The following is a 72,089-nucleotide window of genomic DNA, read 5'->3' as shown; positions in this document are numbered from 1 at the left end:
TATTGCAGGGCTTAACTGTCAGTGCAATATAGCTGCTGTATGTTTTTCTCTTTTTTTCGATCTGTACAAAATAGTTTTACCATTGAAAGACGCGTCTGCAGAAAATGGTGGACAGTGCTCCCACACCAACAGAAGCAGCAGTTTGGCCAATTCCACACCGAACAATTCAACCTTTCCTCCACAGTAGCAGGGCACTCTAATTGAGGAACGTTGGCAATAGTTTACGTAATTCTTGAGTTGTATACCACTTCTGCAGGGTTTAACTGCGAGTGCAATGTGACTGCTGTATGTTTTTTTTGGATCTGTACAAATTAGTTTTGCCACTGAAAGTCTTGTCTGCAGAAAATGGTAGACAGTACTCCGATACCAGCAGCAGCAGCAGTTTGGCTGGTAAATTCAGTAAGAGCCAGTCAGAATGCTCCATTCACAAGACATCCTTTGCGCAGGGCATAGGAGCCTCTAAAGACTGGTTCGAACAAGTTGGGCATAATGGTATCTACGGAAAGTTCTGACAGAAACATAATGTCTTCTTTGTTTGAGTGTTCAGAGACACATCCAGGCAGACCATCCACGTATGATGGGATGTTGACCCTAATCCGGGGATTAGAGCATCTCCAGACCAGCAGCTGTAGGACGTCCAAAATTCACCAAAATTTCCACTCATTTTTCTTGTCTGTAGGACAGTGCTCCGAATTCTTTTTGTGTCATTGTTCCGATTTTCCCATTTGTAGTTAGACATCAGTGTGTGCTTCGAGAAGTGAGAAAAATAACGTCCCTGACTCCAGCAGCAGCAAATGCAAAATTAAGGCCGCTCACCATTTCAGAAAAGTTATGAACACCACAGCAACTGTAGGGCTTAGAAATTCTTATCTCTCTCTTTGGCAGTGCCTTCAAACAAGCAGCTAAAACTCGGAAAGTGGTGAGTGTCCTGTGTAGAGTAACTGAGATATTTATTTCGACTTCCAAATATCGTCGTTTTGGAGTTCAATGTCAGATATTACAGCCGATATCAGTTTTGGGATCTATTTTTCACAAAAGCTTCTGAAAGGTCTCAGAGAGGTTTCACAAATGTCCAGTATTCTTTTTGTGAAAGTGTATTTAGGGACGTAAGCAGTTGAATTTAATACCTCTTGAAGAAGTCTGTGCGCAAAGACACGTGTACTTCCCTCAATCAAGAACAAAGGGTATCCGTGCAGTGGGGATGGAATGGAGGAGGAAGGCTTCCAGCGCAACAGGAAGTACGCAGACACAATTGCAACTATAAGCTGGTGCACAGACTCTTGTGGTAGGGAGCCAATCATGTGAGCTCTCTTTCAGTAGAGTGCACACACCACAGTCAATGTCTTGTGTCTTGCGCTTCGGAAGACTGACTGATGCAGTTACATTTACAACACATGCATTTATCAGTATGTGTTGTGAAGCGTAACTTAGCCCCATTCTGCTGCATATTCATGATTTCCTGGCATTGACACAGTCATCAGATGCATCGTTAGAGCTAATATTCTCCTCCTTCTCCAGCACAGACGCCTCATCGATTGAACACAGTAAACAATTATGTCCGTCCTCCCAGTCCAGCAGCTAGACAAAGACTGATTCCAGTTCCTACCCTTATTTGGCCAGACCGCCATCTTGATTACGTCATGGGAGGGATGAAGGGGAGGGACATTGGCACCACCTGATGGTGGTGTTGTGAAGTAGATCAGTTGGACTTACGACCTCATGGTGTGCACACTGGATTGAGCTACTGCCCATGACAACTCAAAAAATGGTTCAAATGGCTCTGAGCACTATGGGACTTAACATCTGAGGTCATCAGTCCCCCAGATCTTAGAACAACTTAAACCTAACTAACCTAAGGACATCACACACATCCATGCCCAAGGCAGGATTCGAACCTGCGTCCGTAGGGGTCGCACAGTTCCAGACTGAAGCGCCTAGAACCGCTCGGCCACACCGGCCGGCTATTACAACTCAACTTATTTGAATAAACAATATATATTTACATCTGTACTATCCGGCAGCCAGGCACAGACTGAGTCTTTTTTCCAGACAGGATGGTGAGGGGGAGGGGGGGGCGTGAGGAGGGGTGACAGAAAGCGTTAGGTTCGTGGAGGTAGCACAATTGACCTATTATCCCACCAAAGTTTCAACTTCCCCCCTTGACATCCAACTATATTGCCGCATCTATGGCCACCATTTTGGATACGCCACCTTGAATAAATTTGGCAACAATGCAGTGCGGGGCCTCACAGCTGTTGTCCTACTGTTTACAATGTGTCTCATGCTTGTGTGGTATTTTGTATTTGCTTCATCAGGCCACAGAGCGATATCACCAAGAAAGTAAGAACTGTTCCATTACGTGTGCCATGCTATATATAGGCTTTTGAAATATAAAGATACAAAAAAAATTACATGATAGGTACTTTCGAAATTAGAAATTACTCGTTGAAATGAGTAGGTCAGCTTCTAACAAGTGCGTAACGTATGAGGGTTGCAGATATTCTGTATTCTTACCTGCAGAATCGGCTACATATGTGAAAATTATAGACTTATATACCTTTATCCCACTTAACTCCACGTGGCGTATTTTGGCTTACTGAATATCTTGTAAGTCCCATACCGTTTTCTTTAGTGAGAAATGTGTCAGTACCCTTCAAATTAAGGTTGCAGTAGTTACTGGGAGATGAAGAAGCTTGCACCGGATAGAATAGCATGGAGAGCTGCATCAAACCAGTCTCAGGACTGAAGACCACAACAACAACAACAACCCTTCAACAATATTGTTTCAGCGGAATCTTACCAGTGCTACGAGTTTTGTCAGTTTCCTTATAAAAATACAGTGAATGTACAAGATATATGGGATTAAATGTGAAATAGGATTAACTGCCGACGTATTGTATTTAGCAATATTCTCAAAAACTATACAGTAATTTAAGATGGAATACTGTATCTCCTATTACCTCATTCATAAAATATCCCAGCGACAGTCAAATATCATGTATAACACACGTGAACAAGCACTGTGAACCATTTCAGCGTATCAGTAAAGTTAGACAAATATTTAGTGCTTGAACTGACTGCGTTAGCTGACAGAACTTCCGGAAACAACTGCGACCACTGTAACAGAACTCGTGGGAAGAGCAGCTTATGGGCGTGTATTGTTTACGAGAGTCCTTATACTACCCAGAGGTGTGACTGTATTTGTGTTGACTCTGTGATCATAATAGTGTTTGGTTACCTGTTTGCTGTATATCTACACCACTTCACACACCTGGGAAGATACATTATAATCCTGTGCAGTGTGGTGCATAATGCTTCTGACAACGGACTGGAACAGTTGCAGACTGAATAAATGCAGCAGTGTTAACAAATGAAGCGTTTCTATTTGAAAACAGACCAATGGTAAATATTACTGCCCGTACGTCGAACACGGGGTTTAGTGATCTATATTTCATTTAATGCAGATTACTTCAGGAAACGATGATTCAGTGTTCTCGTACGTCACAGCTAATAGATACAAAAACTGTCAGTTCCGTCGTTACTTCGGTGCCTCTTATGAAGTCTTAACCGTTAAAATTGGCCAACTTACTATGAAAGGTCGTGAAATAAAATGACATAATATTTATTTTAGAAGGTCTTAACAGTTAAGACTGCTCAATACTGGTGCACATTTAATTAGAGGCGCAGCGCGGGGTAGCCGTGAGGTCTAGGGCGTCTTGTTACGGTTCGCGCGGCTACCCCCGTCGGAGGTTCTAGTCCTCCCTCGGGGATGGGAGTGTGTGTGTTGTCCTTAGCCTAAGTTAGTTTAAGTTATATTAACTAGTGTGTAATCTTAGGGACCGATAACCTCAGTACTTTGGTCCCATAGAACTTACCACAAATTCCAATTTAACTAGAAGAGATTGTGAAACAATGTGGCATATGATTTACATTGCATTAAGATTGTTTCATTCAGATACCTATGCTTCTCTAAGAAATAACTGTACACATGCATTACGTTTCAATGAAACATGTAACTACTGCATATGATAATTGTTACATCATTTCGTAATGATGGAACGTTAGCGTCTAGACTTTCAAGAGTGGTGAGTTTTGCTTCTCGTGACTATATCTTGAGTTGTACTGACACGGTAGAGTGTAGACGTGTCAGTCGTGTTATGGAGTTGCAATCCGGAGACCTCATAAACTGTATGTGTGGATTATTGTCTTCTCGTTTTACACATTCGTCAAAAATCCGTGTGTCATGAGGATACTTTTACAGTTGTCAAGAAACAACGATGAATCTTACGAATGTGAAATTCTTTGACAAGCATAAATATGAAATAAATATGAAGACTCCTCTTTGTTTAATGGGATATATGTGGCTATAAGCTGTATTTACTATCTCCGTTAGCCCCAAACCACCTTAAAACGCCCGCTAAACCCGCTGGGTAGAACAGGTTATTAGGTTTGTGTAAAGGGCCAAATAAGGTTGGGGTCAATTTCACCTTAAAATTGTAATTTATTGTGATTTAATAACACATTTACAACCAAAGCGCCACATTGCCGAACTTTTACAGCTACGAGTTTCTAACCCCAAAACTTTCGCGGCTGAAGGCCTGCAAACAACAAATCTTAAAAATTAAAAAAGTAAATTTCAAGTGATTGAAAACACGCAGTTACAATTACAAATAAAATAATTAAAAATATATATATATCACAGGTAGACTGAAAGCCTCAAGACAAGGGAGGATAGACAAACATAAACAAGATGTAATACAAACGGCTGTAGGCTCACAATAAAACTAGCAAGATTTTAAAATAAATTACAATAACCTTTCAAAGGCAAAAGGCCGCAATGTTTAAGCTTGAAAGGTAAATTTAAGAAAAAGGTTCCAAGCAGCAATGTTTAAGCTTGAAAGGTAATTTTAAGAATAAGGTTTCAAGCCGCAATGTTTAAGCTTGAAAAGTAATTTTAAGAATAAGGTTCCAAGCCGCAATGTTGAAGATTGAAAGGTAAATTTAAGAATAAGATTACAAGGCTGAACGCCCATAGTTCTTTCACTTTCATTATGCCTTTTTCAGGCATCCTTGCCTGCATGCAGCTGTATACCGCTAAAAAGTATTTCAAGTGGTATAGTTCAGTGGGTATGTTTAGGACATTTATAGGGGCACGGATGTCGGCAAGAGCTATTTCGTTTAACAAGACCGAGCGAGGTGGCGCAGTGGTTAGCACACTGGACGCGCATTCGGGAGGACGACGGTTCAATCCCGACTCCGGCCATCCTGATTTAGGTTTTCCGTGATTTCCCTTAATCGTTTGAGGCAAATGCCGGGATGGTTCCTTTGAAAGGGCACGGCCGATTTCCTTGCCAATCCTTCCCTAACCCGAGCTTTCGCTCCGTCTCTAATGACCTCGTTGTCGACGGGACGTTAAACACTAACCACCACCACCGTTTAACAAATGTGCAGCAAGCGTACCATTTGGTTCTTTCCATTGTTTGTATGTGATAGAAAGGTAGAAGGCTTGCGCCTTTTGCTGACAAAAAAATTGGTTCAAACGGCTCTGAGCACTGTGGGACTTAACTTGTGAGGTCATCAGTCCCCTAGAACTTAGAACTACTTAAACCTAACTAACCTAAGGACATCACACACATAGATGCCCGAGGCAGGATTCGAACCTGCGACCGTTGCGGTCGCGCGGTTCCAGACTGTAGCGACTAGAACCGCTCGGCCACCTCGGCGGGTTTTTGCTGACATCTGTGAGGTTTAATCCACCACATTTCATAGGGAGCAACAGAGTGTCATATTTGACTTTGAAAATACGTCCGCGGCTCAAAAAGTGCCCTAATGCAGGGAATGTGATGGTTTTAGACAAAGTCGCAGGTAGTGGCAGAACTTGTGCTATATAATTAACTTTCGAAGTGATGAATACATTTGCCACTGATACTCCCTGAAGTTCATCGAGTTTCCTAATACTATGTTCTTGTACACAGGCACGTACGCTGTTAACTAATTTTAGGTAATTCGCACCAATAGTGTGCTTAATATGTCTTTAAAATCTATGTCGAGACATTTCATAGCTACAAGTTCATGTAACAGACCCTGCGTGTGCGTACCAATTCCACGGCTGATGTTGAAAATCCTGACTTTGTTGTATTAAATTTTGCACCAGATGCCTGTTCGTATATTTTTACTATTTGTAGTGCGCTCTCTACTTCAGTGCCATTCACGACTAGGAAACGAACATCATCAGCGTCGCCTTACACAGACCTTTTCTCGATTTATTTGTAGTCCTTGTAGATGTTTCATAAGGGAGGCAAGCAGGGGTTCGATGACGATGGCGAGGAGTGTCCTTGCCTAATGGAACTGGTGACTTCAATCGAGCGGCTAATGTGTCCATTGATGACTAGTCTGGCTGAGTTGTTTGTTACTGTATTGCTTACTACTGCAATTAATCTAGGTGGGAAGCCCATTCCGCCCATGGTCCGGAGGGGAAAACGATGACTAATCCTGTCGAAGGCTTTATAAAGATCGAGTGAGAAGAGTGCACATTTTATTTAGCAGACGTTGGCCGTTGAGATTGGGTCCCTGTAATCACAGAGGGTCCGGAGAATTTTTCTGTCTTTGCCCACAATTTTGTGATAAGGGCCGGTGACGCTAGTCATTGTCGTTTTCAGTCTGTGAGAGAGGATGCGCGAAGGATTTTGTAATCGCTGTTTAGCAGCGTAATTGGCCTCAGAGCGCTTACAGTTTTCGTGTTGGTATTTTTTGGCATTAACACTACGAGTCCCTCTCGAAATTCCTTCGGGATGACATTTTTAGGGTTTACTGGTACGTTGCAGATAAGAGTAAACTTCGCTTTTACGAAGCCAATGAGTTTGCGATAAAATTCTACCGGAATTCCGTCTGCTCTTTGAGCCTTATTTTTCATGCTTACATATATAGCTATTCCAACATCGTCTTCGGGCACTTCCGAGATGCGAGTTTGTGCTTCCGTGTGGCATACTTGGCCTTGGAGGTTGACCGTTAACTCGTCTTGAAGCTGTTCGTCAACTGGTTGACTGGCTATTAAGGATTCAAAATGCTGTAGGACTGCCTCATTAAAATCTCTTTGTTTAGTCAGCATCATTCCATCATCAGTTGTTATTTCGGATAATACCTTGCGAGACACCCTTTTACTTTCAAGAATGACATAATAAATGGAAGTGACCTCGTGCTGTGCTATATTATGAGCACTTGACCGTATTTGGTAGCCTTCCAGTTGTTTACACCGAAGCACCAAATTTTTTGCTTTAATTTTGTAAATTCTTTCTTATTTGCCTACAACTGTTGCATCGGACTTGTACAAATCACTTAGACACTGAAAGTAGAATTCTATAGTTGATTTGTACCAAAAGTTTTTGTCTGTTGAGTAATTTATGAAAAACATCCGTATTTTAGGTTTGGCATGTTTCAGCCACCAGTCAGTGCCAAAGTTGTACGAGCTAAATTTGCTTTCACACTCTCTCCATATTTTGTAAAATGCCTCCTGACAAGTATGGTTTTCCAGATGTGACACGTTGAGCTTTCATGTGCCTCTACCTCGGTAGCTCGATTGTTTTATCAGATTGATTGTGTTTGTACGCAGCATGATCCGAGAAAACTGTAGGCCATGCTTCGGACTACAAAATGAGATGTTCAAAATTGTGCGCTAGACGGCTCGCCGGGTGACTTCCGGGATGCGGGTGAAGCCAGGGGCTGCACCGTGCATTTTCTCCCATGAGTCTATTAGTGTTAACTCATTAACTATACGTTCCAGTTCAGTACACTTATCCTCCCACGATAAGGTGTTCATATCTAGTTCCAAACAGAAGGACAACTTCTTCCTTAAAGAAGTCCGTTCTGCGGTGCCTGTTGCTGGGCCCTGAAGGGGCATATACGTTAATGAGTCGTATTTTGTTTCTTGTGGGCGCTTTGTCTTTACTATTTGGTAGTTTCACCACATCTTGGACTACTATGTTCTCCTTTGTGAGCTGAGCTGTGCCCATTTCCGTTCCATGCCCTGGGTTTATTATGGCGTTGAAGCCAGGTACATTATCAAGCTCAATGTCTGTCACTTCTTGTAAAAGGATAATGTCATTGTCGCACATATAAAATCTTTTAAGTTCTGTAATTTAAAGGAACTATGAATCTAATGCAATGCAGAAGTAGGTTTAATAATGAATAAAAAAAATAGGAGTGCGGGTAAACTACTACAAACAGCACAGTGAACGTATTATTGTGGCCAAGATAGACACGAAACCCACGCCTACCACAGTAGTACATGTTTATATGCCAACTAGCTCTGCAGATGACGAAGAAATTGAAGAAATGTATGATGAAATAAAAGAAATTATTCAGATAGTGAAGGGAGACGAAAATTTAATAGTCATGGGTGACTGGAATTCGGCAGTAGGAAAAGGGAGAGAAGGAAACGTAGTAGGTGAATATGGATTGGTGGGAAGAAATGAAAGAGGAAGCCACCTGGTAGAATCTTGCACAGCGCACAACTTAATCATAGCTAACACTTGGTTCAAGAATCATAAAAGAAGGTTGTACACATGGAAGAAGCCTGAAGATACTGACAGGTTTCAGATAGATTATATAATGGTAAGACAGAGATTTAGGAACCAGGTTTTAAATTGTAAGACATTTCCAGGGGCAGATGTGGACTCTGACCACAATCTATTGGTTATGAACTGTAGATTAAAACTGAAGAAACTGCCAAAAGGTGGGAATTTGAGGAGATGGGACCTGGATAAACTGAAAGAACAAGAGGTTGTACAGAGTTTCAAGGAGAGCATAACGGAAGAATTGACAGGAATGGGGGAAAGAAATACTGTAAAAGAAGAATGGGTAGTTTTGAGGGACGAAGTAGTTAATGCAGCAGAGAATAAAGTAGGTAAAAAGACGAGGACTGCTAGAAATTCTTGGGTAACAGAAAAAATATTGAACTTAATTAATGAAAGGAGAAAATATAAAAATGCAGTAAATGAAGCAGGCAAAAGGGAATACAAACGTCTCAAAAGTGAGATCGACAGGAAGTACAAAATGGCTAAGCAAGGATGGCTAGAGGATAAATGTAAGGATATAGAGGCTTGTCTCACCAGGGGTAAGATAGATACTGCCTACAGGAAAATTAAAGAGACCTTTGGAGAAAAGAGAACCACTTGTATGAATATCAAGAGCTCAGATGGAAACCCAGTTCTAAGCAAAGAAGGGAAAGCAGAAAGGTGGAAGGAGTATATAGAGGGTCTACACAAGGGCGATGTACGAGATGAAGATGAAATGCGAGATATGATACTGCGTGAAGAGTTTCACAGAGCACTGAAAGACCTGAGTCGAAACAAGGCCCCGGGAGTAGACAACATTCCAATAGAACTACTGACGGCCTTGGGAGAGCCAGTCCTGACAAAACTCTACCATCTGGTGAGAAAGATATATGAGACATGCGAAATACCCTCAGACTTCAAGGAGATTATAATAATTCCAATCTCAAAGAAAGCAGGTGTTGACAGATGTGAGAATTACCGAACTATCAGTTGAATAAGTCACGGCTACAAAATACTAACGCGAATTCTTTACAGACGAATGGAACAACTGGTAGAAGCGGACCTCGGGGAAGATCAGTTTGGATTCCCTAGAAATATTGGAACACGTGAGGCAATACTGACCCTCCGACTTATCTTAGAAGCTAGATTAAGGAAAGGCAAACCTACGTTTCTAGCATTTGTAGACTTAGAGATAGTTTTTGACAATGTTGACTGGAATACTCTCTTTCAAATTCTGAAGGTGGCAGGGGTAAAATACAGGGAGCGAATGGCTATTTACAATTTGTACATAAACCAGATGGCAGTTATAAGAGTCGAGGGACACGATAGGGAAGCAATGGTTGGGAATGGAGTGAGACAGGGTTGTAGCCTGTCCCCGATGTTATTCAATAGTTGAGCAAGCAGTGAAGGAAACAAAAGAAAAATTCGGAGTAAGTATTAAAATTCATGGAGAAGAAATAAAAACTTTGAGGTTCGCCGATGACATTGTAATTCTGTCAGAGACAGCAAAGGACTTGGAAGAGCAGTTGAACGGAATTGATAGTGTCCTGAAAGGATAATGGAATGTTGTCGAATTAAGTCGGGTGATGCTGAGGGAATTAGTAAAGGAGTTTTGCTATTTGGGCAAAATAACTGATGATGGTCCAAGTAGTGAGGATATAAAATGTAGACTGACAATGGCAAGGAAAGCGTTTCTGAAGAAGAGAAATTTGTTAACATCGAGCATAGATTTAAATGTCAGGAAGTCGTTTCTGAAAGTATTTGTATGGAGTGTAGCCATGTATGGAAGTGAAACATGGACGATAAATAGTTTGTACAAGAAGATAAAAGAAGCTTTTGAAATGTGGTGCTACAGAAGAATGCTGAAGATTAGATGGGTAGATCACATAACTAATGAGGAGGTATTGAATAGGATTGGGGAGAAGAGAAATTTGTGGCACAACTTGACTAGAAGAAGGGATCGGTTGGTAGGACATGTTCTGAGGCATCAAGGGATCACCAATTTAGTATTGGAGGGCAGCGTGGAGGGCAAAAATCGTAGTGGGAGACCAAGAGATGAATACACTAAGCAGATTCAGAAGGATGTGGGTTGCAGTAGCAACTGGGAGATGAAGAAGCTTGCACAGGATAGAGTAGCATGGAGAGCTGCATCAAACCAGTCTCAGGACTGAAGACCACAACAACAACAATAATGAATCTTATTAAACCGGCCGGTGTGACCGAGCGGTTCTAGGTGTTTCAGTCCGGAACCGCGCTGCTGCTACGGTCGCAGGTTCGAATCCTGCGTCGGGCATGGATGTGTGTGACGTCCTTATGTTAGTTAGGTTTAAGTAGTTCTAAGTCTAGGGGACTGCTGACCTCAGATGTTAAGTCCCATAGTGCTTAGAGCCATTTTAACCATTTTTGAATCTTATTAAGGTTTACTGTAGCGATCTTGTATGCTTGCATGTCAGACATCGTTCCTTCTACATGATCGAACTTTACAAAACGTTATTCCGTTTTGTCTCGCAAGCGTCAGCTTTAAAACGCATTTTAACACTATTCACCGGTAGCAAATGTTTCGGTCGTGTGTCCTTGTGTTCTTTCACGGAGACGTCTTCGTTGAAGAACTCAGCCTCCTTCGGGGCTGGCGTACAGTTCGTTTTAGTTTCGGAAACTTCTTTCATTTCTTCACTGTTATGGTCACTTTCATCTGCCCAGCTGGTTGACGCTGTCCTCATGGGTGGCGCGAGTGAGTCTTCAGGAGAGTGACTCGTTTCTTGGGGTTGTGTGGACGTTTTCTCTGTTAGCTTCCCTGGAAGGGGAACGCTCCTCAGAAACTAGTGTCGCATTCGTGTTGCTACCGATCTGTTGGCTCAAGCTACTATGCATTTCCTTCGCTTTTTGTCGCAGAATGGGAGCTGTCTCCTCTACACCTTTGCGCGCCAGCCTGCGTTTCTTATTTTTCTTTGGAGAATTGCCTCTCGACGGACTTTCTTCAGTGTCCAAGTTAGTTTCGCTTTCCTCCAAGGTGTTTCGGTCTTCAATTTCCGGCGGATCTGCTTCCTTTACAGTTGCAGGTGCCTCTTTCGGTGGAACTTCGACTGCTTTTGTAGATTGGCGGGATTCTTGTAGGTTGGCAGCTGTGACGGCATTGACGGCCAAGGGAATTTCAGTGCCTGGAATATTCGTATTTGCACACGCTTCGGGGGCCGAAGAAGTAGTCCGCCATGCGCGTGACACAGCAGCGTAAGTTCCGGGCAGTGTTGTCATCGCCGGCAGTGTTGTCATGTCCGGCAACTGCGCCACGCGCCGCCTTATACATTCTGCGCGAACGTGCCGAGGCTTGTTACAGGCCGCACAGGTTCGCGGTTGGTCGTCATAAATTATAAACCCGCAGACATTGATGTACGACGGAATGTGCTTTTGGTACTCTACTCGAAGCTGCCGTATTCCGTTAAGTACTGGAAAATTGTGCGTGCTTGACCATTTCTCGGCAAAGTTGCTAAGCACTTTTCCGAAGGGCATTAATTTGTTCTGCTGTAATCTCAAACGGCAACTTGAAGTATCGAACTGTGCGAATGCCGAAACCAGCATGTGCAGCGGTGACTTCACCAACGTTGCCATGAGAATGCTTAAATTTCAAGACACCGGAAGATTCAACTATTTTCTCGCACAACTCGGCACTAATCAATTTTACAAACACAACACAAGCTACAATCGACTGGTGAATCTCTATATTATACCATTAAAGGAGAACTTCACATCTTCTTCTAACGAATTCTCTAAATTTCAATGTACCTTTCCAACTTGGTTGGGACATCACTGCATACTACTCATTACTTCTCAAAATGTTCTATAAACAGATCTATAAGCTGCAGCAAGCGCAATACTTCCCATGCGGCCGGCCGGTGTGGCCGAGCGGATCTAGGCGCTACAGTATGGAACCGTGCGACTGCTACGGTCGCAGGTTCGAATCCTGCCTCGGGGTTGGATGTGTGTGATGTCCTTAGGTTAGTTAGGCTTAAGTAGTTCTATGTTCTAGGGGACTGATGACCTCAGAAGTTAAGTCCCATAGTGCTCAGAGCCATTTGAACCAACTTCCCATGCGGAAGCAGAGACGGCGCAGAAGACACCACACAACGATTTACCTCCACGCCGTCCGCCGGCGAACTGCACTATACTATTTTTGTTTTAGAAATAAAAAAAACAAAAAGAATACGACCATTAGATGCAACACGAGTAGTGGAAACGCTAGCTGTGTCACCTCTTGAGATGATGCTGGACGACGTTAATTAGCGTTCCGTTAATAAATTTCTTCTCAATGGTAACGAGAAGCCAGGAAAGAATGGCAGCCGACATACAAGGAAAATTCAGGGCCAGTGCTAAGGAGAGATGGAGATGAAATGCCGTGTAAAGTGTGCGATCTCCACGGATGGCACGATTCCATACAAAGTGAGACACTTAAATTCTTCCTTCCCTACGCCATTCTGCATACTCCGTCAAGAACAGTGCTCTCGACATGCAAAATAATCCTCACAGAATACCAAAGTTTCGCATTGTGGCTATAACAATATAGAGTTTTATCCTGAATGCCGAATATTAGCTCCAAAAACTAAAAACTAATAACACAGCGTTCATAGGCAATGTTCGCCACCTCACGCTCTCTTCCGTTCCCTCTAGTATAAATGATTCTACCCATATACAAGCGAATGGTAGTGAATTTTCTGCACATGCTCATTCGCACGTGTTTGCTTCCATTCGCTCCATTGTAAACCGGGCTTTAGGTGTTTAAAATTGGTGTCTGTGAACTCCGGATAATTCCGCTACGCAGCGCTGCCTGAGTGATTCACCGAGTCGCGCGCTAGGATGGCTGGGCTGTACAAACCGCTGTTACAAGTTGTTCTTCGCGCAGCGGAAATGAGTAACCCCTACATGCTTTACAAAATACTTGCAGTGCCTCTTAGCAGCTAAAATTTTGGCACTGAGTTTCTTTCGTTTTTACAGGGTGGGTTTCCACATGTCTTATCGGACAGTTCCCTTGTTAATTTGAACGAGGTCGTGTAATAGGGCTGCGAGAAGCAGGATGTTCCGTCTGTGATACTGCAGAAAAACATGGCAGGAATGTAGCTACTATGCATGATTGCTGGTAGTGATTTTCAGAGACTGTATGGTCGCAAGAAGGTTCGGCTCAGACGGCCGCGTGGCACTACCAAGACGGAAGACCGTTGTTTTCGCTGTCTGGCTCTGATGCGTCATACTGCATCAGTAGTAAGAATTTGAACAAAAACTGGCACCACAGTGACACTGCCAACTGTTATAAATGGTTTACTTGAAGGACAGCTCTCAGCCAGACGCTCTGTAGCGTGCGTTTCACTGACCCAGAGCACCTCCATTCCCAGCATTCAGTGGTGTCAAGTGAGAGGTCATTGGAGGGCAGGTTGGAGATCTGTGGTGTTTTCTGATGAAAGATGGTTCTGCCTAAGTCCATTAAGATCGTGTGGTGATTAGGAGGAGACCAATCGAGGACCTGCAACCAACCTGTTTGCGTGATTAACACACTGGAACTAAAACTGGAGTTGTGATGTCCGATTTCATGTGACAGTAGGAGCACTCTCGTGATTATCCCACGCACCCTGACTGTAAATTTCTACCTTAGTCTGGTGATTCGACCTGATACACCATTCAAGAACAGCATTCAAGGTATTTTTTAACAGAATAATGCTCTCGCACATACCTCTGTTGTGCCGTATAAAGTGTCGACATGCTACCTTGGCCGGCTCGATCTCCGGATCTGTCTCCAGTCGAGCACATGTTGGACATTATCGGGCGACAAATCCAGCATCATCCACGAACAGCATAAACCGTACCTATGTAGACCGACCAACTGCTACAGGTTTGGAGCTCCATCTCACCAACTGATATCCCGCACTTGTACAACACAATGCACGCTTGTTTGCATGCTTGCATTCAACATTGTGGTTGTTACACCGGTTGTTAATGTACCAGCATTACACATTTGTAGTGGCTTGCCTCGAGCTTAATTATTCTGTGATCTTGCAGTGTTGATCACTTGAATATGTTACTTAAAGAAATTTTTTCACGAAGTTTCACATCAATTATTTATTGGCGTTGCAACTTTTTTGTATCAGTGTATTTTGCAGGCTTTTATATTTCCTTTCTGTTTCAATATTAGACCACTTAAAGGTTACAGTGGTGTAGAAACAACCACGGAATTTGCATGATCACGAAAGCACCTCTTTATCGGATAGATTATGTGTTGTTGGTTATATTTCATTTCACTCTTAACCTTCAACCACCTAAAGCTAACAGTCGCCAAGAAACGACGACGGGATTTGACAACGTTCGAAATATAAACATGAAAACATCTCTTTGTTAGATAGGAGTTACGCGTTCTCTGGCTTATATTTCTTTTTTTTTTAATAAAAAATCTTAAATCACCTACTAGGAACCGTGATGGTCATTCGAGAGGTATAAACACGAATGTAACTCTTCATTAGATTGAAATGATGTCTCCACTGGCTTATAATTCCTTTCTCTCTTAACCTTAAACCACTTAACAATACTGAAATCAAGAAACAACGACGGGTTTTGCATATGTAATTTTTCACAGACAAACATAAACATGAAATCAACGCTGTATTACATTTATTCTCTGATAAATTTGGTTTTTCACTTCTCGGTAAAGCTACCATTGGGAGTCACCTGTGATATTGATATTCCAGTTACCTTGATGCGCACGCAATCTACACTGAAGAGTCAAAGAAACTGGTACACCTGCCCAATTGCCTAATATCGTGTGCCCCCCCCCCCACCACCACCCCGCCCTCGAGCAAGCAGAAGCGCCGCAACACGACGTGGCTTGAAATCGACTAATGTCTGAAGTAGTGCTGGAGGGATTTGAAACCATGAATCCTGCAGGGCTGTCCTTAAATCCGGATGTGTACGAGGGGGTGGAGATCTCTTCTGAACTGCTCGTTGCAAGGCATCCCTGATATGCTCGATAATGTTCACGTCTGGGGAGTCTGGATGCCAGCGGTAGTGTTCAGACTCAGAAGAGTGTGTCTGGAGCCACTCTGCAGCAATACTGGACGATGGGGTGTCGCATTGCCCTTCTTGATTTGCCCAAGTCCATCGTAGTGCACAATGGACATGAACGGATGCAGCAGATCAGACTGGATGGTTACCTACGTGTCACCTATCAGAGTCGTATGTAGACGTATCAGGAGTCCCATGTGATTCTAACTGCACATGCTCCGTACCATTACAGAGCTTTCACCAGCTTCATCAGTCCCCTGCTGACATACAGTATCCATGGGTCCATGAGGTTTTCTCCAAACCCGTACTCGTCCATCCGCTCGATATAACTTGAAAAGAGACTCGTCCGACCAGGCAACAGGTTTCCAGTCATCAACAGTCCTAAGTCGGTGCTGAGAGGCCCAGGCGAGGCGTATAGCTTTGTTTCATGCACGCATCAAGGGTACACGAGTGGGCCTTCGGCTCCGAAAGCCCATGTCGATGATGTTTCGTTGAATGGTTCGCACGCTGACACTTGTTTATCTCGCACTGAAATCTGTAGCAGTTTGCGGAAGGGTTGCACTTCTATCTCGTTGAACGGTTCTCTTCAGTCGTCGTTAGTCCCGTTCTTGTAGGATCTCTTTCCGGCCGCTGTGATATCGGAGGTTTGATGTATTACCGGATCTCCGATATTCACGGTACACTCGAGAAATGGTCGAACGGGAAAATCCCCACTTCATCACTATGTCGGAGACGCCGTGTCCCATCGCTCGTGCGCCGACTACAATACCACGCTGAAACTCACTTAAATCTTGACAAACCGCCATTGTAGCAGCAGTAACCTGTCTAGCAACTGTGCCAGACACCTGTTGTCTTATAATACAGGGGTTGAAGACTGCACCGACGTATTCTTTTAGTTTACATATCTGTAATTGAATAGACACGCCTATATCAGTTTCTTCGGCCCTTCAGTGTATATATAAGTTTGATGTCTTGACGAAAGCGCTTACCTCGATCTTTACCAATTGCATCTTCCTACTTCTCAGATAAAAAAACCAAATTTGTTGAATTCTTCTAGATTGTTGGGTGCAACAGAAAAGTGAAACCCGTTTTTAGAAATGGCTCTAAGCACTATGGGACTTAACATCTGAGGTCATCAGTCCCCTAGACTTAGAACTACTTATACCTATCTAACCTAAGGGTATCACACACACTCATGCCCGAGGCTGGATTCGAACCAGCGATCGCAGCAGCAGCGCGGTTCCAGACTGAAGCGTGTAGAACCGCTCGGCCACAGCGACCGGCGAAACCCGTTTTGGTTGAGATTCACTCACCCACAGTCATGTTTGATTCTACGCTGATATCGAAATTCATTTTTCGATTGGCAGGTCGCACACGTGGAATATTTTCCATCTTTGAGTAACGCTTCCAAAATTTTTTCCATTAGGGACAATGTAACGTGTAGAGTCAGTCTAATTCGTTTTAACAACATCCACCAGCTTCTTGCACAAAACTTTTATCTTTGAGGGCCTCTAAAATTTCTTTCAGGCCGGTTTATTCAGAATGGATGTTTTCCTTATATCACCATCTATTATGTTATTAACTGAAACAAGGTACGGAGTATATTGTATCAAAATATTTAAAATTCATTATCTGAAAACTGTACCACAATGTTGAGTGATACGGCTTTTTAGCGCATTTTTGTTTCGTCGGTCTCTCGTCTTTCTCTCTTCTGCTAGCTGCAAATCTTTCAGTTGATTTTAACTTAAGTTTGTGATGATCTAGAGACTTGAATTTGATAATACAGGACCTGATGACGATGTAATATTAGCTCACCTTGTTGTATGGCGTGTAAAGGAGTGTATTTTGATTACCACAGCCATTTTCTGTTAGAGGAGCGAATGGATCGCGGGATAACGAATTGCTAGCAACCCTACAAGTGATCTCGAATAGCTCTAATTTTTACCCTAGTCATCTTTCGGCGAGATGGGAGGAATCACTATATTGTCTCAGTCCAGTGAAGAGTAACTGAAATTAACCTCAAATTTATTGAAATGTCTCTCTTGTAATCTCATCAGAGTGTTTGAAACCGACTGATAAATTTCACAAACATCAGACTAAAACGTAGAACATAGTCAAATAAATAAAACGAATTTCAACATAGCTCGGTTTCAAATCGGGCTGCATAGTTTAAAATAATTTCTCTTAGCACCATACACATTGGGAAGATGATCGTATGGCTTCAGTGGCCGGCAAGTCCCAGGCGGGAAGTTCGGCCACTAAGTGCAAGTCTTATTCAGTGCGCTGCTACATTGGGTGACTTGTGCGTCGACAATGGGGATGAAATGGTGATGAGGACAGCACAACACCCAGTCGCTAGGGGAGTAAATCTCCTCCCCCCCCTGCCCCCCCCCCCCCCCCCCGTAGGAATCGAACGCGTGACCCCGTGCGTGGCTAATGGGGCGGACCCCATACAGACTGTTAACCGCACACAGATAACCCTGAAAATGTGTGATTATGAATTTTTAGCAGCTATGAAAATACTTGTATGGGAAACATGCAATACACAACTGATGCATAGACAGCTCACCTGCTCACTATTACGCTACTTACCAACTGATGCACGAGTTGTTCACCTCCTCATTGTTATCTATTGCACGCGTTCCAATGTTTTCGTTCGAAACTTCACAAATATACTGCCGGAAAAAAAAATTAGTACACCTGGAAAGACAATGTTGATTTTGATCCCATGATGTAAAATGTCACCTGAGGGATAGTCGATGTACTGATAATGGGTTCTACGTAGTTCGGCAACAGATATCATAGTGACGTAGCTCCCAGAGCACCCTCTGTGCCCACTCTTTAATAGCTTTTTCAACAGCCAGGGGGCTTAGTGTGGCGCAAAAGTCTGAAGAAAGCAGACAACCATACCATGGAGACACACTCGTGCTTCCTCAGTCAACTAAGCGAGTACAGGTGTAGTGGGACGCGAAACTGAAGCGTCACCCATCCACCAGTGTCAGCACAGTTTGCAGGTGAATATAAGTGTAATTTAGTGTTTTGTTTACGTATTTTGTAATATTTGTAATGGTTGGGAATGATCTAAAGTTTTGTATTTATTTTTATGTTTCATGTACGGAGAGGGCGGCGCAACGAACGGAGACAGCATCTTCACTGCTGGGACCAGAGAGGAAATTGCTGGCCACTATACGTCGCGGGTTGACAGCCAAAGAGCAACAGAAGATGCTGAAACCGAGTTGTTGCGTCGTGCTTCTAAAAACTGAAAAAATAAGAATTTGTAATATTTCTACAACAATGACGTCATAGAAAGTTTAATCATGTTGTAAATTTTCAGTCCTATCTTGTCAAGGCTCAGGTTCACGTCTTTATATAGTATATAGTAAGATAATAAACTAGTGTATACTACAAAAGTTTAAATTCGTGTTCAGAGAATTTATTTATGAAGAATTATATTAAGAAAGAAACATTACTTATTTATTTGACAAGATTATTAATGTTGACAACGTTCATCGCGAGTTTGAGTCTTAAAAGTTTGTTCAAAGTTGGTTTTAATATTTATTAAAGCAGATAATTTGCATTAATGTAATGTCTGAGAAGAAACAAACGACAGCTAAATTGAAAGAAGTTTGCGCAAAACAATTGGACTGAGTGACGTAATTCTGCGCATACGAATCAAATGATGATGTTTTCATTACAGTTTCCTTCAAGAACCATTCAGAGACAACTTTAAAAAGAAAATTTTGAAGTGTTTTGTAACTGACGCAGGTGACGAAGTCTGCACATGGTCGTACATCAAAAGAAAATCATTTATACAAAACTTACGTCGTTACACTACACTGTTTTTTTTTCAGAATTATCTAACTTCAGTGTTCGTTTGAAGGAAGTAAATAAACGAAATGGTGGACATATTGAGCATGTGCTGAGTTAGAACAAATCTCTATGGACTGCTCTTCATTGTAGTGTATGTTCCTTTCAGATTGTATTGACAATATATGTTCAAAAACGAAATGGTAACACATTTCGTGCGCCACCCTGCATGAAAGGGGTCACATTGTGGCCTACCGAGTGGCGGGGTGATCCTTTCGGACAACAGCCACTCACGATGGACGTGCTATGTCAGTTGCGCAACGGCGCTCATATCAGTGGTCACGTGAACGTTCTCACAACTGTAAATGAGGTTCTGGACGTCCACGCAGCACAGACGCCCTCCACGATCGTCATATTGGAAGGGCAACAGTGTCCGTCGTAGAGCTACCATAGCGCTTGTGAGAGCAGACATATCAACATGCACTGTTGCCAAGTGGTTGTTAGTAGTGGGACTGCGGGCATGCACACCTCTAGCCAGTCTTCCACTCAAGCCATAGCATCGACGTCTACGGCTCGACTGTTGCCGTCAGAGGATCACTTGGAAAATGAAATGGCGTGACGTGGTCTTCAGTGATGAAAACTGATTCTGCCAGCTCGCAATTGATAGTCGTTTCCTCGTACGAAATGCACTACATGATCACGAGTATACGGACACTTGGCTGAAAATGACTTACAAGTTCGAAGCGCCCTCCATCGGTAATCCCGGACTTCTATATGGTCTTAGCCCACCCTTAGCCTTGGTGAAAGTTTCCACTCCCGCTGGCATACGTTCACTCAGGTGCTGGAAGGTTTCTTGGGGAATGGCAGCCCATTCTGCACGGAGTGCTGCGCTGAGGAGAGGTATCGATGTCGCTCGGTGAGGCCCGGCACGAAGTTGGAGTTCCCAAACTTCCCAGAGGTGATCTATAGAATTCAGGTCAGGACCTTGTGCATGTCAGCTTATTACAGGGATGTTACTGTCGTGTAACCACTACAACACAGGTCGTGCATTATGAACAGGTGCTCGACCGTGTTGAAAGACGCAATCTCCATACCCAAATTGTTCTTCAACAGGGGAAACAAGAAGGTGCTCGAAACATCAATGTAGGCCTGTGCTGTTATAGTACCACGCAAAACAACAAGAGGTGCAAGCCGACTCCATAAACACGACCACACCATAACACCACCGACTTCGAACTTTACTGTTGGCACTACACACGCTGGCAGATGACATTCACCGGGCATTCCCCATACACACACACAGGTTTCGGATCGCCACATTGTGTACCATGATTCATCACTCCACACAACGTTTTTCCACTGTTAAATCGTCCAATGTTTACACTCCTTACACCAAGAGAGGCGTCGTTTGGCATTTACCGGAGTGATGTGTGGCTTATGAGCAGCCTCTCGACCATGAAATCCAAGTTTTCTCGCCTCCCACATATGTGTCATAGTACTTGCAGTGGATCCTGAAACAGTTTGGAACTCCTGTGAGATGCTGATGGTATGGGTAGATGTCTGCCTACTACACATTACGACCCTCTTCAACGGCCGGCGGTCTCTGTCAGTCAACAGACCAGGTCGACCTGTACGCTTTTGTACTGTACGTGTCACTTCATTATCACATCGCAAACAGTGGACCAAGGGATGTTAGTTCAACAGAGCGCCCCGCTCTGCTCTCTTACGATGTCTAATGACCACGGAGGTCGCTGATATAGAGTACCTGACAGCAGGTGGGAGCACAATGCACCTGATATGAAAAACCTATGTTTTGGGGGATGTCCGGATGATTTTGACCAAATAGCGTAGATCTGGTGAGCTGTTCAAAGATGTCACTAAACCCGCCCAAAGACGATCATTAGCATGTCCTATTAGACGGAGGGGTTCCGACAGCCGTTCAGTTCCAGTCATTCCACCAGGAAGGAGGTACACTTCTCATGTGGTCTGTAGTTCAACCATGCCTAGACGGTCAATACCGCGGTTCGAGAGCGTCCTCATTGATATTTTGTTCCAGGAAGGGCTCTCGACAACAGAAGTGTCAGGCGTCTCTGAGCAAACGAAAGCGACATTGTTCGGACGTGGAGGAGATACAGAGATAGAGGAACTGTCGATGACGTGCCTCGCTGAGGAAGCCCAAAGACTACTACTGTAGTGGATGACCGCTATCTATGGGTTATTGCTCGGAGGAACTGTCACACTAATGCCACAGTGTTGAATAATGCTTTTAGTGCAGCCACAGGACGTCGTGTTACGACTCAAACTCTGCGCAATAGGCTGCATGATGATAAAATTCACTTCCGACGTCTATGGCGAGATCCATCTTTGCAACCACGACTCCATGCAGCGCGGTACAGATTGGCCCAACAACATGCCGAATGGATTGTTCAAGATTGGAACCACATTTGTTCACCGATGAGTGTCGCATATGCCTTCAACCAGACAATCCTAGTAAACATGTTAGGAGGCAACCCGGTCAGCCTGAACGCGTTAGACACACAGTCCAGCGAGTGCCGCTAGGTGGAGGTTCCCTGCTGTTTTGGATGGCATTATGTGGGGCCGACGTACGCCGCTGGTGGTCATGGAAGGCGCAATAACAGGTGTACGATGCGTGAATGCCATCCCCCGACCTATAGCGCAACCATATCGGCAGCAAATTGGTGAGGCATTCCTCTTCATGGACGACAATTCGCGTCCCCATCGTGCACATCATGTAAATGACTTCCTTCAGGATAAAGACATCGCTCAGCTAGAGTGGCCTGTATATTCTCCAGAATGAACCCTATCGAGCTTGCCAGGGAAAGGTTGATAAGTCTGTTTAGGGATGACTTGCACTTTGAAGATGAAGCCAGAGTTTGCTCTAAAAAGGCTAATTTGGGAAAAATTTTCGTGTGTCCATTGTCATTTCAGTTTGCTCCACTTCACGAGGCTTCCATCATTCAAAACAGTTTAATACTTCCTGTTCACAATTCCACGTCAATATTTAGTCCACGCCACATTCTGGAGGTAATAGTGCGACAGTATTTCGCCTACGTTTTCTTCCGACTCCACACAAGCCTGTTGTGCACTACATACACGCACCAGCTCACGACCGCATTCCCCTCATTCACTGTTCGACTCACAGCTATTGACATCGCTATTGTTCTCACTATTCTTCTCCTTCACTTGTTACATTTAGCAGATCTATTACAACGATTTTCATAAAATTGAAGTTAACTGCACACACAAAAATGAAACTAAACCTGTTAATACGAAATACACTTAAGATTATAATAAAATTAATGGACGATTACACTTCATGCTATAAGATAGAAACTGAAAAGAAGGTGTCAGAAGGGCGGAGTGCACGCAGCTTGTCAACAGCATTTGGCAGACCCGGACGGTCACCCGCTTCAGTCTGGAACCGCGCGACCGCTACGGTCGCAGGTTCGAATCCTGCCTCGGGCATGGATGTGTGTGATCTCCTTAGGTTACTTAGGTTTAAGTAGTTCTAAGTTCTAGGGGACTGATGACCTGAGATGTAAAGTCCCATAGTGCTCAGAGCCATTTTTTTTCGGTCACCCTAGCCCGACTTTATACTTACTTTCCGTGTCCGGAACTAGACTTCAGACTTCCAAAAATCTGCAGCCAATATGACCTTGTCATTTGTTGCCTCCTATAAGTCATTCATTGTGCAGCGCTGGTCTAAAAATGGACAGATAAGCAGGTGTTGAGGAACCTGGCCAGAACCACACAGACAGAGAGTGTTCTCATCCTCTTTTAGGAAACCCCATTGCTGCAGGTTTGTCTTGCACTTTGGCACTTCTACCCTCATACGGTTTAGGGTTCTCCAGACTGTGTATGGTAGGTCTCCACCAGGCGCCAGTTCTTCTTTTACATCTTTATGGGGGTTTTCCAGGTCGATTTCCAACCTTTTCAAACGATTCTCTGCAGCCGACCCTTCCAGGGCTCGGTCATGTGACAGGAAACTCTTCCTCGAACAAAGCCGTCGGTCAGCAGACTGGTGTCCATATAAAGGGTGACGCATGTCCTTTTCTTACTTGGTTTCTTCGACTTCGGCAGCGATGTCACGTCGTATGTTGGGCTGTGCGATCCCCATGATTAAGTACATCTTGTGCACTGGGGTTGGCCTCAAGCACCCGGTAACAATCCGTGCCATTTCATGCACCGCGACGTCAACTTTTCTCGCGTGTGTTGACGCAGACCATACTGGAGCAGCGTATTCCGCAGCTGACACACTGAGCGCAAGGGCTAAAGTTCTCAGGACTTTTGGGTTTGCACCCCAGGATCCGCTGGTTAGTTTCCTGTTTATGTTGTTTCTAGTTGAGAATTTTTCCCTTGTGGCATTACAGTGATGTTTATAGGTCAGTGTGCGTTCCAACGTGACACCAAGATATTTGGGCGTTTTACAATGCTCGAGACGTTCACCTCTCCATATTACATTTAATTCGCCATTTGCCTCCATGTTCTTTAAATGGAATGCACAGACCTGCGTCTTGGAAGGGTTCGGCCTTAGGTGGTTTGCCTCATAACACTGGGAGAGAGCTTCCATGGTACTGGTTAATTTCTCCTCTACACCTATAAAATTGTTACCTTGGACTACAACTGGAGTGTCATCGGCATACATAAATTGGCTCGTGATGTTTGGCACTGGTTGGTCATTTGTATATATATTATATTGGGGCGAGGACGCTCTGATTTCTCCTCCTGCTCTTCTTGCTCTGGAGACAGACGAAAAATCTCCTATTATGCAGGAAAGTACCTATCAGTGATGTTAAATGGTAATCTCTTGTCACATTATATACTTTCCTAAGGAGCCTCCGATGGTTTACAGTATCATATGCAGCTGAAAGGTCTATGAATGCCACTCCCGTGATCTCTTTCCTCTCAAACCCATCCTCGATATGTTGGGTCAGGTTCAGGACTTGACCGCAACACGATTCGCCTGGTCGGAAACCTGCCTGCTGTGGGATGATCTGTTGTTGCAAGACGCTTTCTATGCGACTTAGCGTCAGGCATTCCAAGATCTTAAAACAGTGATATAAAAGAGACGCAGGTCGGAAGTTTTTTGGATCATCCGAGTCCTTTCCTGGTATCAGAAGTGCAACTTTAATTATCTGACTAGAGTCGGTGCTACCACTGCGGAAAGGCCGATGACTACGTCTGTTTAACAACGAATTCGTAAACTTGGCGTGCGGTAACCGACCTTACAACTGCGTCAGACACCTGTTGTCTTGTAGACGTTGCCGACCGTAACGCCGTATTGAGCCTGTTTACATATCTCTGTATTTGAATACGCACGCCTATACCATTTTCTTTGGCGCTTAAGTGTATATTACTGAGCGCCTATTCCGTAACCCGGATTCCAGATTCAGTTACGTGTTGCTTATCTAAAGGCATCCAGGGACAACCATAATTAGATTTTCAGTATTTCGCGTAATTACTTATGAATTTAAAATTTTAAAGTGGTGTCATAATCTACTCATTAACATGTATGATCTTATGTTATAGGTTCAACACAATGACAGGTGCGTTATAGTTAGAGAATGTGTGTCTTGTGGCAGTGTAACTCATAGTGCACCTATACCCGACATTCATTCATTCATTATTTGAGAATGACAGCACTTAGTGATTTCCAACAACTTTTAGACATAAATTTTAATTTTTACGAAACTAGTTCTCAATGACACCCCTACAAAATTATGAAACGACAGAACTTTATCACTTATTACATGTTCGCTGTTCATACAGTAGAACTTCAGAACATGAGATGACGTTTTAATCCACCACTTCTTTACTACCAACTCTGTTCCCAGCACAGTTTTCAGACATTATCAACACATGCCACTGAATGCAGCTAAAACCTATATCATAGTGTGACACATAGGTCAGGATATACGAGGTCAAAGACTTTTAAATGAGTGAAAAACTAGGTCAGTCTTTAAATGGCGCCCAGTGAAACTTCAGCATCAGCCATAACATATTAATTTACTACTTCTTTACTTCTCACCCGAGTCGAAACGCACTTTCTGACAGTATCTACATATATATCTAAGTACACATGCAAAATTTTGTCATTTTAAGAATAATACATCAGGAGATATTACGTCGTAAAGATTGAGATTCGTGAAAACTTTGTTTTTGTTTAAAAATGGGGGGCAAATTAGGCGGACTATTCTCACAGAATTCATAACGAGGATATTAGTGACTTCCAAAATACTTCAGGCACAGTTTCAAAAAGTTTCTAATCTTCTTCTGACTTAAGTCAAATATTTCACACATTAACTGATTTATAAAGTAATAAAACATTTGAAGCTGTTCAGTACATGGGAGCTGAGATCTTTAAAGAATGGAGTTTTGCTGTTATTTAACTGATTCCTCTAGTGTTTCGATATCCAGCACTCCTGTTTCACTTCTTAATTGACGTTCATGACAAGACGTTCATGATTTTTTTTTTCTATTGAGCTGCTGGAACTAATTAGGCCTAAATGTAGATCGCTGAGAGCAGGAGAAGACATAATCCGACTACAGATGACACTCTCCGTTTTCCTCCATTCCTCTTACGCAGCTACGGCTCAAACCAATTACTCCGTTAGCCTTACTAATTACCATCGTATGGCCTTAGGCTAGTTTTCTACTTAGGAGAGCAAGACACGATGAAACCCGCTTCGTAGTACAGACCGCAGCGTGCAAATATAGTACACATGTCATCCGTTGTGTAATTTGAAAAGCCAAGAGTAAAAGCCCTTTCCTCTCTGGGGCAGTGCACGTCAGCCGTTAATGAAATTTATTTTGAGCATGCAATTTGAGCAGGTCGTACTCGTAATTACTTTTTCGGATATAAAAACGAATCACAGCAAAATATGCTTAATTAAAGTAATTAAAGCAAAAATTTGCTCTTCCTGCGGGAGTAGCGAGACACGGCGCTTAATTTGATTCTGATCCCGCTGTGCCCTCTTGCAGATGTGGCTGGCTAGCACATAAACGCTGATTATGTCGGAAGACGTTGTCCGTACGCAGATTTCATTCCCAAGAAAGCTCTTAACATGTCATGGCCATATTTTTAATCTGTTTACTACATATCAAGCAATTTCGTTAGCAATACATTTATTTTTGGTGTTAGTACGTACAGTTCTGAAAAGTAACAACTGAAAACAAGAGGATACATATGTCACTACATGTAAAAATCCCTTGATGAGCAAAAAAACAGCTAGACGCTGAATGTGACCAAATCTACTTTTTGTATCGACTTTATTTGACGATCTCACTGGACTGCTGAGATCAAGAATATGTGGCAGTCTTTGGGCTTAATAGACCTTGTAGCTACTGAAAACATCGTACATTCAAATACGCGTAAATGTACCGGAAAGTCATTTTTAGCAGTAGTGTGTCTTATGTTTGTCTTCAGAACTAAAAGCCTATATTACTATAGCTTATAAAAAACTGTTTTAAGAAAAGGGCCTTCATGTTGTTTCCAACATCGTTGTCCATATTGTAGTGTACTTGAAATATTCGCAATAGATAAGGTGCAACACAATTTTCTACCCTCTTTAAGACATATTATTATCTTCAATGGAATTCCCGCAACTCTTCTTCTCATTACATTTGCATGATTTACTTTTGTATGTTCCGAGTAGCAAGCATCCGAAAAAGTGCAATGCTACAATAAATAATCTTTTATTTTATGTAAGTTTGTGGTAAGTTGCTATGGGGCCAAACTGCTGAGGTCATCAGTCCGTAGGGCTACACACTGCTTAATCAAACTTAAACGAACTTACGCTAAGGACAACACGCATACCCATGCCCTAGGGAGGACCCGAGCCTCCGACGGAAGAAGATGTGCGAACCGTGGCAAGACACCTTAGACCACGCGGCTACCCTTCACGTAAAACCTCTTATCGAAATAGATGGGAATAATAGAAACACGTCACAAAATACTAGCTGTACTTACGCTCTATAAATTCTAAATTCACTTACTAAGGGTGAGAAAGAAGTTGACGCATGTAATGCAATGGTACAGATAAAGAGAAGGAATGTCCAGTTCCTTAATTATGGTTACAGTGGCGGGTAACACACAAACGCAATATTTGTGAAATGTAGAAAGGAAATATTTAATTCCATAAATTTAAAGCAAAACATTTCCCAGTAATATTTAGGATGCAATTATTAGATACTGTCTGTGTAATGTCCCAATGGAATGGACGACCAACATGTTTGTACCCAATTTTATCAAACACAGCAGGAAGTTCCATTTCGGAAGGTATCAGACTATAGCATTGTAACTGTCTCACGTAGTTGTTGCAGCCTAGAAGAATAACCGACAGGCTGGTTCCCATTTTACTCCGTAGCACTGACATACGTATCCCTAAAACACCATAATGTGTAAAAGTCACTCATTCAAATGGAAAATAGTTCTTTCCTACTTTTAATCTCACAAATTCCATTGTCGAAAGTGGTGACATCACCTAATACAAATTTTTTAATTAACAACTTTTGTTATAAGATTTACATATGCACGAAAATGGCGTTATATCGGTCTATTCAGTTATCACAACGAATGGTCCAGGAAGGAACTTAGATGTGGCAAAACATCTGAAGAACACAATTTCCCCTTGGAGATTAAGTTTATTTTAGTAGAAGTAAATGAAAGAGGATATTCGCCAAATGCCTCTGAAGCAATCTTCTACCTTTAGATTCCATTCCATACAATCAAAATGTAATTAATAATTTGACGGAAAGACGACGTTTAGCCGCACAATAACCTAATGTTCCAAGCGTAGCTATGTTACTGTCTGTTTAAAACTTAAACCTCATGGGTCTCATTACTTATATTGTAATCACATTCAATGATTTTTTCCTTCTGTATCATTTTGATTCCTGTGTCTTGAATGCTCCAAACAACCATTGCTCCTCACGTTTCACATACTTTGTCACCTTTTTCATTTGCATTTGCTTCACTTCCAGTTACCTAGATGTAAAGTACTACAACTTAGGAACGGGCACTATATACATATTCGCTAAACGGTGCAGATTTTAGGTTGTTACAAAAGCTGTTTATACCCTTCTAAGTTACATGAATCCTGAATCTTTGTCAGTGTGATTTGTACCCTTCCTTTAAAGAAAATAGTTACAAGAAGAGGTTCAAAGTGTTTTAATTATTTTACTTTTTACAGAGCTGAACAGACACAATAATATTTAGTCACAGGATATAAAAATTATTGTGTTTACTCAGGTCTGTACAGGGAAACAATGAATGCACTTTCAAATTCTTCCAATAAGGAACGACAAGAAATTTCATGACTGTGCAGATCAAACAATTCTTCGACACATCCAGTTAGGAAATTGATATCTTAAATGACTTAATCACCTATTGCGAGAAATGGCAACTTAAATTTGACTGTAGTCATTCCTTTTGTATTCCGTGTTTCAATACATGCAACATTTCCATTACGTCATTACTCTCCAGATTTCACCAATAAATTGTGTACTATGAGGCATGTTCTTTGAATGCTACCGGCAGGCATAGTAAACATGTTAGCTGGTGAATGATCCAACGTATACAGAATAACATAGTAAAAATATAATAGGGGTAGTAGCTTTGTCTTCGCGAGCAGTGGTAGTCTGTGAACAAAATATAGAAAGAGTTAATGAGACATTTTGGAAGCTAGGACAATCAACAGGGAACACATCTGTGGCCAGACGCTACGACGAAGATTAAGATTGATAAAAGGAAATGCAACCATTTAATGTACCAATTTATCCAAAAATAAATTTGAAAAATCTGTCATTAAAATTTTAAATCAATTATTCGATGAAAAAATAGTAAAATTGAAGTTAACCTTGAGAATGTTGATTTCGGTTGACAAAACAATAAAAATAGGCTTGAAGTTGGTCATCTGAACCATTAGTAAACGAGAATTAATCAAGTAAATACATGATATTGTGGCGAACTGAGCTTGGTTCTGGCAGTATAGTGTAGTGGTTATCTTCAGCGGCTGGCGTACTCTATTTGTTGCTGCAAACGTTTTTCGTTCTGTGGGGCATTTTACTTGGTGCAGGAATTGGGTGTATCAGCGATGGTCGGATGCTGTGTAGTCGTTTGACAGCGGTGATGTAACTGCGAGCTCACTGAGCCATTCTTCATGGTACAGTCGTGCTCAAAAGTGTTCGAACGACCTGAATTGCATTTTTCCTGATTCGCATACAACGCTCATAAATCAGCTGTATATCAGGTCCTCTTATCGCTTCTCGGTACAGTCGTTTGACTATTGAAAATGGTTCCAAGAAATCACCACTAGAAGTCACTGCTCTGTTTCGCAATAACTCAAGATGTAAAGTAATACCACGATACTACAAATATCAGGGAACACCTTATCACCGGTGAGATTGTCCTTAAGGCTTGTAAGCTCACATTTCTTACAATAAAATGACATACCTGGAATGTTACCACTCTCATTATTACGTCAGATCGGTAACGCACATAGTAAGTGCGTCGTATTCATTATTTCCTCTACAAAGTAAGATATCGTACTTATTATTTAATACAAAATGACATCAAAAATTTAAGTTATTCAAAAGCTGCTACTTGAGAATACGTATGAACTTCAAATGACACTACGAACCGTCACGTTCTGCATATGGATTCAAACCCAGGTCATGCAGACAAAGCAAAGATCTCGTGACTGAATGAAACCAACATTCATTCCTGACTAGGCATACAGAGCGTGATATACGTTGATTTTAGACAGTATCAATTAGGAAATATCAACTTCAAATTACGTAACGTAAACATTTTTAACGGACGCAAATTCCTACCCAGCATCTATTGTCCCTGTTAACAAACTACGAGAGATGTTAAATATTGCTTCTTCACCAGTAACTTACTAGAAATGGCGTGAGGTAAAGCTTTGTGTTGGACAGGGATTCGAACCCAGAACCTAATCGGATTGTTATCGAAGCACAATCAACTGTGACATATCGGATATTCTCGGCAATAGTAAGACGTTTTAACTGAAATGACGAGACGAAATATTAATTTTTTCCTTCCCAGGACTCCAACCCAGTACCTATCGCTGTTATATTCTAGAGAAAACGAACGTTAAATGTGGGTTTGTTACACCAGTAGCGACATGTGAGCATGTTTGAACTAGAAATAATATCACGAAGAGCTCAGTGCTGACTGGGAATCGAGCCCCACACATATCGTTGAACACTACACACAAAGAGACGTCAGCTACCGAATTTTTCTCCACCAGCACCTCGGAATAACATCTTTGAACTTGCAGTGATCTCGCAAATAGTTTTGAGTCTCACTGGGAGTCAAAAACGTCAGATATCGTTAGTGTTGACAACGAATAAAAATACATTAAAAATCAAAATTATTATCCAACAGCAGATAGGTGCTCTCATGCTAGAGCTCGATAATACATTATGAAAACTTTAGTGCTGAGCCAGGACTCGAGCCCACTCATGCGCAATATGCGGAGATGTTAAGGAATCTGCAGTTTTGAACAAACAACAAATTGCAGTCGAGCTGTATTGTCACGAAGGGATCAGATTCCGCGTTAAGGGTGGTCTGAGTTGCATTTCCAGTTCAGAACCAATTTTATCGACGCACAGAAGCTCAAATTAAAGATGGAATAAGTGGCCTGTGACCCTACATAGCGTTTGTTTCGTCACTAGAAATAAGTAACTAGTATAAATAAGGTTACTGGTGATAGACTTTCTACATGTCGCCACTCCTGACTTTATTGTGATTTAACCTAATGTCTACTTGGTAGAGGAGGAATATCATGTTTAATCAGAATTTCAGACTACAATGCCAGTATACCTTCTTCAGTTGGCGTAGCCAGAAGAGAATAGAATCTGTCTCTCCCTATCAAAATTCATGGGCAGAAGTCATAATCAAACCCAGACCATGTGTACATCAATCTATCAGCAATCAAACAGACCACCAAATGCTCTTCTCTGTGGCTAATTTTTCTACTGTAACGCCGTTGCGCCACATGGGTGAGAATTTTGACACACAGGCTCTCTGTGGTGGTTTGCAGTATGTTCAGTATATTCATTTACTTGGTTGACCGAATCGCCATAAACTAGCTGCCTCGGTTACCCAGTGCATACATTCGACTCTGTTTTGTAATCACTGAAACAAAATCACGTAACTGCCTCCTACACAGAACTGCCAACAGTGTAGGAAGCAGAAATTTAAGTAGGAAGTGTTCCTTTCCTCTTGAGCTACACTATTGCGCTATCTGTTTGTTAAAAACGTAACAGTCTGTCTCTCAGAAGACTACATCCGGTTATATGCATTATCTCACAACACTGTGGAATGCGGAGTTTCTGGAGGAATTTTTGTTGACTTCTGGAGGTGATGTAGCTACGGTTTAGCAAGTAGTGTAAAGTTAAGGGTACTGCACAGTAGACAAAACTCTGCGAATTCACTTGCATACACTACTACATTTTTTAAAACGCGATACTGCTGTCTGCTGAATCTATCAATATAAGGGAACTTTGAACATGCGACTATTTTGGGTTGGGAAGTGATGGAAAGTTCCACTTGATTGATAACTTCAGTAGACAGCAAAATTGCGTTTTAAAAAATATAGCAGTAATGAATTTAAACTCGTGACGTTTTGTCTACGGTGCACTACACTAAACTTTACACTACTAGCTAAACCGTAGCTACATCACCTCCAGAAGTCAACAAAAATTCCTCCAGAAACTCCGCATTCCACAGTGTTATGAGATAATGCATATAACCGGATATAGTCTTCTGAGAGACAGACTGTTACGTTTTCAACAAACAGATAGCGCAATAGTGTAGCTCAGGTGGAAAGGAACACTTCCTATTTAAATTTCTGCATCCTACACTGTTGGCAGTTCTTTGTAGGTGGCAGTTGCGTGATTTTATTTCAGTGATTACAAAATCGAGTCGAATGTATGCACCGGGTAGCAGAGGAAGCTAGTTCATGGCGATTCGGTCACCCAAGTAAACGAATGTACTGAACATATTACAAACCAGTACAGGGAGCATGTGTGTCAGAATTCTCACTCATGTGGCACAACGGCGTTACAGTCGAAAAATGAGCCACAGAGAAGAGCATTTGGCGGTCTGTTGCATTGCTGATAGATTCATATACTCATGGTCTGGGTTTGATTCCGACTTCTGCCCATGAATTTTGATAGGGAGAGACAGATTCTATTCTCTTCTGGCCACGCCAAGTGAAGAAGGTATACTGGCATTGTAGTCTGAAATTTTCATTAAACATGATATTCCTCCTCTACCAAGTAGACATTAGGTTAAATCACAATAAAGTCAGGACTGGCGACATGTAGAAAGTCCATCACTACTAGTTTTTTTATTACTAGTGACGAAACAAACGCTATGTAGGTTCACAGGACACGTATTCCATCTTTTATTTGAGCTTCTGTACGTCGACAAAATTGGTTCTGAACTGGAAATGCAACTCAGACCGCCCTTAACACGGAATTTGATCCCTTCGTGACAATACAGCTCGACTGCAATTTGTTGTTTGTTCAAAACTGCAGATTTCATAACATCTCCACATATGGCGCATGAGTGGGTTCGAATTCTGGCTCAGCACTAAAGCTTTCATTATGTATTATCGAGCACTAGCATGCTATCACCTATCTGCAGGTGGATAACAATTTAGATTTTTTATGTATTTTTATTCGTTGTCAACACTAACGATATCTGACGTTTTTGACTCCCAGTGAGACTCAAAACTATTTGCGAGATCACTGCAAGTTCAAAGATGTTATTCCGAGGTGCTGGTGGAGAAAAATTCGGTAGCTGACGTCTCATTGTGTGTAGTCTTCAACGATATGTGTGGGGTTCGATTACCAGTCAGTACTGAACTCTTCGTCATACTATTTCTAGTTCAAACATGCTCACATGTCGCTACTGATGTAACAAACCCACTTTTAACGTTCGTTTTCTCTAGAATATAACAGCGATAGATGCCGGGTTGGAGTCCTAGGAAGGAAAACATTAATGTTTCGTCTCGTCATTTCAGTCAAAACATCTTGCTACTGCCGAGAATATCCGATATGTCACAGTTGATTGTGCTTCGATAACAATCCAATTAGGTTCTGGGTTCGAATCCCTGTCCAACACAAAGCTTTACCTCACGCCATTTCTAGTAAGTTACTGGTGAAGAAGCAATATTTAACATCTCTCGTAGTTTGTTAACAGGGACAATAGATGCTGGGTAGGAATTCGCGTCCGTTAAAAATGTTTACGTTATGTAATTTACAAGTTGATATTTCCTAACTGATACTGTCTAAAATCGACGTATATCACGCTCTGTATGCCTAGTCAGGAATGACTGTTAGTTTCCGTCAGTCACGAAATCTTCGCTTAGTCTGTATGGCCTGGGTTTGAATCTATATGCATAGCGATACGGTTCGTCGTGTCATTTGAAGTTCATGCATATTCTCAAATAGCAGCTCGTGAATAACTTCAATTTTGAATGTCATTTTGTGTTACGGTATCTTACTTTGTAGAGGAAATCATGAATACGACGAACTTACTACGTGAATTACCTATCTGACGTAATAATGAGAATGGTAACATTTCAGGTACGTCATTTATTGAAACAAATTTGAGCTTACAAGCCTTAAGGACAATCTTACCGGTGATAAGGTGTTCCCTGATATTTGTAGTATCGTGGTTTTACTTTACATCTTGAGTTATTGCGATACAGAGCCGTGCTTTCTAGTGGTGATTTGTTGGAACTATTTTCAATAGTCAGACGACTGCACCGAGGAGAGATTAGAGGACCTGCTAGACAGCTGCGTTATGAGGGTTGTATGCGAATCTGGCAAAATGCAATTCAGGTCGTTCGGATACTTTTGAGCACGACTGTACATTGGATAGGTGGAGCAGGTGGGTCCAAAGATCGATACACATATTCTTCAACATTCCTTATTAACATGAGAACGAAGTTTTTCGCGGCGGCACTTATGTATAAAATATTCTCGGTATTCTTGCCACGTCAGTTCTGGATAAAATCTCGAGCTTTCGACGATTACCTCCATCGTCATCGTCAGGAGCTGACTGTCTCTACTGCTGCTATGGTAGCCTCTATATAGCCCGAAGACGGCTTCTGATTGGTCGGATTCTGATTGGTCGGCGATTACGTGCTGCTGTCTCAGACGGTGTCACTGTGTGCGCCGGTGGCGCCACCGCTTCCGTTTAAACGTAAACCTTGGAAGGAACGTCTCTGCTGCTTCTCTGCATCAAGCGCTCGTTTCCACGCACAGCTCAGATGGTATCCGCTATCGCGGTTAAAGTTCTTTTGGCTCATTCTGATTTCAACAGCCTCCTTAATAACAGAATCCCAGTACGTGGAGGCATGGGACAGAATTTTAGTTTCATCGAACAATATTTTGTGTTTGTTCGTGAGGCTGTGCTCCGCAATTGCCGATTTCTCAAGCTCTCTATTTTTAATGTGGCGTTGGTGTTCTGCACAGCGGTCGGAAACGGTACGAATAGTCTGACCTATATAATTGCTTCCACACTCACAGGGTATATTATAAACACCGGGGACCCTGAGGTCGAGATTATCCTTAACAGGGCGCATCATCTCCTTAATTTTCTTAGGAGGACGAAAAATCGGTCTAATACCACGTCTACGCAGGACTCTTCCTATTTTGCTGGAAATTGCGCCACAAAAAGGAAGAACCGCAATCGGTGTTTCATCCTGTGAGGTTGCAGCATTATCACGTTTCCTTCTTTTGGAGAACGCTGCCTTTATATCGCGTGCACTATAGCCGTTCTTTCGGAACACGTTCTTTAGGTGATTAATCTCGAACCTTAAGTGGTCCTCGTCAGAAACAGTTTTGGCTCTATATACCAACGTGTTCAAAACGGCTCTCTTCTGAGCAGGGTGATGGAAACTCTGTGCGTTAAGATATAAATCGGTATGCGTCGGCTTACGATATACAGAGTGGCCAAGACGCCCGTCCGTCTGTCGTTGTACTAAAACGTCTAAGAAAGGCAGTCTCCCTTCCTTCTCCATCTCGACAGTGAACTGGATGTTCGAATGGATGCTGTTCATGTGTTCAATGAATTCTTTAAGAGCTTCTTCGCCGTGTGGCCAGATCATAAATGTATCGTCAACATAACGATAAAATAAGGACGGACGGAGGGGAGCCGAATTTAGTGCACGTTCTTCAAAATTCTCCATAAAAAAGTTAGCCAATGATGGAGACAACGGAGAGCCCATTGCCATGCCGTCTGTCATTTCATAAAATTTATTACCATACAAGAAGTAGGTGGTCGTCATCACGTGCCGGAACAATTTTATAGTTTCAGGAGGAAAGAGATCCGCCAGCATTTTCAAAGTGTCCTCCACAGGAACTTTTGTGAACAGCGACACCACATCCAGGCTGACTAAAATGTCATTAGGACCAACTCTAATATCTTTGATTTTCTCAATGAACATCTGGGAGTTTTTGATGTGATGTTCACACCGGCCAACTATAGGAGTCATCAACTTTGTTAAGTATTTGGCCAGCTTATAAGTAGGAGAACCAATTGCACTGACAACAGGTCTCATGGGAACATTATCCTTATGGAGCTTCGGTAGTCCGTACAACCTAGGCGGTCGAGGAGCTCGGACTCTGAGATTTTTTGTAATATCGTCTGGAAGCCCGGAATTCTTCAGTAACTTCATGGTTTTTCTGCTGTACGTCAAAGTTGGGTCCCGTTTAAGACACTTATACGTACTGTCCTCCAACAGTGAAGTCATTTTTCTATGATATTCGGTAGTATTAAGGACCACGGTGGTATTTCCTTTGTCAGCTGGTAATATGACAAGATCTTCATCCTTCTGAAGTAAACGGAGCCCCTCCCTCTCCTCTCTACTAATATTAGACCTGGGAGGCTTAGCTGAGGCCAAAAAGCGACTGGTAACAAGTCTCACTTCGTCGGCGTCGTCCTGTGCAAGATGCCGCACAGCCTGGAGTAGAACAGGCTGTGCGGCATCTTGCACAGGACGACGCCGACGAAGTGAGACTTGTTACCAGTCGCTTTTTGGCCTCAGCTAAGCCTCCCAGGTCTAATATTAGTAGAGAGGAGAGGGAGGGGCTCCGTTTATTTCAGAAGGATGAAGATCTTGTCATATTACCAGCTGACAAAGGAAATACCACCGTGGTCCTTAATACTACCGAATATCATAGAAAAATGACTTCACTGTTGGAGGACAGTACGTATAAGTGTCTTAAACGGGACCCAACTTTGACGTACAGCAGAAAAACCATGAAGTTACTGAAGAATTCCGGGCTTCCAGACGATATTACAAAAAATCTCAGAGTCCGAGCTCCTCGACCGCCTAGGTTGTACGGACTACCGAAGCTCCATAAGGATAATGTTCCCATGAGACCTGTTGTCAGTGCAATTGGTTCTCCTACTTATAAGCTGGCCAAATACTTAACAAAGTTGATGACTCCTATAGTTGGCCGGTGTGAACATCACATCAAAAACTCCCAGATGTTCATTGAGAAAATCAAAGATATTAGAGTTGGTCCTAATGACATTTTAGTCAGCCTGGATGTGGTGTCGCTGTTCACAAAAGTTCCTGTGGAGGACACTTTGAAAATGCTGGCGGATCTCTTTCCTCCTGAAACTATAAAATTGTTCCGGCACGTGATGACGACCACCTACTTCTTGTATGGTAATAAATTTTATGAAATGACAGACGGCATGGCAATGGGCTCTCCGTTGTCTCCATCATTGGCTAACTTTTTTATGGAGAATTTTGAAGAACGTGCACTAAATTCGGCTCCCCTCCGTCCGTCCTTATTTTATCGTTATGTTGACGATACATTTATGATCTGGCCACACGGCGAAGAAGCTCTTAAAGAATTCATTGAACACATGAACAGCATCCATTCGAACATCCAGTTCACTGTCGAGATGGAGAAGGAAGGGAGACTGCCTTTCTTAGACGTTTTAGTACAACGACAGACGGACGGGCGTCTTGGCCACTCTGTATATCGTAAGCCGACGCATACCGATTTATATCTTAACGCACAGAGTTTCCATCACGCTGCTCAGAAGAGAGCCGTTTTGAACACGTTGGTATATAGAGCCAAAACTGTTTCTGACGAGGACCACTTAAGGTTCGAGATTAATCACCTAAAGAACGTGTTCCGAAAGAACGGCTATAGTGCACGCGATATAAAGGCAGCGTTCTCCAAAAGAAGGAAACGTGATAATGCTGCAACCTCACAGGATGAAACACCGATTGCGGTTCTTCCTTTTTGTGGCGCAATTTCCAGCAAAATAGGAAGAGTCCTGCGTAGACGTGGTATTAGACCAATTTTTCGTCCTCCTAAGAAAATTAAGGAGATGATGCGCCCTGTTAAGGATAATCTCGACCTCAGGGTCCCCGGTGTTTATAATATACCCTGTGAGTGTGGAAGCAATTATATAGGTCAGACTATTCGTACCGTTTCCGACCGCTGTGCAGAACACCAACGCCACATTAAAAATAGAGAGCTTGAGAAATCGGCAATTGCGGAGCACAGCCTCACGAACAAACACAAAATATTGTTCGATGAAACTAAAATTCTGTCCCATGCCTCCACGTACTGGGATTCTGTTATTAAGGAGGCTGTTGAAATCAGAATGAGCCAAAAGAACTTTAACCGCGATAGCGGATACCATCTGAGCTGTGCGTGGAAACGAGCGCTTGATGCAGAGAAGCAGCAGAGACGTTCCTTCCAAGGTTTACGTTTAAACGGAAGCGGTGGCGCCACCGGCGCACACAGTGACACCGTCTGAGACAGCAGCACGTAATCGCCGACCAATCAGAATCCGACCAATCAGAAGCCGTCTTCGGGCTATATAGAGGCTACCATAGCAGCAGTAGAGACAGTCAGCTCCTGACGATGACGATGGAGGTAATCGTCGAAAGCTCGAGATTTTATCCAGAACTGACGTGGCAAGAATACCGAGAATATTTTATACATAAGTGCCGCCGCGAAAAACTTCGTTCTCATATTACTTTCCTCTACGGGGAGGACATCGCACGCCAGGTTCGTCACCTGGAGAATCTGCGCGTCAAATATGCACAGTTGCGGAGTAATTTGGCATTTCTGCAACGCTGTCGCGATAAGGAGATTGTGCCTAAGTTTGCTGTGGTTAAACACCATATCAAGTCGGTTGGAATGAAGAATATATTACAGAAGACAAGTCGGGCGATCGTCAGAGAAAGATTACGACACACAAGGTACGAACTGGATCTTAATGCACGAAGCTTATACAGTTGCCATCTTTTGTTATCTACTGTTCTCTCGCCGTTTGACTGGGAGTGGGTCGATATGACGACGGCTGCTCATCAAAGAGCTCATCTTAGTAATACATCTGCTAGACAAGTAAACAAATTTGAGCGTCTTGTTGCTGTGCAAAGATCAGAGTCAGCGCATGAAACAGCACGCACTGTCGTCAACCTATCGGGCAAGAACCTGGACAAAGGAGCCATCTCGGCCCTTAATAAAGGTTTGAACTTTGCTCCTACACCACGTACTATACCCATCGTGGATCTTATCAGTGGAGTAGAACAGGCTGTGCGGCATCTTGCACAGGACGACGCCGACGAAGTGAGACTTGTTACCAGTCGCTTTTTGGCCTCAGCTAAGCCTCCCAGGTCTAATATTAGTAGAGAGGAGAGGGAGGGGCTCCGTTTACTTCAGAAGGATGAAGATCTTGTCATATTACCAGCTGACAAAGGAAATACCACCGTGGTCCTTAATACTACCGAATATCATAGAAAAATGACTTCACTGTTGGAGGACAGTACGTATAAGTGTCTTAAACGGGACCCAACTTTGACGTACAGCAGAAAAACCATGAAGTTACTGAAGAATTCCGGGCTTCCAGACGATATTACAAAAAATCTCAGAGTCCGAGCTCCTCGACCGCCTAGGTTGTACGGACTACCGAAGCTCCATAAGGATAATGTTCCCATGAGACCTATTGTCAGTGCAATTGGTTCTCCTACTTATAAGCTGGCCAAATACTTAACAAAGTTGATGACTCCTATAGTTGGCCGGTGTGAACATCACATCAAAAACTCCCAGATGTTCATTGAGAAAATCAAAGATATTAGAGTTGGTCCTAATGACATTTTAGTCAGCCTGGATGTGGTGTCGCTGTTCACAAAAGTTCCTGTGGAGGACACTTTGAAAATGCTGGCGGATCTCTTTCCTCCTGAAACTATAAAATTGTTCCGGCACGTGATGACGACCACCTACTTCTTGTATGGTAATAAATTTTATGAAATGACAGACGGCATGGCAATGGGCTCTCCGTTGTCTCCATCATTGGCTAACTTTTTTATGGAGAATTTTGAAGAACGTGCACTAAATTCGGCTCCCCTCCGTCCGTCCTTATTTTATCGTTATGTTGACGATACATTTATGATCTGGCCACACGGCGAAGAAGCTCTTAAAGAATTCATTGAACACATGAACAGCATCCATTCGAACATCCAGTTCACTGTCGAGATGGAGAAGGAAGGGAGACTGCCTTTCTTAGACGTTTTAGTACAACGACAGACGGACGGGCGTCTTGGCCACTCTGAATATCGTAAGCCGACGCATACCGATTTATATCTTAACGCACAGAGTTTCCATCACCCTGCTCAGAAGAGAGCCGTTTTGAACACGTTGGTATATAGAGCCAAAACTGTTTCTGACGAGGACCACTTAAGGTTCGAGATTAATCACCTAAAGAACGTGTTCCGAAAGAACGGCTATAGTGCACGCGATATAAAGGCAGCGTTCTCCAAAAGAAGGAAACGTGATAATGCTGCAACCTCACAGGATGAAACACCGATTGCGGTTCTTCCTTTTTGTGGCGCAATTTCCAGCAAAATAGGAAGAGTCCTGCGTAGACGTGGTATTAGACCGATTTTTCGTCCTCCTAAGAAAATTGAGGAGATGATGCGCCCTGTTAAGGATAATCTCGACCTCAGGGTCCCCGGTGTTTATAATATACCCTGTGAGTGTGGAAGCAATTATATAGGTCAGACTATTCGTACCGTTTCCGACCGCTGTGCAGAACACCAACGCCACATTAAAAATAGAGAGCTTGAGAAATCGGCAATTGCGGAGCACAGCCTCACGAACAAACACAAAATATTGTTCGATGAAACTAAAATTCTGTCCCATGCCTCCACGTACTGGGATTCTGTTATTAAGGAGGCTGTTGAAATCAGAATGAGCCAAAAGAACTTTAACCGCGATAGCGGATACCATCTGAGCTGTGCGTGGAAACGAGCGCTTGATGCAGAGAAGCAGCAGAGACGTTCCTTCCAAGGTTTACGTTTAAACGGAAGCGGTGGCGCCACCGGCGCACACAGTGACACCGTCTGAGACAGCAGCACGTAATCGCCGACCAATCAGAATCCGACCAATCAGAAGCCGTCTTCGGGCTATATAGAGGCTACCATAGCAGCAGTAGAGACAGTCAGCTCCTGACGATGACGATGGAGGTAATCGTCGAAAGCTCGAGATTTTATCCAGAACTGACGTGGCAAGAATACCGAGAATATTTTATACATTCCTTATTAACATCTGATGTAAGGAGTCGACATTCTCGGCTGCTATCTCTTGGTACCCGGTCTGCCACGCGCTGCTCTACGTACTGACTATCAGGCGTAAGAGAGAAGCGAGATCATAGTGGTCGTCCACAAATTCCATAGGTACCAGTCTCGAAATCAATGATGCATCTTTCGTTCAACTCTTTTTGGTGCATTTCCTCAATGGGCGGGCGGATTCTTCAATTGCTGTGACATCATTTACCACAAGAGCTTGCTCGGTATATGTCTTCTGCGAGTCCTTTTATCAGATTGAAGAAATTGTAAGCTCCTGTCATATTCGGATTTACAATTTTGCAAAGGGCCAAAATATTATGTATGTATGAAATTGCAAACTGTTCTTCAGTTATTCTTGTGTTGGTAGAGAGTTGCTGTTGATCGCCACCAAACATTTTGTTAGAGCAGCCAGGAATTTGCGCGGATTTTGTGTCAGCTACTGAGCTTCTCTTCGTTGTTGTCGAACTATTGTTGAGCTATGCCATCCAAGTAAAAGTATACATTTGGCAAACCATCACGTCATTCCCCATGACGTAGTTGATGACTCGACTGACTCGTTTCAGCATTTTGTCTCGTCCAGACCAGCGTCTCCTGAAAAAACCAATAGACGCCCGATGTGCTACTGACTTACTATTGTTTAGGGATCCGTCTGTTTCATGAAGAAACAGATCTTAGAAAGGATTTGCTGCTCGTATTCTGGTCCCTCTCAGTGTGGGTGATGGATTTTACGTTTCCTACTTGGTACCACGGTGATGCAGATGCTTTGAAGTACATGACGTCTCCGTGAGACAACGACGCTTCATGAGAAGCGCAGAGATTTCGTCCATGTCATCTGTATGAAGCCCTACGACAGTCCACATGGGCATAGTGACTGTGGCTGGTTCAAGAAAACTGAAGATCCATTCAACAGCTGAATACCTTTCATAATCATCACAGTGAATATGATGTACTCGTAATAACACATCCAGAATGGGAGGAAACGCCAGTACCACCACAAAGAGGACCACTGAGTAATTTTAGATCCAGGGTGCTGTGGTCGGCTTCTAGGACATGAAATGTATGAGGATTGCGGGAACAGCGGGTAGCTGTCTCTTCGGGACTGGGACCAGCAATGCCAGCGCTGGTGCACACAACGCGGTGTACTGATTAACGTCACGGTTGGTGTACTGTTCATCGTCGCTTTAAACCTGACCACCAGCAATAATTTTTTATTTCTTGCTTATCATCTCGAAAGATCTTACTTTGCGAGGTTTGTATATCTGCTGTATTCGATTGTTTTGTAAATACTAGGAGGATCTGTGAATAATTGTCTGTACCTTCGGATACATCGCTACAAATCAATGTTCTAACGCACTGTTCTGAAGATCTCACACACATACAGATCAGGGAAAGCCAATGCGAGACCTTGAGAAAAGATTCACCGTACATGACATGTTCTACATTTCATGTTCGTGCAGTTCTGTATATACACTTTGTGCTTCATTTTGGTATTCTTTTAGCTTTTACAGTAGTCTATAACTTGAAAATGTCGCAAAGGCAGGAAATGCAATTGTGAGGTAAGTAACGTCAACAGCGAACGGCGAATATGATGTCCTTTAAAAATTTCTACATTATTGTGAACCCCGACCATGAGAAGCTAATCCGACAAAAATGTCTGAGCATGTTATTCATAGAAACGATAATTTGGAAAGTATGGTTCATTTCTTTTAGTACGACGGAGATTCTTCGAGCTGTAGGGTATCTGACAAAGGCAGTAAAGCAAAATGATCCAATTTTGGTAAACATTTTTGGAAAGCAGTGATCAATATTGTTATATTTTGACTAAAGTTCAGTCTTGATCACATCATGTATGTTTTAATGATATAGGTAACCGGTTTCGGTTCTTTCTACAAAACCATCATCAGACCCATGGCTCCCTTAGGATGGTAGGCGGAGCTCTCCTCGCTGCTACGCAGTCAACTGATCAGTTGACTGTGTAGTAGCGAGGAGAGCTCCGCCTACCATCCTAAGGGAGCCATGGGTCTGATCAGTTGACTGATCAGTTGACTGATCAACTGATCAGTTGACTGTGTAGTAGCGAGGAGAGCTCCGCCTACCATCCTAAGCGAGCCATAGGTCTGATGATGGTTTTGTAGAAAGAACCGAAACCGGTTACCTGTATCATTAAAACATACATGATGTGATCAAGACTGAACTTTAGTCAAAATATAAAATGATCCAACATTTTCCACAGTGGTGCTGCAGTGACTCATATCAGCCTGTTGTAGATACTAGCACCGTTCTAGAGCACATCCTCGTTCTGATGTAACCCGTTATCATCTTACACCATAATTCTATGGATGGGCCACAGTCATGAAATGGTCATACAATTTTGAGTCACAAACTGATCATAAAAGTATTTTGGAAGCACGGTCAATCAAACAATGTAAACCTCACAAAACATCTGAAAGCCGACAGTGTCACCCAGAACGAAATTCCTAAAATGTTTTTCCTCCGGTCTTTAGCAAGAATTTTTCACATCTTACGCTCAACACCACGGACTAAATGTAATTCTCTCGTAAATAAATGAGCATGAGAACTCAGTTTAGTTAATGCACTTGCCGGCTGCGTAGAAGTGAAAATTTTTAATGGACTATATCCCAGTCGTCGGCTCCCTTGTACGTTCCGCAATATATATGGAAATAAGACTGTTCTGAAGGAGAAAAACAAGACACTCGAGTTCGCCGCGGGTTGTTTTCATAGCGCTGCTTTAATTTTAATAGGGAGACAGGCCATTAAAATTATAGTTCTCTGTTATTGCATTATATGAGGCTTGAGGTGACCCTGGCATTAAGTTATCTTTCTGTTTTCCAGATGCACTTAAACAGCTTCAGATATGCCGTTCATCATCTGTGCTAACAGAAAACGCTGTACGGCATAGGTAATTCTAATCTTCATTCGATTTGTCTGTGTGATGCGTAAATGATCTAATTTCACAACAATTTTGTGAAAACACTCTACAATAATACCTCAAAACGCTTCTTATGGAAGACTGTGATCCCAGCAGATGCGTGATTTGTGCATTTAAAGGATTTCGCCGTACTTTTATATTACTTACAAGAACTGGACTTTCGTTTGCAGGGTCCATCCACTTTAAGAACAATCTTCTGGGTGTGAGATACTGCGGCTCTTACAGGGGGGCAGACTGCATCATGTTGCACTAGTCTTCAGTCAAGGTACTGATATCACGCTGGTTTGTCCTATGCAACTACGAACTCTCTGTATCTCTTCAAATAAAATATTGTAGATAACTAGAACCCGTGTTAAAGCGGTGGTGTCTTTTGAGAGTGATCGAAACGTACTGGGACCCGTTTTAGAACCTGTGTACTGCTTAAATTTTGAATAACAATAAACAGCAACACACGGCCAAATGCTCCCGGTACAAGATGTAACCTCCGTTCTGCCACAGACCTTGTGAAATGGGGAAGAGGAGTACGCACATGAGACCGGCAACTTATCACTTCAGGGTCCAATTTTATAGCAAAGTTCGGGAACTTTCCATTTTCAGCTCCAATTATATACCGAAAACATAATCTGAAAGTACTTCGAGATTACGTCTTCGTCTTCAGACTGGACTTAAACGTGAAAAGATCCCGAGAACAACAGTAATTGTGAGCCCTATTCCATAGGTCAAGCAGGATGGTCATTTAAAAAACGTTCTGGAAAGCATACGTATTCCCAAAATAGAACGGCCTGTGGGAAACACATTGCTGTAAATAAACACTACACACCACACATAGGCGAAGACTACATCGATCAACCAAGGATAGAAGAAATTAAAAGCTCTAGTAACAAAAATGGCTCTCCGGAACAGATTTTAAACGTACAGTGCGGTTTGAATCTCAATAAGTATTTTACCATTTTTGAGGAGTTGGTTTAGTGATCTTATGCTATCCCGGCGGGGTCAGGGGTTTTCTCTGCCTCGTGATGACTGGGTGTTGTGTGATGTCCTTAGGTTACTTAGGTTCTAAGTTCTAGGGAACTGATGACCATAGATGTTAATTCCCATAGTGCTCAGAGCCATTTGAACCAAATTTGATCTTATGCTCTGATATCGTGAGTTAAAATGTGATGAGTTATTAAGCGGACACAGAATTAATTCTGACGCTTACTACCTCCTGTGAATCCAAGGAGACGGCAATACCGCTTCTTCGTGGCCCATGTACGCTCATCCACATCTTATCACCGCCTGAAGTACGACGCACGACATGTTGGAGAGCGCCTGAAGAAAGTGATCCCTGATGGCTCCAATTACCTCATTGGCAGCGACACGTTTCCTGCCTGTCATTAGCACCTTGCTCTTAATTTGTTACATTACTTCCTAATTTGTTGATGTGGATTTCTTATAAGCGAATGGCAACGTGCACATTAGAATATGTGTTCTGCCTTATCCTGTAGCTAACAATCTCATATTCTAGTATTATCAGTTATGAAATTCTTTTACTGCCCTCAGTTAAAATCCCACCATTCATTTTGTAATGTATTTTGTTTAAAATACATCTCATTTATTGTTCAAATTCTGTTGCAAATTTTTTAAATACATGAAACAATTCGGACTCTCTGGATCATCCTTAGATCTGTGTAGTCACTTCAGAAGTCCGTCGTGTCTCTGTATCACTCGTTAAGAAGTTGGGCCGAGAGTGAAAGAATATTTCAGGCCAAAGTAAGTCTATTAACATCAAGTATAGGGCTTAATTAGAAGAAGAAATTTCTGATAATGTACGTTTGGAGCATAAAATTGTATGGTAGTGAACCCTGGACTGTGGTAAAACCGCAGAAGAAGAATACTGAAGCATTTTGAGATTCGGTGATACAGAATGATGTTGAAAAGTAAATTGAGGGAAAAGGCAAGAAATGAGGAGGTTGTGCAAAATCGGCGATGAAAGAACAAATGTGAAAACCGATAGGAAGAAGGGACAATGTACTAGGACGTATATTTAGACATCGAGGAATTACTTCCAGATACTGGAGGGTGTTTCAGAGGGTAAAAACGGTGGTGCTAGACAGAGGCTTGAATACATTCAACAAATAAGATCGGTCGTGCAGTGCAAGTGCTACTTTGAAATAAAGAGGTTAAGAGAGTGACATCAAACCAGGCAGAAGGCTGATGACTCAAAAAGAAAAGAAAAGTGTCAGTATGTTGCACCCATTTTGAAGTAGAGTAGTATACCTGTCACCAACTATCTACTTTGTTACCGTAATCAAGCCCGCACCTCGTGGTCGTGCGGTAGCGTTCTCGCTTCCCACGCCCGGGTTCCCGGGTTCGATTCCCGGCGGGGTCAGGGATTTTCTCTGCCTCGTGATGGCTGGGTGTTGTGTGCTGTCCTTAGGCTAGTTAGGTTTAAGTAGTTCTAAGTTCTAGGGGACTTATGACCACAGCAGTTGAGTCCCATAGTGCTCAGAGCCATACCGTAATCAATAAAATCCTCTTGAAGTCCAAGGGTATTCTGCCTGTTTCCTACATCCTTCACACAGGAACGACCGTGGTTGCTTCTCCAGAGTAATTTATTTCTTCTGGATAAAAGTTATCTGTTCAGGGCGTGTGGTTCATCTTTGGTCTTTTAATTCTCCATTAATTTCATATTGATAAATCGAATTATTCTCTTACCTTTGGCAGACTCCTCTTATATTGTCTACTAGCCACTATTTTCTTTCATATCTGTTCAGTGCAATTTTTTCACATTTCAGTCTCCACTTCTTAACCTAACACAGCCTTTCCATGAGAGGCCTTCAAGCAATAACAAATGCTACTAGTCTCATAGAGGTTTTCCACAATCTGCCAATAGACCTATCTCTGCTACGGATATTCATGCTTCAACAGCATTGTATTATTTTAAACAATCTTAAGTTGTTGCTTATTATTTTACGTCGGTCTCAGTATTTAGCTTCTTTACTCATTATTTGATTCGTTTTTCCAATTTTTATATCTTACTTTTTCATCAGTTAAATGTAATGCGTTTTATTAAATTAGTTTTATTTTTTTACTTAGTTTTTATCTATACTGACACTAGAGTTTCATCTGTCAATACTACCCATTCACGTATTCATTTTGCATTAGTCTCTGCCTAATTTTCGCAGGAAACGCTCACAATATCTATCGGCTGCAACTTACTGGGGTCAAATCCATGAATACACAAACACTTTCTAACGTCTATAAATTTAGTATTTTTATGACTAACTATTTATGTTCCTCGTAGTTTGAAACCTCGATTTCATACCTCTGCCTCACCATTACATAATTTATGTGAAACACTCTGAGGTCTCCAGTTCTGTTCCACGTTCATCCAGGGGGCTTCCCTTTTCGTTCCTTTTCCTATTCCATTTTCTATTAGTACTTTTACTTCTGCCTTTTACTGTAATCGAATTCCAGTACTCAATCACAGTTCCTTTTTCATCTCATTTGATGTATTAAATAATTTATTGGTATACAACTCTAGAAAAAGTGCTGAACGAACAAGGAAAATAACTTCTGTCTTCAGTCTGGTACCCAGATGAAAATGTAACTTTATGTGGTTTACCTCTCAGTACAGATGCACTAAAACTTACCAGAAAGTACCAGACGGTGGTTTTCCACGGAATCGGCTGCAATATAACATGGAGACGACAACTCATTTATACTCCAGAAAAAATTACTCTGGTGATAGTTCCCCTTATACAAGCCTACAGGCTTATGTTAGTCGACAATTCTTCGTCACAATAACTAGTGTACTATTAGTAAACTATTTCTCGAGCCAGTCACTTATTTGCGGAGATACTACCTGCGAGCACATTTTTTAATACCTTGCCAGCAGCCATAAAGTTTTACTAGTAGAGATCATTTTAAGAGAGGCTTTAAAGTTTTATTGTGAGCCTACTACTTCTAGTGGAACCTACTGATGTGCATGTGTTACTAATAATACCAGATAAACTATTAGGACAATTTTCCATCCGTACAAAGGCAGAGCAATAACTCGATCATTGTAAATAGGTGATTTAAACTGATTTTTCTGTTTCACTATGTATGGCCACAATAGCCAAAGAATGAAAGGATAACATTTTCGAAACCACGTAGTTGTTCCCCGTTGCGACGTGTAAGTTTGAATTTTGTCTCAAAGGTGCCTACAACCGTTTTCTTCAGCTATGCAAAAGTGGGACCCCCTGTGACGTGACCCCCGGCTCGGCGCCGCTTCAAACAGCAAGGTGTCGACACATGCGTGAAAGTGCCACAGATCATGAGTTCATGTGATGTGTAAAGTGGGTTAATTATGTTACATCTGCACCAAACTTCACCAAAACTCTGTCCAACACCAACGTCGACGTGTCACTCGATGAGAAGCTCTTCGCACTCCCAGTTACCCACATTTAACCCCTTCTTTTGATGCTTCTGAGCATGAAATCATGCGGTTTTGTTGTAGAAAACCGAGGAAAACATTTCAGAAACACTGCTGCTCAGAGTCGACACGAAAGGGCGACAGGGTGAGACTTAAAGGTTGTGAATGAAACAATCCCTTCTACTAAGACGTCGATTTCCCCACAGTTTGTGAAGGGGAACGACAGTTCACAGTGTGCTGAGAAACAGGACGAGGTTCTTGACTATCTTTGACAATACCGACTCCCGACATACGATTCAGTCCTTCCCTAAGGACATCGTGGACGAGCAGCTCCATAGATGCGAGCTCGCACCATTTTGGAGTGGAGGTTGGAAGTACAAGGGACCTTTCAAAACTATACGACGGAAGCAGCGTTTTCACCCCTCCTCTTTCAAGCTCTCCTGTGGTGTGATCACAGACGGGTGCGACACTGTCATACGCGGCAATAAAACTGCAAACGTCCCACCTAAGAACCCCTAGTTCGGCAACATCTCTGTGTCACCTGCCCACATTTACTGAGAACTATAGAAATGTGCCTGCACAGAGAAAACGTATGAACTAGTCCTAGCCGCCTGCAGGTAGGCAACTTTCCTTAGAAGATTGTCAAGTGGTAGCCTAGGTGCAGCTGCGTAGGATATACACTCCTGGAAATTGAAATAAGAACACCGTGAATTCATTGTCCCAGGAAGGGGAAACTTTATTGACACATTCCTGGGGTCAGATACATCACAGGATCACACTGACAGAACCACAGGCACATAGACACAGGCAACAGAGCATGCACAATGTCGGCACTAGTACAGTGTATATCCACCTTTCGCAGCAATGCAGGCAGCTATTCTCCCATGGAGACGATCGTAGAGATGCTGGATGTAGTCCTGTGGAACGGCTTGCCATGCCATTTCCACCTGGCGCCTCAGTTGGACCAGCGTTCGTGCTGGACATGTAGACCGCGTGAGACAACGCTTCATCCAGTCCCAAACATGCTCAATGGGGGACAGATCCGGAGATCTCGCTGGCCAGGGTAGTTGACTTACACCTTTTAGAGCACGTTGGGTGGCACGGGATACATGCGGACGTGCATTGTCCTGTTGGAACAGCAAGTTCCCTTGCCGGTCTAGGAATGGTAGAACGATGGGTTCGATATCGCTCCCCACACCATGATGCCGGGTGTTGGCCCTGTGTGCCTCGGTCGTATGCAGTCCTGATTGTGGCGCTCACCTGCACGGCGCCAAACACGCATACGACCATCATTGGCACCAAGGCAGAAGCGACTCTCATCGCTGAAGACGACACGTCTCCATTCGTCCCTCCATTCACGCCTGTCGCGACACCGCTGGAGGCGGGCTGCACGATGTTGGGGCGTGAGCGGAAGACGGCCTTACGGTGTGCGGGACCGTAGCCCAGCTTCATGGAGACGGTTGCGAATGGTCCTCGCCGATACCCCAGGAGCAACAGTGTCCCTAATTTGCTGGGAAGTGGCGGTGCGGTCCCCTACGGCACTGCGTAGGATCCTACGGTCTTGGCGTGCATCCGTGCGTCGCTGCGGTCCGCTCCCAGGTCGACGGGCACGTGCACCTTCCGCCGACCACTGGCGACAACATCGATGTACTGTGGACACCTCACGCCCCACGTGTTGAGCAATTCGGCGGTACGTCCACCCGGCCTCCCGCATGCCCACTACACGCCCTCGCTCAAAGTCCGTCAACTGCACATACGGTTCACGTGCACGCTGTCGCGGCATGCTACCAGTGTTAAAGAATGCGATGGAGCTCCGTATGCCACGGCAAACTGGCTGACACTGACGGCGGCGGTGCACAAATGCTGCGCAGCTAGCGCCATTCGACGGCCAACACCGAGGTTCCTGGTGTGTCCGCTGTGCCGTGCGTGTGAACATTGCTTGTACAGCCCTCTCGCAGTGTCCGGAGCAAGTATGGTGGGTCTGACACACCGGTGTCAATGTGTTCTTTTTTCCATTTCCAGGAGTGTATTATTAATATTCTTCATAATTATAGGTTGCTACCACCAAGGATGTTGCTCTTAGAGGGACACTTTCCTATCTATCCACGCTTGTGTCAATGTACCACCCCTCTGTGACACAGCACCAAAACGGCGTCAGACAGAATGTCTGCGAAAGCGTAAGCACCTTTCGCTGCTTGGGACTGCGTTCAGATTTCATCACATGGTTTTGAACGGCCGCTAGTCGTTTCGCCCGGTACACCACAGCAAAAACTGCCGGTGCACTGAATTTCAAAGGGGTGCGATCACATTCGGTGGGAGTGCTTACCTACGATGTTCCTAGAGAAGGGGTGCAGTGATTTGGAGATTTCAGCAGTACCAAAAATCGTCAACAACGTCGTCCTGTAGCCCATCCCATTGTAAACTGACAACCGCAAATATGTGAGAATCAACTCACAAAAGGAAGGGGTGCTATAATTGACACCATTTGTGCCACCTCTAGATCCCGATTCGTGTCAGTTCTGAGCGGTCGTGTGCCTGGAACGTTTTCGTCGGCTATTTATGAGAATACGACATGAATTCAAAGCAGGGCATGATAGTTCTCACCTCCATCGCAGAGGCATCAAAAGAAGGGGTGTAGTGTGTGTAAGATGTGTGACTACCTCCCCGTCGAGTAACATGTTCACGCTGGTGCTTCGCAGAACTGTGGTGAAATTTGGTGCCAATGTGACATCATTAACCCATCTTACACCACAAACGAAATTCTGAGCTCTGGTCTTCTTATCGTATGCGTCGACACCATGCTGTCGGAGTCGTCGCCGAGCTCGAGGTAGACGTCGCAGGGCGCCACGCTTTTTCACCATCACAGATAAAGCCTGTAGCACATTTTAAACAAACTTCAAACTAGTATGGTGCAAATGGAAAATAATTACAGGCTTTTTAAAAGTGACCCTTCTATTTTTATCTCCCATTGCGCCGTATTAGTTTGAAATTTGATTCGAAAGTGTTACGATCTCTCTCTGCGATGATATACATATACCACATCGAGACTCGAACTCGGGACCTTTGCCTTTCGCGGGCAAGTGCTCTAACAACTGAGCTTCACAGAAGTCTGCAAGGTAGGAGCCGAGGTGCTGGCAGAATTGAAGCTGTGAGGACGGGGCGTGAGTTGTGCTTGGATAGCTCAGTTGGTAGACCACTTGCCCGCGAAGGGCAAAGGTCCAGAGTTCAGGTCTCGGTCCGGCACACAGTTTTAATCTGACAGGAAGTTCATATCAGCGCACACTCTGCTGCAGAGTGAAAATCTCATTCTATATACCACATCGCTCCACCTATGTAACGCAGTACAGCACTGATTCTGCGTATTATAAACTCCTGGAAATTGAAATAAGAACACCGTGAATTCATTGTCCCAGGAAGGGGAAACTTTATTGACTCATTCCTGGGGTCAGATACATCACAGGATCACACTGAGAGAACCACAGGCACATAGACACAGGCAACAGAGCATGCACAATGTCGGCACTAGTACAGTGTATATCCACCTTTCGCAGCAATGCAGGCTGCTATTCTCCCATGGAGACGATCGTAGAGATGCTGGATGTAGTCCTGTGGAACGGCTTGCCATGCCATTTCCACCTGGCGCCTCAGTTGGACCAGCGTTCGTGCTGGACGTGCAGACCGCTTGAGACGACGCTTCATCCAGTCCCAAACATGCTCAATGGGGGACAGATCCGGAGATCTTGCTGGCCAGGGTAGTTGACTTACACCTTCTAGAGCACGTTGGGTGGCACGGGTTACATGCGGACGTGCATTGTCCTGTAGGAACAGCAAGTTCCCTTGCCGGTCTAAGAATGGTAGAACGATGGGTTCGATGACGGTTTGGATGTACCGTGCACTATTCAGTGTCCCCTCGACGATCACCAGTGGTGTACGGCCAGTGTAGGAGATCGCTCCCCACACCATGATGCCGGGTGTTGGCCCTGTGTGCCTCGGTCGTATGCAGTCCTGATTGTGGCGCTCACCTGCACGGCGCCAAACACGCATACGACCATCGTTGGCACCAAGGCAGAAGCGACTCTCATCGCTGAAGACGACACGTCTCCATTCGTCCCTCCATTCACGCCTGTCGCGACGCCACTGGAGGCGGGCTGCACGATGTTGGGGCGTGAGCGGAAGACGGCCTTACGGTGTGCGGGACCGTAGCCCAGCTTCATGGAGACGGTTGCGAATGGTCCTCGCCGATACCCCAGGAGCAACAGTGTCCCTAATTTGCTGGGAAGTGGCGGTGCGGTCCCCTACGGCACTGCGTAGGAGCCTACGGTCTTGGCGTGCATCCGTGCGTCGCTGCGGTCCGGTCCCAGGTCGACGGGTACGTGCACCTTCCGCCGACCACTGGCGACAACATCGATGTACTGTGGAGACCACACGCCCCACGTGTTGAGCAATTCGGCGGTACGTCCACCCGGCCTCCCGCATGCCCACTATACGCCCTCGCTCAAAGTCCGTCAACTGCACATACGGTTCACGTGCACGCTGTCGCGGCGTGCTACCAGTGTTAAAGACTGCGATGGAGCTCCGTATGCCACGGCAAACTGGCTGACACTGACGGCGGCGGTGCACAAATGCTGCGCAGCTAGCGCCATTCAACGGCCAACACCGAGGTTCCTGGTGTGTCCGCTGTGCCGTGCGTGTGATCATTGCTTGTACAGCCCTCTCGCAGTGTCCGGAGCAAGTATGGTGGGTCTGACACACCGGTGTCAATGTGTTCTTTTTTCCATTTCCAGGAGTGTATAACCTGTTGCCAAACGCGTGATACATGATAGACCAGGAATACATACAAAAACCAAACTTACTACAAAACAACACTGATTAATCTGATGAAATTAATAAACTCTAACCTGGTGCTGGTGAAACACGAACGAGGCTAGCCAGTACTTTCACATATCAAATAAATTATCAATCAGCGTGACAGCAGATATCAACAACTCATAAACACTTCCATCTCCATGCACGAACTGCGTAGCATCGAACACCGTGCAGTTTCCGTTGCAAACGACCAAATTCACAACGCGAACTAAGTTTAACTATAAAAATTTTTGCTAATTTTGATCGAGGCTCTAACATTCTGCGTGGTGTCGGTTTGTTCTACCACTTTCGCGCAACGACACTCTGAGCGTGTTTTTTAGGGAATTGACTAGTTTGAACCTTGGACGTGTTGCTGGTACGGAGACTCCAGACCACACATGACATGTAGAGTTCAGAAGAGTTCAGTGAGACTAACGATGATATAACCAAATACCTAATGATTTCAGCGTCAGCTCCACTGCACTCCCTATAAAAGAATCTTAATACTAACTAAATTTAGTGGAAGGGGTTCAAGGCTTTCCTATTTTTAGTTAACTAAAGTGAAGAAGAATTAAATGATCTGCTGAACGGAATGAACAGTCTAATGAGTACACAGTATGGCTTGAGAGTAAATCGGAGAAAGACGAAGGTAATGAGAAGTAGTAGAAATGAGAACAGCCAGAAATTTAACATCAGGATTGATGGTCAGGAAGTCAATGAAGTTAGGGAATTCTGCTACCTAGGCAGTAAAATAACCAATGACGGATGGAGCAAGGAGGACATCAAAAGCAGACTCGGTGTGGCAAAAAAAGGCATTTCTGGCCAAGAGAAGTCTACTAATATCAAATACCGGCCTTAATTTGAGGAAGAAATTTCTGAGGATGTACGTCTGGAGTATAGCATTGTATGGTAGTGAAACATGGACTGCGGGAAAACCGGAAGAGAAGAAAATCGAAGCATTTGAGATGTGGTGCTATAGACGAATGTTGAAAATTAGGTGGACTGATAAGGTAAGGAATGAGGAGGTTCTATGCAGAATCGGAGAGGAAAGGAATATGTGGAAAACACTAATAAGGAGAAGGGACAGGATGATAGGACATCTGCTAAGACATGAGGGAATGACTTCCATGGTACTAGAGGGAGCTGTAGAGGGCAAAAACTGTAGAGGAAGACAGAGATTTGAATATGTCAAGCAAATAATTGAGGACGTAGATTGCAAGTGCTACTCTGAGATGAAGAGGTTAGCACAGGAAAGGAATTCGTGGTGGGCTGCATCAAACCAGTCAGTAGACTGATGACCAAAATAAAAAAAGGTCTATACTGTTCTTCTGCTGTAGCTTTTAATATGGGCTGGGGGGTGGTCCTGACGTAACAGAGACGCAAAAAAGTCTCACGCTAAAACTTGAAGCTGGGGTGTGGTCCTAGCGGTTAGCTGGCGACGTGGGTGTCCATCCCTTATCGTAGGGCCTTAAGCTTAACGCCGTTCTGCTCTCGGCTTGTGTTCTCCCCTCGCAACTGCGTCTGTCTCAAGGTGGGAAGGTATGACATGCATTTAGGCATTCTTGTGTTAGTCTGTGGTATTCCATTTGGTCACTCGTTACTCGTGTTACTTTGGTTAATTTAATGTCACGATTTATTCGGAGCTATGTGACATACTACTGAATTTGCTTATCATGTCAGGGTTTTCATGGAAGGTGTTGGATTTGCCTGACACCTTACATATCTCCAACCCTCGAACTTCAATTTTGCACTGATGTTAGGCAATGATTGCATCATTGTCTAAGTCAGTCAAAACTTATTCCTTTATCTAAGTTTTGTTGCCTACTGTTCAGCCACATTATTCTGTTCAATGCTAGTTTGTATTACTAATTTATATTTTTATATTCTTCCACATTATTATTAAAAATATGTTTATATTGACAAGGGAAGAATATTTTTATTCTATTATAATCATTTTTTTAAATTATTTTCTTTCTTTATTTAATTGTGAAGTTTGTTTTTTAAGAAGTTTGTTATCAAAAGTGAGGAGTCTTTCACATCGATTTTCTTAGAAATATTGTTTTTATAAATGTAGTAATTAAGTAGAATCTATTCCTAACACATTTTCTAAATATCATGTGCAAGTAAAATGTTTCTGTTTCTAGATGCTCATTTCAACATTGTTACACTAGCAAATAAGAATTATTTCCAAGAATTGCTTTGACAAAGAAATATACAAACACAAGTATTGAGATATTATCCTGACAAATGGTACAAATGTTAAAAAGAAAGGGAAAACATCGAACAAGATAATTTTTTATTCTTTGTTTTTATAAGGAGAAAATAAGTAAAATATAGTTATTCTTTTATTTTTATGAGGAGAAAATAACTGGCATATAGTTTTAGTGTTTATTATACCTTACTTTTGTTCTTTATATACTGTCTGTTTCGGAACTAACGACTTATTTTTATCGATAGTCTATTTTTTACTTAAGTCAATGACTGTTAATTTGTAGATTATTAGCTGTCTGGTGTACTTAACTTATTTAGTTTTTCACACATTTCTTTTGCACAATTCCTACATCATATAATTTGATTTCACACATTCACATGAATGTTTAAGCATGAGGTTTGCGAATGTTTTTGCATGAAGATGATGGACTTGAGCGAGATGGATGTGGGCAAGTATTTGATGTACAGCTTCGTTCGTTGTTGCTTTTTGGCTTTGCAAGTGTATGTTGCTGTTGTGGAGGTCCCATAATGGAATGGAGTGGAGAATCTCGTGGTTTACTGGCTTTGTATGCGTGAAAGTCATCATTACGTGTCACTGAAAGCGGCCGATTTTTGTTGTAATAATTCGCAGGTGACTAATTTACAATAGGATAGGGATTTGGGAAGGTATGTCCTCTATTCTTCACCCATATTCTTTCTTGGTCTGAATCTTGCGAATCTTCAATTTCTGTTCTTCCTGCTTTTTCCCTGCTTCTTACTTGATTCTTGGTTCTTCTCTGGGCAGCATATGGAAATATTTATTGATAACTAGTCGCCTTGAAGTTCTCCTCCTAGTAACAGTTTGATAAATGGTTTGGACATGTCATTTCTACTTTGTGGACGTTTTCTTCTGTTTCGTGCATCAGTGTGCTGTTTAATAGCGGTAGTGTGACTTTTACACAAATCTTTTCCAGTTGTGGGTTGCCCAAGCCGTCTTCTCGTTGGACAGTTCTTTGCTCTCTCCACCGAGTTGGGGCGTCTGGCATCCTGGGGTTTATGAGCGGTGAAAGTCCGGTGTTTGCTTGTCAGTCCCAAGACCCTCTTGGCTTTTCGTGTTCTGTCACAGCAGGGTTCCCCTTAGCGGGCAGATTTACTGCTCACTTCCGATGCAAGAGCCTTCTGTTGGTCTCATTGTCCTTTCCCTTCTCTTGATGCTTCTGCCTTGTAGGAATCGTGTCCTGCTAATTAAGTCCTTTCCTTTCTTGATACTTCTGGCATTGCAACTTGTGGGTCATTGCATCTTGTCCTTGCTGGAGTTTTTACAATGGTTCTTACAAAAAGTTTTACGTATAATCATCTAACATATGACTAGTACCTACATTGTTTTACGCCTTCTTAGAAGCTATACAAATTTCAGCGCCCTTTCCATGTTACAATTCTAAGATATTTTGAGTTTTAACGTCTACAAGAATCCTCAAATTCGTTTTTTATTTTGCGTAGTGTCGTGGTGTATAGCATTTTAGTATTTCATGCTGTTAGACTACCTACGCTTTATCCCTTCACCTTAATCTATGGTACTATTGATGTTATTTTTGTTTTTGTTTCTATTGAAACTACTTTCTTTTTCCCACCTTCCTCTCTCTGCATTCTTCTTTCTCCTGACGATCTTATCTGCAACATAATCTTGATATATTGTGCTGATTATTTACCAGTAATAAAATTAATCTTCAAACTTGTACTGAAAGCGTTTAATACTGCCAGTCTTAGGTAAAATACCCTCTAATTGTCTTTTACTGTGTTCCGAAATACCTTGAACTTCTTGGAATTTTTCGTCGATTTCTTTATGTACTTCTAACATGAGTTGAGGCGATTCCCCCTTTTGTGCATACCATTCTAACTCTTCATCCTCTTTATCTCGCGTCATTCTTAATTGTTTGTTTATAATTGGTATTTCTTCTAATTTTAGCTTTTGCTCAAAGATAAGTGCGACATTCCTGAATGTTACGCTACCTTTCCCCATATCTATTATCGCTCGTCTCTCATTTAAAAAATCTGCACCTATAATCAAATCTACAGTTAGTTCAGGTATAATCACGAAGTTGGGTTCGATCTTTTGACCTTGGCTCGAAAGAGTTAACCTTGTTTGTCTCGTAACTTCTGCAGCATTATTTCTAATAGGACCTCTTACGTGTTTTCAGAACTGGCAATTCCTCATTGGCATTACACTGCATGAATAAATTTTCTGAGATCGCAGTCAGTTCACTTCCGCTATCAATTACAATATTGACTGGGATATGCTTTACCATGGCCTTCACAATTGGTTGAATTTGAAAGGGTTGGTTCTGTTCTTCTTCTTCTTGCATCAACGAATCCTCCACTGAATCATACATAAGTCTTTTTAGGAATTTTCCTCGTGAATTCGAACTTTCTGTAGGATAAGCTTCGGCTGCTACTTCTCTCTCTTTTATTTCCTCTTCTCTATTTCTTCCTTCATTTACGCTTTCTTCAACATCCTCTACTTTTTCCTCATCCTCGTCTATCTTCTCCTTCTTCGTCGCTACTTCCACATAATCGCATCTAAATGCTCTAATTATCGCTTCATAACTTCCTTCATTATATACGTTGGGTTGTGTGCCCACTCGTAACTTATTTTCGACTTCTGTCGACTGCGCATTATCCTCATTGAATTCGCTTTCCCTAGTTTCCATCTCAAATAGCTCTGCAATATTCATTACGTCGTCCTTTCCTCCTACATTCGTTGTGCATGCCTCAGGTAATTCATCTTCCTCGTCAGTATTTTCCTAATTAATTTCGTCAAAACACGATATTGTTATTTTCTTGCCTTCTTTTTCATTTGGTCCCTGCGGATTAGTTTCTTCCTTCTTCTCTTCTCGTGATAAGATTTTTACTTCTCTGTTCAAGGTGCTGCAATTGTCCTGGGTCAGTGCGTCATTCTCTTTGGCATGGGCGCTTAGCTGTCAATTCGAACGTTCATCGGGGTTTGGTGGTCTTACCTCCACCTCTGCTATCTGTATTCTCTTTTCTTGTTCAGCTTGTTGATAGTGGTTTCTTTGTTGATAATTTGTCGGTCTATTGGTTCTCCAGTACCCGTTCCGGTTGTCGTTATTCCCTCTGTAATAGTTGTTGCCGTTCTCTTCTAAATCGATAACCGGTTTTTTGTTGAAATCTATTGTCGTTTCTTGGTGCGAAGTTATCACATGGTTCGTAATTATTGTTTCTTCGTACTGTGTCTTGTGGATTCCACTGCTTTTTGCTTTCGTTTTCACGTGCGCTTCGTCTTTTTCTTGCGTCATCTTCCGAAAATATGAACTCTAGTTCCCTCAGAATACCTTTAAATGCTTCTATGTCATTGCCTCCGCGACCTACTAATGATTGCTGGTATTTCAATGGTAGCTTCATAGGGCATAATTTAATCAACTCTCCGTCACTGTATGGTACATCTAAGCATTGATTTTTCTTTGCCATTAATTCGAAAAATTTCACTAGACTGTTCTCTCCTGAATCTTTAAAGTATGGGTTCTGTAATAATTCGTACTTCACTCTGTTCTGTGCTTCGCTGGACCAATATCGTGAGAGAAATCTCTCTCTGAAATCTTCGTAGGATCGGCATGTCGCTGCAACATTCTGCATGGTTTCTGCAACTGTTCCTGACATGTGTGCACATATAAAGTCTAATTTGTGTGCTAGCGTCCAGTGATCTGGTAATCCTACTCGGAATTGATCAATAAAAGTTCGTGGATGTAATGAGTTTCCTTCTAGAAAGTGTTGAAATTTTCTGACTGTGAGGAAATGATCGTCGTCGTACTTCGTCATAGTTCCATATGAAAATCGCGATCCTTCGCCACTTTTGCTTCTGATCATTTCTCCCGTCGTTCTTTCCGGTTGTGGCAGATCCATTGGATATTGTCCACTGTAACTTTCGCCTACCCTTACGTAGTACCGTTGGAGTGGTACGCAATAATTTTCTTCCATCGGTTGTGAACGTGTAGCTGAATGCATTGCACTGTACTCTTCGCGACCTGGCTTTCCATTGTCAGGTATTGATTCGGTTACTTGTCTGGCTAACCTTGCTGCTTCATTGCACGATCCAAACTGTCTTGAAACATACATTTGTAATTCCGCATGTGTTTGTGATGACGTTTGTTCATCAAGAATTTCGAAACGTGTTTGTTGCTGTGCAGACTGTCTGATTTCACGTATGTTACTTTCCGCCTTTGATTGGAATCGCAAATGCGTAATATCTTCGTTAATTGCTTGTTTTTCCGGTGCTGTTACAGATACGGATGTGGTTGCAGACTCTGTGCTTGTTCGATCCTGTTCGCTACGCTCTTCAATGGTTTGCAACAACTCTGTTCGCAATTTCTGAAAGTGTCGCTTCGTTTGCGCTTCTATTTTGACTATGCAGTTATCATATCTTTTCAGCGCTGCTCTTCTGATACGTTTGTGTAACACACTGTTTTCAACAACTTCACGCGCTGTACCTGCTGCTTATCAGTAATTACGTTTATCTGTTCTCTAGTTTCTTGACTTCTCCCTGGGTGTTGTTACGTAATGTTTTGATCTCGTCCAGAGTGTCATTACGCTATGTTTGTACGTCCGCTTGTACTTTGTCAATGTCTGTTCACAATTGATTGTGACCTGTTATTAAGTTTCCTATCACTTCTCTAGATTCTTTTACTTCGTCTTCAATACGACTTAGGTGTAACTGAATTTTTTGTTTTGTTCTTTAATACCACGCATTTGCCTCGTGGTTTCTGCATTCTGAATTTGAATTTGGTTCGCTATGTCTTTATTTTGCCTTGTCATGGTTTCCGTAATTTGTTGTAATAATTCTGCCAGATTAGTTCGTCCTATTGCGTTTTCTTCCGACGTCCTACGCTCTGTGTTTTCGCCCAAGTGTTCGCAACCGATTGCATTGAACTGTGCTGTAACATGTTTCTGCTCGCATTCCTTGTACCCTGTGGTGAGGGAGCTCTGATTACTTGTACTATGGGTTCAATGTATTCAAGACGCAAGTTAGAATCCTCATCGATTGTCTCTCTACTTTCCTGCTCCTCTGTCGTATGCTGACTTACGTTTTCTATGCCTTGACGTACATTAACCTTGTTATGGTGCGTTATATGTCCTATTTCCTATTTCTCGCAATACTGCATCGTCTGTTGTACTGTCCTCTATTCTCTGTCCATTTTCATGTTGGGTCTCTACCTCAATTCGGTCAAGGTCTCGATCTGGCATTGCTAATCTTTCCGAATCCCTCATTTTCTGTTTTAAAGGCAATTCACGAGCCCTACTTCGAGTCAACATGCGCTCATACGATCTCACGCGTTTCATAAACTTTTTGCACACACGACTTGACAATCCATTCACTTATTTGTGGGGTCAGAACCAACTTGTCAACGATGTATCCGCCACCTGTGCGCTTGTATTGAGGAGAAAACTTAATTCTAACAATATTAAAATTCATAACTTAATTATGCTATTGTCTCTGCCAGAATGTCTCACTTTTATTGAATACTTCCTTACTATCTATCGCTGCAGCTACTGTTTTCGATTATTTATAACGTTAAAAAAAAATTTTTTATTACGAAAATTTTTCAATAGGATATTTGTCTGACCTAGTTAGGCATGTGGTCGACCTTCAATCATGGTATTTTACCATCCTGGCAGGTTCGCCATTTTCTAACATTCTGCGTGGCGTCGGTTTGTTCTATATCGTGTCTCCCTACCACTTTCGCGCAACGACGCTCTGAACGTGTTTTTTAGGGAATTGACGAGTTTAAGCCTGGGACCTGTTGCTGGTAAGGAGACGCCAGACCACACATGACATGTAGAGTTCAGAAGAGTTCAGTGAGACTAACGATGATATAACCAAATACTTAATGATTTCGCCGTCAGCTCCACTGCACTCCCTGTAAAAGAATCTTAATACTAACTAAATTTAGTGGAAGGGGTTCAAGGCTTTCCTATTTTTAGTTAGCTGGTAAAATAACGTCGAAAAAACAGTTAAGTTTACCTCTGGAAATTTTATTCTACTCACAAAACATTGTTTATAAATTGCACGATTGATAAAAGGAAATGTTTTAATACAGGATGGTAAAAACCAACTGCGTTCAACAAAAATGTGAACGAATATTCCCTGAATGTGTTTCCAAGTTCTACAATGGATCGAAGGATGACATGCGCCATATCACATCTATAATCTACGTTTAAATTAAGTTTCACAAAAGAGAAAACTATCAAAATGGTCTACAGTGACCCTCAATTATCTTTAATTACTTATCTAACTTAACGTAAATTACAGTGACTGATGTGGCTTCTCAATAACTATATAACAGAAAAATCATCGCATTTCAGATTCTTACTTCCAGTGGCGAATGTGAACACCATGAGCTTTAATTGGCGATCGACACTAGTATTACGCAAAAAGGGGGTGTAACAAATGAGACTTCTGCAGTTCTGAGTGAAGCTTTATGCGCTGTTATGCGGCATCGCTTGCATTCATTACCCTGTCGGTGTTCATCAGGGGGCGGCGGGCAGCACAGCTCTGCTCACCTCGCGTCTCAGAAGCAACTCACTCCTAACTTCTCCTTACTACAATTTACCGAAGTTGGTTTAAAAAAACTATCTGGTTGTGTTTTCATCTGACCAATCAGGGTCTCAATCTTAACCTTAAGCTCCGCCTACAAAAATTCTGTCTATCCAATGAGAAACGTTATACTTTTCGTGGTGGGGCAATGTTTTTAAGGTTTGCAACGTAACAGAGACGCGAAAAGTCTCACGCTAAAACTTGCAGGTGGTGTGGTCCTTTTAGCGTTATCGTAAGATCTATACTGTTCTTCTGGAGGGCTCCAGCTTTTAACATGGGCTGGAGGGTGGTCCTGACGTAACAGAGATGCGAAAAAGTCTCACGCTAAGACTTGCGGCTGGGGTGTGGTCCCAGCGGTTAGCTGGCGACGTGAGTGTCATCCCTTATCGTAGGGCCTTCAGCTTAACACCGTTCTGCTCTCGGCTTGTGTTCTCGTTTCTCCCCTCGGAACTGCGTCTGTCTCACGGTGGGAAGGTATGACATGCATTTGTGTTAGTCTGTGGTATTCCGTTTACTCACTCCTTACTCGTATTACTTTGGTTAATTTAATGTCACGATTTATTCGGAGCTATGTGACATAATACTGGATTTGCTTATCATGTCAGGGTTTTCATGGAAGGTGTTGGATTTGCCTGACACCTTACAAGGCGTCGAACGCAATTGAGAGTGTCATAGGACTGGGAGGTAACAGCTAGATAGCCACTGTCAATGCTTCATTGTATCAGCTAGTAACAGCACGGAAAAAGCTAATGGCAGAAGGAAAAAGAAAGTTACTAAAGCGTGCAATAGGTATCTGACTTAAGGTAACAGGCAAATTCAGTGACCAGATAAATCTCAGCAGTACAAAATAAACCTATATAATGGCTAGGCTAAAACACTTTTGGCAAGTGGATTGGCACTAATAAGAATAGGGAAACAGATATAAGTGTTTGATAAAAAATGAAGCAGCAAAAACATGTGCAACGCTAAACCGGAAAATTAAGTGTAACGATGATGAGTTACCCATGAAGAAACCGCCCCAAGAGCACAAATATGGTCTGTTTAGAACACAGTGAACACCCGCTGTCGTGCGGCAGCTAGACTGCCAAGCAAATGTCAAGGGCCTGTGGAGCCTTAGTGAGAAAAAGCTTACAAGGTGGCGCGCTAAATTATAACGCACTGATGGCTATGGCATGAATAAACTAATAACCATTATTTAAAGATACGCATCATTACATCAAAAAATGCTTGATGTGTCGAAAGACTTGTTCACTCATTACATTTTTCAAATTCTTCCAATAAAAACAGTTTCTTCACTTTGTTGGCCACATAAAGGATATTAATGCCTTCTAAATCTGGGGGAGATGGCCATTGCTGGGCAATGGGGGAAAATGTTTTCGTCTGATCTTTTTTTTTTGTCAGTGGATCACAGTTAAATCTAACAGCGAAAGATCTCCCACTTTGGCCGATATACTCAATGGAAGATCCTGTACATCCATTTTGCGGACATCTGACTTAGAGAATAAATTCCTGACAGCTTGCTCTTTAAGGGGCAGCGCGTACTGCATGGGAGGGCCCTTCGAAAAACCAACATGAGCATCAGTATGCCGAGATAACTTAGCCTAGTTGCGTGAAAACGACCCAAGAAAAGGAATATACATACGTATGCTTTCGCATACCACTGAAGTAATCAAAGTACACTACTGGCCATTAAAATTGCTACACCACGAACATGACGTACTACATACGCGAAATTTAACCGACAGGAAGAAGATGCTGTGGTATGCAAACGATTAGCTTTTTAGAGCACTCACACAAGGTAGGCGCCGCTGGCGACACCTACAACGTGTTGACATCAGGAAAGTTTCCAACCGATTTCTCATACACAGCCGGCCGGGATGTCCGAGCGGTTCTAGGCGCTACAGTCTGGAACCGCGGGACCGCTACGGTCGCAGGTTAGAAATCTGCCTCGGGCATGGATGTGTGATGTCCTTAGGTTAGTTAGGTTTAAGCAGTTGTAAGTTCTAGGGGACTGATGACCTTAGAAGTTAAGTCCCATAATGCTCAGAGCTATTTCTTTCTCATACACAAACAGCAGTTGACCGACGTTGCCTGGTTAAACGTTGTTGTGATGCCTCGTGTAAGGAAGAGAAATGTGTACCATCCTGTTTCCGACTTTCATAATGGTCGGATTATAGCCTATCGCGATTGAGTTTTATCCTACCGCAACACTGCTGCTCGCGTTTGTCGAGATCCAATGACTGTTAGCAGAACATGCAATCGGTGGGTTCAGGAGGGTAATAGGGAACGCTGGATCCCAACGGCCTCGTATTACTAGCAGTGGAGATGATAGGCATTTTATCCGCATGGCTTAACGGATCGTGCAGCCACGTCTCGATAGCTGAGTCAACAGATGGGGACATTTGCTAGACAACAACCATCTGCACGAACAGTTCGACGACGTTTGCAGCAGCGTGGGCTATCAGCTCGGTGACCATGGCAGCGGTTATCCTTGACGCTGCATCACAGACAGGAGCGCCTACAATGGTCTACTCAACGACGAACCTGGGTGCACGATGGCAAAACGTCATTATTTCGGATGAATCCAGGTTCTGTTTACAGCATCGTGATGGTCGCATCTGTGTTTGGCGACATAGCGGTGAACGCACATTGGAAGTGTGAATTCGTCATCGCCATATTGGCGTATCACCCGGCGTGATGGTATGGGGTGCCATTGGTTACACGTCTCGATCACCTCTTGTTCGCATTGACGGCACTTTGAACAGTGGACATTACATTTCAGATGTGTTATGACCTGTGGCTCTACCCTTAATTCGATCCCTGCGAAACCCTACATTTCAGCAGGATAACGCACGACCGCATGCTGCAGGTCCTGTACGGGCTTTCCTAGGCACAGAAAATGTTCGACTGCTGCCCTGGCCAGCACATTCTCCAAATCTCTCACCGGCTGAAAACGTCTGGTCAATGGTGGCAGAGCAACTAGCTCGTCACAATACGCCAGTCACTACTCTTGATGAACTGTGGTATCATGTTGAAGCTGCATGGGCAGCTGTACCTGTACACGCCATTCAAGCTCTGTTTGACTCAATGACCAGGCGTATTAAGGCCGTTATTACGGCCAGAGGTGGTTGTTCTGGGTACTCATTTCTCAGGATCTATTTACCCAAATTGCGTGAAAATGTAATCACACGTCAGGTCTAGTATAATATGTATTTGTGCAATGAATACCCATTTTTCATCTGCATTTCTTCTTGGTGTAGCAATTTTAATGGCCTGTAGTGTATTAATACTAGAGACCACAGCAGTTTTTGTTAATTAAGTAAACGGTTCAACTGCGAAGGGCTATAACCATTTTTTTGTGCTACAAAGCGGAGATTGTCTAGTTCCTTATTGATATCGCCGTCACAGGGAGGGAATTCACACCATTCGCGTTCTGAAATAGCTGAGTTCTTAGCTCTTCGGATGCCTGCAGGAGGAGTGCACTGTTGAAACACTTGTAAAAGGCTTTGCGAAAATGTTGATAGTAATTTTACCACCATTCAGCAGTAGGGAGAGGTCAGGATAATGTAAGAGTCCATCTTGGTCCATCATTTCATGGATGGAGGTTAAATTAGGGTGAAACTTTAAACTCTTCAATTAGTAACTTCTTCACGAATGCCTTTGAAACTAATCAAAATATCATCAACATATCCCTTGTACATGGGGATCTTTTCACTAATGGGGTATTTTAGTTTAGAAATATTCAGTTTCAATGTGACTGACAAACGCATCGGACAAGAAACCGGAGAGGCGACTGGCTTCCGCGAGGCCGTCTGCTTGGCATTCAAGTGGCCGAAATGACAACGCATGCTTGCAGTATTATAAACGTATCATATTTTTGTTCATGGGGTGGTTTCCTCATGGGTAAGTTATCATCGTTAATTCAGTCTACAGGTTTAGCGTTGCTTATGGCTTTGTTGCTTCATATTTTTACCAAACACATATAGCTGTTTCTTTATTCTTATTAGTGCCCATTCATCTGTCAAAGGCGTACCTGCCTAGCCATTATATGGGTGTATTTTGCACTAATGTATTTTTTCTGCTCACTGAATTTGCCTATCTGCCTAAGTTAGGCACCCCTTGCACTCTTTACTAGCTTTCTTCTTCCTACTGTCATTACCTTTTTTCGCGTTGCTTGTTATAGTGAAGCATTGACTGTGGCTATTTGGCTGTTATTTCCGCGCTCTTTGGAACTCTTAATAGCGTTTGACACCACTGTTGCGAGTAGGAAGAATTTTATCAATGATGTAATGAAGCATTGACAGTGGTTATCTCGCTGTTAGCTCCCAGTTGAATGGGACTGTTCAATACGTTAGGCGCCCTCGCCATGATTAGAAAGAATTTTTATCGGTATGCTATGTTGTGGCGCAATATTTTGAATTGAAATTTGTATCCGTCACCACCCTCTGCAACACGTGTCCAAGTGTTCTATAGTTCAATCAGTGTACGTCTTCCTTTTGTTATTTTTAATTTATTCATTTACTATTGCTTTTAATAGCAATTTACACTTATAACGGTTTGTAATTTCCCCAGATCGACTAATGATGCCTAGAACAGGTGAAACGCGTCACTCTGAAGATTAAGTTACCTTGAGCAATCAAGACTGTTGTTCTCTTCGAAAGATCATAATGGTTACTGTTCGAGTGCTACTGTGCACCCATGTAGTGTGGTAATTTTAATTGAGAGTAACAAATATCAATTACTATTACTGCTCGTGGCTAGCACACAAGATAAGCAATGTGCCATACGTTAAATCACTCAAAGTTGACCCACTGCATTTGAAACACGTGATTCTTCGTTTATTAGGAAAACAAAGATACACTACACTGATCGCGAAACCACAGAGACGTCAGATTGCCCGTCCATATTGAAAAGGGACTCTTACTACGGCTGGCACAAAGTAACAAGTCTGTCTGATGATTTCAATACTCGACGAGCGATCAGCCACCACTGGACGACTCGTCTGAACACTTACAGCGCCAGCTACTTAGAAGAACACTCAACAGTATGTGACTCCACCATACTACCCACCACGGCGCGCTCGAACACTTGACACATTCATATCTAGATACGTGGCAACACGCCTCCGGGACACAACGACGAAAACTTCATCGCAACCGCAAGAGGTGACCCATACTGCTAACTCAACTGCGCAACAGAATCACAGGATCACTTTCTCTAAACCATGTAATTGCTTTCCATTCCGATACGTAAGTTTGAAATTTGGCTCAAAGGTGGCCACAACCTTCCTCTGCAGAGGCTCAAAAGCTTGGCGCCCTGTGACGTCACCCTCGCGCTCGGCGGCGCTACAGTCATCAAGATGCTGACACATGCGAAGGAAAAGGTCAAAGTAGTTTTTCACTGGTTTACTGTTTTATTTAATAAGAAGTGCTGTATGTTGTCTCGAGTCCTTGTTTCCTGAGGCTAGTATGACCTGCCGCCCCCCCCCCCCCCCCCTTAGTTCAGATCCTGGGTACGCCCTTACAATTCAGCCAAACGCCACCGTGGAAGAAGTGTCATACATCGAAACAGTGGTCACAGCCCGTCTTACCTGCGTTTCACGCCTTCTTTTGAAGTATCTGCGATGCAAGTCAGAACAGAGACACCCAGCGTAGAAATCACCATCGATGTCGCCGACGCAACTTCGTTGAGCACATTAGAAATTTCGACACCAAACCAGCCTAGCGGCTACAATAGCACCTACGGTTTAGGAAACCGCTTCTATATCCCTTGCGTGCAGTTTGCCCTCCTCCCGGCGGTAGAGCGTCCGCCAGCCTGAACTGGTGTCGAAACTTCTGAAGGTACATTTCTAACGCCGATGAAATCGAGGGTAATACCTAACAAGGAATTAAAGCCCCAGCGAATGGTGTGCTGTCATTGATGCCCTTTATGCCAGCCCTTGTGGCATTTTCGTGTCTATTCTAAGCAGCGACGTGTCTTAAATGTTTACCTCGGCCACGGGGGAAGGTTGTAGGCACCTTTGAGGCAAAATTCAAAGATGAGTCGCTAATGGATGCAATTACGGAGTTTCGAAAAACTGATCCTTTAATTTTGTTGCACGGTGTAGTTGCACCCTATATCACGTTGCGCGTGACAAGAAGATGATGTTTGGGTCGTGGGGCGCTCAACTGCGCGGTCATCAGCGCCCCGAAAAAGTCCGCATTTTTCACACTCCAATGTTTTACGCAGTCCAGCTCAGCTACAATCACGATTGCCGATGACGATGATTAAAGGATGACGATAACACAAACACCCAGTCCCCTGGCAGGGAAAATCCCCAACCCGACCGGGAATCGAACCCGGGACCCCATAATCTAGAGGCAGCAACGTTAGCCAATAGACCACGAGCTGCGGACACGAAAGAAGATGACCTCCTTGCCTCTACCATCGCGAGGTCGCTAAAACAGCCGCCAGGGAGCGTGCCACCGACAGACTGCGCCACGCACGAAGGGTGGCTGGCGTTTTGAAACCCGCGCAAGACGGGAGCGCGCGGCACAGTCAGATCTAACGCAGTGGCGGTTATGAAACAAGTGGAAGACAGCAAACGGATCAAGAGAGTTACCGTGACAAGAATGTATTTCTTCGTATACAATGGGTGAGCTGTCTCTGCTAGCGGCTAGTGTCGGACCCCGGTTCTGATGTGCGTCGAAGGTGCTGAACTCAGCAGCCAGTCTCTGCTGGCATGGCCAGCTCAGGGCGTAAGCAGGTTGTAACTGGGCAACGTCCACCGTCAGCAGTGCGGCGGTGAGGAAACTGTGTGCTAGTAGTGAGACTGGAGGGGTTGAGTTGATGCATGACAGAACATACGCGTTCCGACATTTGCTTACCAACCACATAAATTCTTGATTTCTAAATTTTCATTAGGAATTTTATTTTTTTGGATCAATCATCTTGATAACCAAAATAATAAGGAGAATTTATTAACGAGGAACGCTTCCTCAATAGAAGCCAAATGAAAGAGATAACAGTGAGCAATCAAAACTCACGTTGATTTACAACCCCAAAAAGTAAAAGCAGTACTTGTCAAAATCTTAATAATCAGGTAATGAGTTTAAGCGACTAAAATGCAGAGAGTTAAACAGAATTCCAGTGTACAATATAAGCAATAGTCAGTAATAATTAAAATTTTAAAAGAAGAAAATAAAGCATACTCTATTACAGTTAACCCAAGTCAAAGAAGAGAATTAAATAAAATTAGTCAGCACAGCATTTAGGTAATTCAGGATCAGTTGATGGAGCCCGTGGCCCTGAAGAACTATACGTACATTGCGAATTAATCACAATTTTTAAAATAATTCTGATTTATTGTTCCGTAACAGAAGCACATGTTTAATTACATTCCATGTTTCTATCACTCCGGATCATCGTCAGATCCGAAGCATGTAATCTAATTAAAAATTGCAGCTGTGACGGAACAAGAAATGATAATTATCTTAAAAACCAATACAGTTACTGAATTTCTCAAGAAGATTATGTCGGCTATAGTGTTAATCAGAATTACCACTGTGCGGGCGTGAGACGTCTAGAGTTGAAGTCTATCTCTAGCCGTCAGTAGGGAAATGTACTTTGCTACTTGCATATTAAATCACTTCGATGTACCTACTGCATTACCTAATGCTGTGTAGTGTTAACATAATGCTTTTACTATAAGATTTGGAGATGGCAATTTAATTTACTGAAACTAGTAGTGTACAAATATTTGCGATCATGGCTAGTAAAGTATTCTCACAACAAAATTACACTAGTACTAATTATTTATCAGCGCCTACAGAACAGACAATGTCAGGTAACTGTGCTACAAATTGGTTCAAATGGCTCTGAGCACTATGGGACTCAACTGCTGTGGTCATCAGTCCCCTAGAACTTAGAACTACTTAAACCTAACTAACCTAAGGACATCACACACATCCATGCCCGAGGCAGGATTCGAACCTGCGACCGTAGCAGTTGCACGGTTCCGGAGTGCGCGCCTAGAACCGCGAGACTACCGCGGCCGGCTGTGCTACAAACTTCTGTGGTAAGAACGGAAAATTTCCCAACAAAATAAATAATGAAACAAAAATCGTTGATGTGGGAAATTTCACTTTGTATTTCACACGAAGTACTATGCGTTTCTTCTTCTTCTTCTTCTTCTTCTTCGTTTCACCCAACTTTGGGGTACGTTGAATCAATCACTTCTGTGTGTTCTGTGCCTTTCTTTTCGCCCAGTACTGCTTCATTCTTTCTGATCTTGCTTTTCTTTCCTCATCAGAGATGACAATCGTTCTTTTCTTTCTATTTTGGAGCTGGAATCCCTCTTTTCTGTCTTTGCTTATCATTTTTGCGGTCCTGTCTGTGAGCATTTTTTCTGTGATGTGTAGTTCTCTTAAGTCTTTCTCTGTTTGGATAAACCAATTTGGTTTGGATTTTTTATTCCTGAAGTAGTCAAACATTCTTTTTGTAAGTCTATTTGGGTTCATTCTGAGAATGTGCCCATAAAACTCAATTCTTCTTTTCCTCATTGTATCCGAAAGTTTTTCTGTGGTTTTGTAGAGTGTTTCATTTTTGGTATGAATTAGTTTGTCGTTATGAAATTTGGGGCCTAAAATTTTTCTCAATATTTTTCTTTCTTTGATCTCTAGCCTTTCAATTGGCCCATGGTTAGTGATAGATAATGTCTCAGCTGCATATAGTGCTTCTGGTTTAATGACAGTGTTGTAATGTTTTATTTTTGAATTCCATGAGAGGGACTTTTTATTATAAGTATTTTTAGTAAGCTGAAAGGCTAGTTCAACTTTGTTTCTTCTTAATTCTATTGCTTTTTTCTCAAGGGCGTTCCAGCTAATCCATTCACCAAGATATTTGAATTCTTTAACAATTTCGATCTTTTGGTCTCTTACTTTAAGATATTTCATTGGCTTTTTTATATTTGTGATTATTTTGGTTTTTTCAAAAGAAATTTTAAGGCCTATTTTCTCTGCTTGTTTCTGTAATTCGAGGATCTGTTCTTTGGCTTCTTCCCATGTTTCAGCTAGTAGGGCCATATCATCTGCCAATGTTAGGCAATTAACCTTGATGCCTTTGTTTTTTGTTCCTAGTCGGATTCCACTATTGATTTTCTTGTTCCATTCTCTTACTATTTTTCCTAGGGCACAGTTAAATAACAATGGAGAGAGTCCATCACCTTGTCGTACTCCAGTTTTTATCTCAAATAGGTCTGAGAGTTCTCCCATAAATTTAATTTTGGAGTATGTGTTGGTGATGGTTTCTCTAATTAGGTTTGTAGTTTTATTGTCTAGGTTCAATTCTTTTAATATGGAGATTAGAGATTCCCTGTCTATGGAGTTGTACGCCTTTTGAAAGTCAATGAATGTGATGACATATGCTTTTGCTCTCGATTTTTGGTAGGCCATAAGATTTTTGAGGTTTAGAATTTGTTCTGGGCAGGATCTTCCCTTCCTGAAGCCTGCCTGGTATTCTCCAAGTTGACAATCTAGCTGGGGTTCTGCTCTGTTCAAAAGGACTTTAGACAGTATTTTGTATGTTACGTCAAGGAGCGAAATCCCTCTGTAATTGTTGGGGTCTGTTCTGGATCCCCTCTTATGAATTGGGTGAATGAGGGCCATCTTCCATTCATCCGGAATTCTTTCTGTTTTCCATATTTCTTCAAATATGTTTTGGAGAGATTCTATGGCATTTCTATTGACATTTTTCCACAGTTCAGCTGTAATTTGGTTCTCTCCCGAAGCCTTATAGTTTTTGAGATTCAAAATGATTGATTGTAGTTCCTCGACGGTGGGTGGTTCTGAGTTAGGACTTGTTGAAGTTGAGTTGCTGAAATCCATTTTTTCAATTGGTTCTTTACAGTTGAGAAGGTTTCTGAAATATTCCCTCAAAATTTTGCAATTATCCCTGTTGTTGTGTGCAATATTACCATTTTTATCTTGTAATTGGAGTGTCGGTGGGCTGTACTTGCTTATTTTTTGTTTAAAAGTTCTATAAAAGCTCCTAGTCT

The sequence above is a fragment of the Schistocerca americana genome, chromosome 1 (assembly GCF_021461395.2).
Source record: "Schistocerca americana isolate TAMUIC-IGC-003095 chromosome 1, iqSchAmer2.1, whole genome shotgun sequence".
NCBI classification, from domain to species: Eukaryota; Metazoa; Arthropoda; class Insecta; order Orthoptera; family Acrididae; genus Schistocerca; species Schistocerca americana.
Note: the sequence above shows the minus strand (reverse complement) of the source record.